The 72,089-nt window shown below is 47.7% G+C and overlaps 1 protein-coding gene and 1 pseudogene across 2 annotated transcripts in view; one reads left to right on the forward strand and one right to left on the reverse strand.

Moving 5' to 3' along the window:
- Window positions 1-16,608: 16,608 nt before the first annotated feature.
- LOC308417959 (HAUS augmin-like complex subunit 7) lies at window positions 16,609-32,449 on the reverse strand (annotated as a pseudogene). Its single transcript has 6 exons — window positions 32,407-32,449; window positions 24,639-24,997; window positions 23,930-24,323; window positions 19,084-19,296; window positions 17,991-18,127; window positions 16,609-16,708 (listed from the first exon to the last, which is right to left on the reverse strand). The product of its transcript is annotated as an HAUS augmin-like complex subunit 7 (transcript).
- A 13,791-nt stretch (window positions 32,450-46,240) lies between these two features.
- LOC308430897 (uncharacterized protein C14orf132) overlaps window positions 46,241-72,089 on the forward strand; it is a gene marked incomplete at both ends in the record, with an annotated part of 26,090 nt that continues 241 nt past the window's right edge. The window contains one exon of the mRNA XM_080930178.1: window positions 46,241-46,267. Within this exon, the coding sequence (XP_080786304.1) occupies window positions 46,241-46,267 (27 nt within the window). The remainder of the gene's footprint in view (window positions 46,268-72,089) is intronic.

Consider the following 72,089-nt stretch of genomic DNA (forward strand, 5'->3'; position numbering starts at 1 on the left):
TAAGCAGTAACTAGAAAGCCTCCTTCCTGTGACCTAGGATTTATAGAACAAGGGGGCTCCATACAAACTGCCAAGGGAGAGAAGCCGGGATGCCCGTGAGCCATGGTGACCATCATGGCAAAATGTCCCTGAAGGTGCAGTGGTGGCACTCAGATATCAGGGGCAACCAACACGGTCTGAGTGGGCCTAAGGCTCCCACTACAGTGCTCTTGAAAGTGAGGTCCTGGGATGGTAAAATGGTTCGGCCAGTGGGACTGATGTAGCCACAGGTGTGCAAATGTTGCCTTTAAAGCCCCATGTTCTGAGTCTTTGGGTACATGCCCAGAGCTTGAATGGCCATAAACTACACAAAGAGTCCGTTTGGTGTGTGGGGAGTCACCATACTCTTTCCCATCCCTCATATTCTAAAGGACACTGCTGCATCTTCCAGAGCCCTGGGGGACACTGTGACAGGTGTCCATTATTTCTCAGGCCCATTTTGTCCTGCCTGGCTACAGGAGGTGGCGTCTTTGGGGTCCATGTCCTCACTGTTAGGTATATGGCTAAGGTCACCCGAACTGACTCCTGAGGAACACCACCCCCATCCCAGGTCTCTGGGTCTTCCTGGAAATTCCACCCACCCATTCTACCCCTAGCAGCTGCAGATTTTCATTTATTCTGGACCTCTCTCATGTCTCTCCCCACACATGATACCCCCCATTCTCCTCTCCCTCCCTCTTCCATTTCCTTCCCTTCCTCTGTCTCCTATGTCTATCTTGTTCCCCCTTCTAAGTGTGACTCAAGCATCCTCACTTGGACCTTCCTTCTTGATTACCTTCTTTGGGCCTGTGGGCTGTGTCATGGGTAACTCTGTATCTTATGGATAATATCCACTGGTCAGTGAGTGCATACAATGCATGTCCTTTTGGGTCTGGGTTACCTCACTCAGGATGATATTTTCTACTTCCGTTCATTTGCCTGCAAGATTCATGATGTCTTCACTCTTAACAGCGGAATCGTATTCCATTGTGTAGATGAACCACATTTTCTCTATCCACTCTTCAGCTGAGAGACATCTGGGTTGTCTCTGGCTTCTGGGTATCACAAATAAGGCTGCTATGAACATAGTGCAGACAGCCTGACCAGGCCAGAACTGGTAATCCCAGCACTTACCTGAGTCATTGCCCACAGAGGAGTCTAGGACTCCGAGGGTGGCCTTGAACAAGTCAGTCTGCTTCTGGACCAATCAGCAACAGCATTTAACTAACTGGAGATAAAGTCCTTTGATGTGTTGGCTGTGATTCATTATCTTAATGTTTGCCCTGGGTTCTGTGGATGTCCACAGTGATTAAAGAGGGCTTTGCTCCGGGTCCCCTGGTTGTCTGCTAAACATCTTACCTTAATTACACGCAACATCTCTGTGCTCCCCAGACCAGATGCACATAACACGGGCATGGAACTTAATTCCTAAAGCACGAACATGGCGCTGGGGGGGGGGGGCACTCTAGTGTGTTGTAGGAAACATCCCATGTGACCACTCATCCGAAGCTGTCGTTTTGTATATTGCCCCGTTCTATAGATCTGCCTGGTCAGCGGCTCACACAGGGCTTCGGGGCAGAGCTATTTCATATTGTAACACCCTAGAGGGTTAGCAGAGGGTTAACTGACAGATTTAATGTGGGTATGTGGCATTAGGATGAGGCAGTGCGTTAGACCACCAGGTCTGCCCCAACAGACATAGTTCTTCACCTGGTATTAAAGTGTTGGATTCAGGGCAGTGGGGGAACTTGAGGAAGAACCAGGCAGAAGCATTGTGGGATTCCTGAGCTAGCTGCCCTCATCTGTCTCCGTGCTGGTCAATTTTTGGTCACTTTTTACAAAACCTAGGATGATCTGGAAAGAGGGAATTTCAACTGAGAAAATGCCTCCATCAGACTGGCCCATAGGCAAGTAAGTCTGTGGCCCTCTTTCTTGATTAGTGACTGAAACCAGAGCGCCCATCCCACTGTGGGCGGAGCCACCCTGGCAGGTGATCCTGGTATAAGAAAGCAAATCTCACAAGCCATGAAGGGCAACCCATGAAGCCATGTTTCTTCATGGCCGATGCCTCAGTTCCTGCCTCTAGCTTCCTGCCTCGACTTCCCCTCATGATAAGCTGTGATAGTTCAAAATAAGCTCTTTCCTCCCCAATTTTATTTTATTTTTGGTCATGGTGTTTTTGTTACAGCAATAGAAACCTAACTAAGACAATGCCCCATGTCTTAGTTAGGGTTTTACTCCTGTGAGCAAACACCGTGACCAAGGCAACTCTTATAAAAAAAAAAAACATTTAATTAGGATTGGCTTACAGATTCAGAGGTTCAGCCCATTATCATCAAGGTGGGGACATGGCAGCATGCAGGTAGGCATGGTGCAGGTGCAGGAGGAGCTGAGAGTTCTACATCTTCATCCAAAGGCAAACAGGAAAAGACTGGCTTCCAGGCAGCAGGGAAAAGGGTAGTAAAGCTCCCAGTGACACACCCATTCCAAGACTACAACATCAAATAGTGCCACTCCCTGGGCCAAACATATTCAAATCACTACACCTCACACCTTGAAGTTAATAGACCAAGGGCTTCTGAGCTCAAATAGAAAACCTGCTTCATTTGTGTGCTAAACAGGAAGAGCTATGGCCTCTCCTCTCCGATATCCCCCCCCCCCCTTGTCTCCACTGCTGGCCTAACTCAGTCATCAGTTGCTAAAAGAGACAACTGTATGAGAAATATCATCGAGGGGCATCTAAGATAATTCCCAAAGGCCTAACTCCTGTCCCAACAGCAGCAGTTTCTACTCAGCACTGTAGACAACAGCCTTGTTTATGGTGCTTGAGAACCAAAGGTAAAAATCCTGTTCTGAAGACCCTGGGGTCCAGAGGTTAGAAGGAACTGTCCAACATCAAACCAAACAACACTTCAGGATGAGAAAGAGCTGGTGGCTTATTCTGCGTGCTGCTTTGCGATGCCTGGCATCCCAACGCAGGAGTTGGACTCAACAATTTCAAGTTGCTCTTCTGACTTGTCTGAGTCCAGCACAGCACCAGGCATGGGGGAGGTACCATCCCTCCTCTGCCCAGCCAGGCCTTTCTAGCTGCATCCCCATGGGTCAAGGCCAAGGAACACTGGGAAGCAAGTCCCCTGGGAAGACTGCCTCCCTGTGGTGGAGAAGCTGCCTGCAGTTTAGAGAGCCTACAGCCATCTAACACTAGCAAATCATCTTATTGAGTCCTTCTCTCAGCCGTATAATTTGTCTCCTCGATAAGACAGAATTATGAACTCACGGTCTGTGAATCCATAACAAAGCCTGCCACAGACATTCGTAAGGCATCTGTGTGAAATGCTGCCTCAAGAAAGAGAGAAACGGGGAGAGAATTAGAGGGGCAGAGACCATCAGAAGAAGAAGAAGAAAGAAAATGACATTCCCCGAGCTCGTACAATTGCTCAATGCTCCGTAAGGCAAGGGGAATCCCTTTGAGCATGGAGGGCCTGCTGCTTAGACTGCATTCCCTTTAGTCTAAGAGAGAGAAGAAAACATTGTGATTCACTGTTGACTGAGACTCAGCTCCTCCATCTTCAAACCCAAAGCACAGAATGGACTTTGGATGTATCAATTCCCCTCCCCTGCCCCAGTGCATGCTCTGGGCAAAACCTTTGCATCCACACATTAATCACTGGCTGTCACTGGCCCCGGGGTTGAAAGAACACACTGCTAAGTAAAGCCTCAAGGGTAGGATCTGCAGAGCTACTGTGAGTCACAGACCAGCCCTCCGGCCTCTGCAAGGCGCTATTTGGTTGAAATACACAATTGTGGTAAACTGGATTGGGTGGGGATGCCGAGGAGAGTGGCTTGCTGGTAAGTGCTGGAAGATTGGAGGCAGCACTTTTAGATGACTCTCGAAGAGGGCAGTGGAGAGGGCAGAGTCTGAGACAGCAGACTGCACATGGACTCCTCATCACACGGCTCAGTGAGACAAGTCTGCTGTCTGCAGCCATTCTCTGAGCTTACCCGGAAAGTTCTAGAAACCACTGGCTGCAGAGTTCCCTGGGGACTCCTGGTCTTTACTATGTTTATTTCCCATGGTCCCCGTCTTTCCAGGAGCTTCCATTCTCATCTGTGCTACATGGGAAGGGGTTGCTTGCAAAGCATGAATGACTGAAAAGCAGGTTTATTACCAAAAAGCCCAATGCAGCATGGAAGGCCACTCATGGACGCTGCGTGCGTGCGTGGAGCTCCCTGCAGGATCTTCAGGCAGCTGAGCTGGTGAGAGCGCATCTGTTCCCAGCCACACTTACTGCTTATTTAATCTCAGGGTGACCTCTGTCTGGGTCCTTGCTCAACTCTCCAGGGAAAAAACGTTTCATACCCGTTAGTACCTAAAGTTGCCGTCTCCACAGACCGACCGGGCAGACGGTGAAGAGGGGGATGGTAGGCTAGCCACATGTTCTTCATCTTCCCTCTTTTTCTCAGCGTTAACTACAAAGACAGACAGTCCCGGGAGAGGAGTTGTCAGGGACTCTGGATGGGTCTTTTCTCAGCACCTTCTGTATCCCTGGCAGACACCCACGCTTCGCAGCATCAGCCCCAACCCTCTCTCTGTTCTCTAAGAGGGGATGTCGTTATCCAAGTCACTGATAAGAAGGTAGGACTGAAGGTCTCAGGTGGATGAAGCGGCCCGGATGAGTTTGAAATCTGGACTTCCCTGTTGCAAGGTCATGACCTTTATGGTACACTGGGTACTCTCTCTCTCTCTCTCTCTCTCTAGAAAACAGAGCAGCGAATGGAAGGACGCTCTGTGTGGGGCTCTTGGCTGGTTTATAAGGCTTGATGGCATTCCCACCCCCCTGTGCCGACTGCTTGGAGCGAACATGCTGTTCCTGAGCCAGGGCGGAATTCATTTTCCTCCCCTAGAAGCTGCCAGAGCTAAGCATAGGCTGGGACGATCTGTGTTTTAATAATGCTCCAAGCCCAGAACTAAGAATAGGCTGGGACGATCTGTGTTTTAATAGTGCTCCAAGCCCAGAACACCAGCCTGGCGAAGCATCACTTTGGCTAATGGATTGTGGCTTGGGGGAGACAAAGGCAGGCCTGGGAAGTGCTGGGCTTGCTTCCCAGGGTAATGGGATGCATACGTGTGCACACATACTCATGTACTCACACACCATACACATACCATGCACACATATTCCACATTCAACCACACATAACACATGCATCATATGCACACATATGTACAAATTCCTTTAACATATAAACATTCCTATATACACACTTTACATAACACACATGAAATCACACACCACACAAAATAGACATGTGTACTATACACATACATATAATCATACCCTTAGATATACCCATATACATACCTGTTTTGTGTGGTATGTATTTGTGATGTATGATGTATGTATACATGCATGTTTACATGCTTTGAGTGTAACTATATATGTGCACATGTGCATGTCTGCATATTGTAGTGTGTTAACCATGCACACACATATAAAACACAGCAGATACACAATAGACACATACATACATACACAACATATACATAGACAAACACATAGACAATACATGAATGCATGACACACACCAGGCACACACCACACATACATAACACAATATACATTTATATGTTTAACATATACAAAATGCATACACAAATATAGCTCACATATTACATACAAAAACACACCAGATGCATATCATACACACATACACACACTTAGCACACACATGCAACACATAGGCACACACATGAACATACATCACAATGCACATTATGTGTAGTCATACACACACACCACACACACATCATCACACACATCATACACTCAACACACACCACACCACAGTATCCATACACATGTAGACATATGCCAACCACACAGAAAATACACATACATACCCACACCTTATACATCACATGTACAAACACATATAACACATAAAACACACATACACATATCAGACATGCTCCACAATCATTTATATACATCACACATATACACAACACACACACATAAACACACAAAGACATATATGCAGTATGTTCAAACACAGATATACAACATACCTTGCATGTACACTATGCACTCAGCCACATACAACATTCAGAAATGCACATGTACATACACCCCACATATATGCTACACACATGCACACAGAGACCCACAACACACAAGGGACACATGATAGAGTTTAATGCCTTCTCCAATTGGAATTCAAGCTGACGCTTGTGAAACCGTATTAGTGTGGGAGAATCGACACAAACTTCCAAGTCACAGGTCTGAGGTTTAAAAACCAAGACTCTTTCATGGGTGGCTTCCTGTTTGCACAGGCAGCTTTGTGGTGGCAATAAAGAAAAAGACAGAAACACCGGCTCAGAATCCCACCCTGCGCCTGCTAACTCCTCCCACTCCCTGACTCCCAGACAGGCGATGTGGCATTCCCCAAGCTGGGATCGGCTTCCCAGCTGCAAAGATCTGCCCTAGTGGCGCTGAGTGTCAGGCCCTAGCTGACTGTGTGAGTGTTGCTGCTGCTGTGTCCCTCAGACAGCTGAGACAACACAACCCTGAGCGGGCAGCTTGGGTCATCCTCAGGCCTGTAAACCAGTATGTCCCTAGGACATTTGGAGAGGCTGGGCTTTGGAAACTTGATTTTTCTGGGACCCTGGAGATACTGATCTAGTACAGTCTACTTAAAGAGAGGCCAGCCGGCCTCTAGGCCCTCCGCAGCCTCACTTTGTCCTGAGGACTTCATTTGAGTGTAACAGTCAAACCCACATTTGACACTGTCTGAATTGCCCTAAATCTCACCTGTCCAGCCCTTATCTGTCCGATGATGCCCACTTCCATTCAAAACTGGGTGTGCTGGTCTGTTTATTCACTTACTGGATACTTCTCTTAGATTCTTATATGCTGGTCTAGATGTCCAAAGTGGAAACACGAAGCGAACCCTGCTTTTTAGAGCCGTGGTTTTGTAGAGAAAAGATATCTAATGATGGTGGTGATTATAGTTCAGATTAGTCAGATCACAAGGCGTAATTCCATTTGACCCCTACTCAAGCCCGTGGAGGTCCCATGAAACAGCTGTTGTACAGACGAGGATGGATAACAACCCAGCCATGCCAGAGTCAACCCAACCTCAGCTCTCTTTGACTTCTTTCCTTGTGTGAAGTGTAGATGTAACTGGGTGCATGTGTGTGCATGTCTGCATATATGTATGTGTATGTATGTCTATTTACATGTGTGGGTATGTATGTACGTATGTATATTTGTATGGGTATATGTGTATGCATGTCTGTGTATTTATGTGGGTATATGTGTATACATGTCTGTGCATATGTGTGGGTGTGTATGTATGTCTGTGTATATGTATGGATGTATATGTATGCATCCTTGTGTATATGTGTGAATGTGTCTGCATGTCTATATATATGAGTGTGTATGCACATCTGTGTATATGTGTATATGCATATCTGTAAATTTGTGTGTAGACATGCCTATGTATATGTGTGAATGTATGCATGTCTGTGTAGGTGTATGCATGTCTGTATATAGGTGTGTGTATGCATGCCTATGTGTATGCATGTATGCATGTCTATTCTTATCTGTGTATATGCATGTCTGTATATATGTGTGTGCCTGTATATTTGTATACATGTATGTGTATGCACAGCTGTGTATATGTATGAGTGTGTATGTATGTGCATCTGTGTATATGTGTAGGTGTGTGTATATTCATGTCTCTGTATATGTGTGGGTGAATGTATATGCATGTCTGTGTATATGTGTGCGCCTGAATATTTGTATATATGTATGTGTATGCACAGCTGTGTATATGTATGAGTGTGTGTGTATGTGCATCTGCGTATATGTGTAGGTGTGTGTATATTCATGTCTCTGTATATGTGTGGGTAAATGTGTATGTGTGAGATGTGTGTGCACCTGTGTGCACAGGTATGCAGAGGTCAAAGGACAACCTCAGGTGCCATTCCTCTGGCACCTTCTGCCTTCTTTGTTTGAGACAAGGTCTCTCTTTTTCCTGGAGTTTTACTTAGTAGGCAAGACTAGCTGGCCAGCAAGCTTCTAGGGATACACCTGTGTCTGTCACTGCTCTTGCCGGAGCTGAGACTATAAGAGTTTGATACCATGCCCAGGTTTTTAATGCAGGTTCTGGGGTCTTGGCTAGAGTTAGCTGGAGTTACATTGTCTTAGAGTTACTATTGCTATGATCAAAGTCCATGACCAAAAGCAAGTCGGGGATGAAAAGGTATATTTCACTCACAGTCCCAGTAACAGTTCAGCATCAAAAGCAATGAGGGGCTCACAAAGGCAGTGAAGGAACTCTATCTAGCCTTCTGAGCACGGCAAGCATGGCTGGCAAGCCTTGCCCTTCTCCACCCCTCCCCCATTCCTTCTGCCTTGCTAAACATTCCTAAAGCCAGCCACCAAGGTCTAGAACCTTATTTGGCCACTTTCCCCTCCTGAGACTGACAACCAAGGTCCAACTATCAAAGTACTGAAGTCCAGCAATCAAAAGCCTTTTGGGATCCCCTAATTAACATGCCAAGTCAGAGTTCAACACCTCATCCTAACAGATTTTCCTTTATGAAATGCGTCTGCCTATGGGCCACACCGGTCTTCCATAGGCAGTCCAGGACAATTAACCCTATCTCTTCTCTCTTGTTCCTTTTCCCCTTCCCCCTCATCGTTTATCTTCTGTCTTTGTCCCTTAACCTTGCCTTTGTCCCTCTGGGACACACCTCCTTTGTGCTGAGAACTTGGTCTTGAAGTCTCTTTGGGCTGACTCCAAGGGTCTCTACAGAGCTGCTGCAGAGACCTCAGAGGGGTCAGCTTACTGCTCATTCAATCAGCTTTCTAGTAGAATTTGAGATTCTGGTCCAGGGATGACCCTACCCACCATGGACTGGGCACTCCATTGGTCACTAACTAAGAAAATGTCATACAGGCTTGGCTGCAGCCTGATCTTAAGGAGTCACTGTCTCAATGATGTTCCCTCCTCTTAGGTGACTTTAGAGTGTCTCACGTAGACAGAACTAACCAGTACTTGGGGATACAAACTCAGGCCTTCAAGGCACACACTTTACCAACTGAGGCATCTCTCCAGCCTCTCCCAGCATTTGCTGGGGAGGTGACTTGTCAAAACACATGTCTACTACTGTGCCATATGAAGTATGAACTACATCAATTCCAACTACATCAATTCCAAGAGGACATCTGGAGAATCATGGAGACCTAGGAAGGAAAGGTGACTCCCACAAAATTTCCAGCTAAGGCAGGAGGGAGATGAGTCTATCCCCATGTTCCCAGACCTACTGTCTATTGCTTTTGATGTTGGTATCAACAGATGGAGAGGCCTGAGCTGAGCACCAAGGCACGCTGGGAGACTGAGGAGGACTCTGGGATAGGATATGCTCTTCAGAGCGAGGAAAACAGAGACCACCATGTTGCTGGTGGAGGCGTAGGAGTTCCCTGGCAAGGAACCATAACAACACAGGGTTTGGGAGTACAGAACATCCTCCTTGTGCTCTTTAAGAAACTGGGTCAGCTTCCTAACTGAGCACCCTCTTTCTCTGGCGTTTTCTATCTGGAATGTATTTCACGCACCACAGACAGCCTTACTGCCCACAGGGAACTGAGAGGTCTAAGAATGTACCCCAAAGCTAATGACCAAAATCAGGCAACATTTTAAGTTAGGGGGAATGGGGGCGAGTCCTGAGGGGCTGGGGTTCTGAGGTATGGAAACCAAGCCACGTACCCCACAGATACGACAGGAGCTCCTCCTCATGACAAAGAAACAATGCAGCTTCATGAAACACTCTGCGACAGGAAGCAACGTTTAGAGGGGCAGGAGAGAGTCCAGTCCTGGCTCGAAGCGACACTGGACATGTCCCTCCTGCTCGATGGCTCTCAATCTCTCTGCGTGGATCTGATGAAAATGTTAGGCCGTGTGTCCCAACCAGGACTCTACGGGGCAACCAAGCAAGTGGGAGCTGCTGCATGCTCACGCCTCGCTTCCATACAGCAACCTAGCAATGTACCAGGGAGCGCTTTACAGTCCACAGAGACACTGAGATGCGGAACTCTCTCCATTTATGTTTCTGTACAACCAGCCCTCAGGTTCTCTGGTTTATCTGTTCCAGGACCCTGGCAGCTACTCACATCTTCAGATGCTAAATCCCTTGCACTGTGGTACCATATAACCTACAAACACACTCACACACCCCATATAACCTACACACACACTCACACATCCTATATCACTTACACACAAACTCACACACTCCATATAACCTACACACACACTCACACACCCTATATAACCTACACACACACTCACACACCCTATATAACCTACACACACACTCACACATTCCATATAACCTACACACACACTCACACACCCCATATAACCTACACACACACTCACACACCCCATATAACCTACACACACACTCACACACCCTATATAACCTACATACACACTCACACATTCTATATAACCTACACACACACTCACACACCCCATATAACCTACACACACACTCACACACCCCATATAACCTACACACACACTCACACACCCCATATAACCTACACACACACTCACACACCCCATATAACCTACACACACACTTACACATTCCATATAACCTACACACACACTCTCACACCCCATATAACCTACACACACACTCACACACCCCATATAACCTACACACACACTCACACACCCCATATAACCTACACACACACTTACACATTCCATATAACCTACACACACACTCTCACACCCCATATAACCTACACACACACTCACACACCCCATATAACCTACACACACACTCACACATTCCATATCACCTACACACACACTCACACATCCCATATAACCTACACATACACTCACATACCCCATATAACCTACACACATCCTTCAGGCCATCTCTAGATTATTCAGAGTACACAATGCAGTATAAATCCCAGGTGCCAGGCAGTGTTGGGAATGGTGACAAGAAAACATTTGCATCTGTTCATCGCAGATGCAGTATGTTTTCCATTTTTTTTGTTACTCATGAATGGTTGAATCTTTGAATGTTTAGCTACATAGGGCTGGCTGTATTTTATAGATGTGTTTATTTTGGGTGTATTCTCTATCTATATTATCTATAATATGTGTATATGCACATATGCATATATGCGTATATATGTAGTATATGTGTGTGTGTGTGTTTGTGTGTGTGTGTGCTGAGAGAGAGGCAGACAGGAAAGAAGAATACAGGAGGAAGAAAGAGGAGAGAAATTTAAGGATCTATCTGTCATGGTCTCGAGGTCCAACAAGTATGAAGCTTCTAAGATGAGCTGCAGACTGAACACTCCAGGAGTTTAAGATGCCGTGAGGTCTGTCCCTTGGGCCCTTGGATGCCTGGTAATGCCTGAGCCCTGTGATGGTGGGTGGTCACCTCTATTTAGACCCACTGGCTGTGGCCTTTGTCAGCAAGCTGAAATCTTGAACTGATTTAGAGCTGACCTCACACCTGAGTTGCGTCTGGAGAAGCCCTTGAGCTCCTGAGCCTCCCACTCTGCTTCCCTAGTGCTGAGAGAGGAGAGGTTGTCAGCCATGTTCAGGTTATACTGTGCAGGAAACAGAATCCAGGGCTTCATGCGTAGACAAGCGCTTCCCAACCTGAGCTGCTTGATCTCTGAGTCCACACTTGACACCGTGGCCTCTGTGAACTGCTTCAGTACAGCCTCTTACACCATCCATGCCACAGTCGGAGTGGCTCTGGACTTGTACCGGCTCCAACTAGCTGGAGCTTGGCCTGGTGGCTTCATGCCTGGACTTACTCAAGGGTTCCCAGTTACCAGGTGTTTGGGGTTTGTTCACATTTCCCATTTTGCAAATAACTCTAAGTTTAACATCTGCCCTGGGATGTCTTCTAGTCATAGAACTGAATGCTGCTGGCTAAGTAATTTATTAAAAATAGATAAAATGCTGTATGACACGCACCTGGAACAGCCAACACCTAGATCAGAGTAGACCAAGTAACAGAGACCCGGGGCCCTGCTGACATCTAGAACTAACTTTACCATTCCTGGTGACCTGGAAGGTCTCTGAAAGCTTTTATGTCAGGGGAATATTACGACCTAGGAATTCCAGGGAAGGAGGAATGACACCCCACTGCCACCATGAAACATGTGACAGGAACCTCTTCCTTGTGTGGTTCCCAGGTCATGTTTTAGAGCAGAGCCCAACCCCCAGGCACTGACTCTTAGAGCAGACGGTGTTCTTACCTGTCAGTGTGAGACATCCGGGGGCTTTTCACCTCCATGACTAGAGAGAGTTAAAGGAAATAATACTGGTGGGCGGCTTATCAGGACAAACATTCGAAAACAACTCGATGCTCAGAGCCTTGAGCTTCTCTCTTGTCCGTCAAACTCTATCTATCAAGCTTACATTCCCACCCCTTCCCGAAGCCACTATGGTCATGAGCATCTGCTCTAACCCATCAGCCCTTCTGCCCCAGTCCCTTCCCTGTTCCTAACAACGTTCCCCCTGCCCTGTTGACCAGGTGCCATGTGAGTACCATCTGGGGACACTCTGCCCTGCGAATGATTCGATCGCTGTGACTCATCACCATGAGGAGGCGGTGGTTGAGGGTTCTATGAGTGGCCCATAGATGCCAACCAGCCCTTAGACGCCATCCAGCAGCACCCAATCTAGATGGGACAGGGCTGCTATGTACAGGGAAGTGAACTTCTGGCTTAGAGCATTGCTTAGAACCTTAAACTTCCGAACCACCCAGGAGCCAACCACCTCCTACCTGTTAACTCCTACCTGCCTGCTACATCTGCTAGGTCACTAACAGAAACTTAGGTGCAAACAGAACAGTAAAGGAACCCTGTGACTCACTAAAGCAGTTTCTCTAAGATCCATGCTGAAGACAGGTACATGCATCCACAGCTGGCAGGTCCTTCCTGAGATAAGCCAGATTGGAGAACCTCGGGTTAGGAGGGTACTGACCAGGGTTTAGCCTCTGCTCCCTGCCCCTCTCCAGCCTCATCTCACTCCAAGAGGCTACCTCCAACCACTCCTCAGGGAAGGGTCCCCAGCTTGCAAAGGCATTGCCCCAGCCTGTTTCTACACACTTGACATGCCTCCTAACTTCTCCTGCCTTGGCTCACCCTCGTGCAAACTACATATTACAGTCTGATGTGGGATTCAGAGCTCCACTTACATGTCTTTCGTCATGGGTTCCACATCATATCTGGATGTAGCATGCTGCACCATCTGTCACATCATGAGGGACAGAACTGAGTCCGTCTTGCCTTCTGAGGTCCAGCCTGGCTGTACGGATGTTGTATGTTGGCACTTACTCAAGGATTCCTAGTTGACAGCTGTTCAGGGTTCATTCACGTCTCTTGTTTTGTGGGTGATTCTAGGATTAACATCTTCCTTGGTTGGTTTTCCGTTAATAGAAGTGAGTATAGTGAGGTGCCTTCCAGTCACCTCAGGACATAACACAAGTTTTACAAAGTGCAGCCACTGGCTTCCTGTTACGACCCTACAAAGAAGGTGACCTCGTATGAGGCCATTCCTTTGGGAAACATGGTAAACAAAACAGCTCTCTTATAAAGCCAGCCTGAGGAACTCACCCCCATCATCTCATAATCCAAGTAAAGTGCTGGTGGCCCACCCCCAATGCCAGAAGTCAAAAGGCTGACTACCGTGTGAACTTCAGAGGGACATAGTCAAACCCTATCAGAAGAGTCTTCCCAGTTTTTGAACCGTTAATATCTTGAAAATCTGTTTCTGAACCTCCCACTAATGGGGTGCCTGTTTTCAGATAGATGACACCCCCACCCACTCTCTATCTTCTGCAACATCACAGGGGAAACAGCCATCAGCACATTTCCCAGAATGCTCTTCTTTCTTCAGGCAAGGAATGGCCTCATAGAAGGTCACCTTCTGTGCAGGGTAGTAACCTAAAGCCAGTGACTGGTTGGTGCAGACATTGAATAGCTCAATTCTAGACCATCCCAGCTCCAGAGATCTCCACGGGCCTGCTGAGGCCTCACAGCAAACACACTGAAGCTGGCTTCTCCCCTGCCCGGGGTGGTCTTCCTTACTTTTCTATCACCATGATAAAATTCCATGATTAAGTCAACTTATATAAGAAAGGGTTTATTTGGTTTATGACCCCAGAGGGATAAGGGAAGCAGAGATAACAGACAGCAGGTCACTGGAGAAGCAGTTGAAAGTTTACCTCTCAAACCACCAACACGAAGTAGAGAGCCCACACTGGAAAAGATGTGTGAGACCTAAACATACCCCGCCAAGTGGCATATTTCCTCCAGCCAGCCACACCTCCTGAATTTAGCCAGTGTCACTAACTAGAGGCCAAGCATTGGAATGCTCATTCAAGTGACCACACCTCCCTCCCCTGATTCTGTACCGTGTATCCTCCACGCAGAGTCTCTCCAATAAGGCTTCTGTTTGCAGGCGTCCTTCTCTGTGTGCTTCCGCTGAACTCAATCAAACACAAATCTTGGCTGTGCACGCCTGCACATCAGTCACACATGCCACACATTTCCAGGCTGAGTTTGTTGTGACAGCATGTCCTAATTATCTTACTGAAACAGACAACCAGGCTCAACGTGGAGCCATAAACATAAAATATGCGATGCTCTCCTCACGGATGGGTGAAAAGCATTGGGAGATGTTTAATTTCATATAGGGATGTGTCAATTCATGTTTTCATGAACTAGCAGCACATGGGGTAACTGTTGCCATGGTACTTGAGACATGGGTCACATCCTTGTGGAAATGGCAGGTCTAGGGTAGGGCTTGGAAACCTATTGGTGGTGAGTTTCGTTCCACATGAGTGTACCTGTGTGTGTGTGTGTAAGTGTGTGCCAGTACATGTGTGTGTTTGTGTGTAAGTGTGTGTATGTATATATGCATATACATGTATGTGTATATGTTTTTATGTATTGTGTATGTGTATATGTATGTGTGTATGTATCTGTATGTCTGTGTGTATATGTGTATGCATGTGTATGTGTGTATGAGTATATGTGTGAGTGTGTGTATGTATGTATATGAGTGCATATGCATGTGTATGTATGTGTGAGAAAGTATGTGTGTGTATGTGTATATGTGAGTGTGTATATGTGTGTATGTATGTGGGTGAGAGTGTGTGTGAGAGCATGTGAATGTGTGTATGTGTGAGTGTGTGAGAGTGTGTATGCATGTGTATATGTATGCAAGTATGTGTATGTGTGTATGTGTATACATGTGTATATGTGTATGTGTGCAAGTATGTATATGTATGTGTGTGAGAGTGTGTGTGTACCTGTATACATGTGTGAGTGTATATATGTGTGTATGTATGTGAGAGCCTGTGAATGTGTGTATGCATGTGTGTGAGAGAGAGAGAGTGTGTAGGCCAGAAGACAAATTCTGGTGACATTCCTTAGGCACTATCTCCTGCTTGCGGATGAGGATCTCTCACTGACCTAGAACTCACCCATTAAAGTAGACTGGGGAACCAGCAAGCTCCAGAGATCCTCCTGCCTCTGCCTCTCTAGCTCTGGGAATGCAGATGCACCCCACCATGCGCAGAATTTTTATCTGGGCTTTAGGGATCAAAACAGCAAATGGCCTGAAGTGTGGCACCCTAGAACTGCACCGTCCAAATGGGCCATGGCTAAACTCCGGTGAACGTAAAACACACAAACCTCCAAGTGGTCAACCCCCACCCCTGCATGATCTATCCTGTAACGCTAGTGTTCCCCTGAGATGTCCTGCAGGATGTACCACACCCAGAAAGAGCCTCCTTCATCCCCATTCAAGCTGGCCGTCCGCCTCCTGCTCTCCTAGGCTCTGTTGCTGTGTACTGTGCCTTTTCTTCTGCAGATTGTTCACCCACAGCTTCATCTAGAAAGCACTTCAAAAGTCCTGGTCTCTCTGGGTCTTGCTTACAAACGTAACAATGGCACTTTCAAAGCCACAGGCTGAAAGGTTGGGCACACAAGAGCCCTGAGAACAGTCTCTGACATGGCTGAAGGCTGGGCTTGGAGCAGGACCTTCGGTGTATCCTCCAGACAGCTAGGTCCAGAGGCTTCCAGGAGAGGGTGACAGCTCAAATTCAACACAAAGCAGGAAGTCCTGGTTTTCCTGTGTCTGGTGCAGCAAACAGTACTCGGGAAAAGGAAGGCACACAGCAGCGTCTTAGCAAGAGGAGGCACCATGTGAACGCTCCAAACCGGGCAATGGTCCAGCCTTCACTAAGCAGGCATCCATAGCAGATGGAGCTACGACATCCTGGGCCCTCATCTAGCCAAACCCAGACCTCACTCAGGCCTTAGAGAGAAACTGAACTCACAGCCAGATAAGAACTGGGTCCGTGTTTTGTCCTTCCTACCAGATGGTCCACAAAGAGTGATGGTTTACATGCTGCCCAGCCAAACAACTCCTTGGCTCTGTTCCATACTTTAATGGTAAAAGCAAGGCTGTTCCAGATGCCCCTCAATGGAGCCCAAACCACTGTATGCTGAAGCTGTCCAGTCAGACATCACTTAGTGCTGTGATGAAGATGATGGTGATGGTGGTGGTGATGATGATGATGATGGTTGATGGTTGGACTAGTTTGAACGTGCTGGCAGCACTGTCAGAGAACGGAGTCAGGGAGCAGCCACATTGTGCTTAGACTCATGAGAGGCGATGGAGAGGAACTAAGCATTAGAGTCCCTGGGCTCTGTGACCTGAAAGTCAGGTCGAGAGTCCTCCCAGAGCTCCTGGAACAGTAGGTTCTGGAGAGGCAGATGCTGCGTGTGACTCAACCCACTCTGGCTCATAAGACAGAAGCAAGTTGTGCTCAGTGAGGCTCGGGCCACCATCTCATCTCTAGCATCGTGAGTCAGGGCTCCTGGGAAATCAGGGACTCAGCTTGCACCCTGCCTTCACTCACAGGCGGGGGCCCCCGAGGGGAGAGGCACACTGCGTACCTGTGGTGGAGCAGGGTCAGGAAGCCTGGCTCTTCCTCTTGTCTACACTGCTACACCCCCACAGGACTGTCCCTTGGGGCTGTCTGCTGACTGTCAGGACCAACATTGGCCGGCTGATGGAGCGTCTCCAGTGGATAAATCACTCTTGGGAGGCAGTGGGAGGACTCTGTAGATGACAGTGCAGTCCCTGTGGCCAGAGAGAGCTGGGGACAGGTAAGAACACACACACACACACACACACACACACACGCGCACACACACATGCACACATACACATACACACATACATAAACACACACATACACACACACACACACACACACACACACACACACACACACACACACACGCAAGTCTCAAACCATAGCATCAAAGAGTACCCCCATCATGAGACTGGAACCATTACAAAAAGAAAGCACTAAGTACTTGGTAATTTAAAAAGAGTTTTCAACCACAGTAGCTTATATAGAGAGACCCTAGGTGGCCCTCCTGCCCAGATGGCTGTGTCTATAGAAAACTAATAGGAGCATTCTGACAGGAAATTCACCTTTTCTTAAAATTTATTTAGGTTGGGTTTGCCCTGGAGTGGAATCCTACCTCCTTTCAGAGTGGGTCCTGTAGACAGCCCAAGTCTCTTTCTGCACTGTCCTCAGCAAAGGGACACCCTCCTCACCCCTGCTCACACACTATCACCCATCCTCAGCCTGCCTGGAGCTCTTCCAACAACAAAGCCCAGCTTGTTCAAACTGTGGAACTTAGCCAACGAGCGAGGGCTTTCTGTTAGGCACGAGAGCCACCTGCTGGCTAAATAAAGTCTCGCTTGCCGAAGGGATCCGTTTTTGCACACAGCCTGCAACCAAGGAAGGCAAAGATGCAGCTGGTACAAAGTCGTCAGCGTCCTTTATGACCTGATCAGGTATTTGGGGAGCGACTCAGTTGTACGTTTCTAGCATGTGACAGTGCCATGTCACAGAGTCAAGAAGCTGGACGCTCGGGAAATGGGACGTCCCAGTATAAGGCACTTCTGCTTCAAAGTGCATGTCTTCTAAAGCCATTTGGTCATAAATGTCGGCAGCTACCTGTGAAGGGAAGTGATCAATTAGAATCCTGCTTTATCAGGCACAAATCACAAGAGATCTCGAGAGTTATACAGAAGCACAGAATGTTGAAAAAAGCAAGAGAAAATTCGGCCATAGATGCCCTGGAGCTCAGTCCTCGAAAAGGAGTTTTATAGTCAAGGGATCTTTGTGCTCCTGTGGAGTCCAGCTATTGGATACAAGAGTTACAGAGAGGCTGTAGTTTAAACACAAAGTACTGCAAAACATGGAGACTTCACGTTGGAACATACATGTAGTGTAGATGCTACAGGAGGGTAGACCCCCCCCTTCAAGACTGTTCTGCTGGATCAGGAAAAGCTGGTTAATGTGTGTGCAGAGGCATACTGGAATGGGCTCTCTGGGTGATGTAGGCGAGGGAGCAAACGTAACATCAAGACAAAACCACGACGGCCCTCACCTCAACAGGAGTAAGGAGTCGCTTATTCTGGGGTCAGATGTGAACGGCCATGGTCTTCAGAACACAGATTCAGACAACTCAGATCCCATGGTCTGAGGTGGGTTTTTAGAGCAAAGGAGCAAACGAAGTCATAAATCAATCATTTGGTAGATACGTGGGTGGAGACACTAGGTAAGCAATGAGGGATGGGGTGGGGGCTTGGGGGTGAAGGGTGGGTATCAAAGTCTCTGTTATAACCTCAGTTACCACTCGCTGACAGTCTTAGCCTATGGGTTGCAGAAGGCAAGCAGCTTGCTAAGAATACGCTTTAGGGTTTTGTTTTGTTTTGTTTTGCAAACAAATCATCCTAGTGTGTTAGGTCAGACAGAGACTCAGCAGGCAAGAGAATAAAAAATGGCTCGCCCTGGGGGTGAAAATAGCCTGCAGTAAGTTGGTTTTTGGTCTGCAGCATTTTTTAACTTTCCATACGCATGAAGTTTGGCTTTGCAAAATCTCTAACACATGGGAGGTCCCACCTCACCCCCAATGGAGACTTGAGTTCATGGAAGAATGCAATGGACTGACAGAAGGCTGAGGTTGCCTTCCTCAGCTGGTGAGAGTTAAGGTCAAAGGTTTGGACCTTTCTGATACCATATGCCCCAGCCATTGGATAGGACAGTTTGGAAGGCCTTTCAATCTGAATGTAAAATCCTAAGGGGATTTCTGTGACCTTCGTGGGCAGCAGAGAGATGAACTGTGGAAGACAAAGGTGCAGTACAGTGCGGTGTGACTCAGTAGCTGGTATCCGTTCAAACTCCGGGAGTCTGGTGCAGAGTTATCTTAGTCATATTTAAACACAGCCCAGTCTGGTGACAACTGTTCCTGTGATGATTAACTCGATCCCGTGGGAGGAACAAGTTTACCTATATCTCTTTGAGAAAGCAAGGAAGCCAAATGCAGATGGGTCACTGTTTGGAAGGTTGTGGTGCTTTTGGAAGATGGCACCTCACTGAAGAAAAAAGAAGACTGTTCCCAGCTCCTGCTCTACCTCCATCTCTCTGCTTCTTGTTCCTCCCGGATGCAAGGAGGAGGAGTCTCAGTCACAGACTGAACTGCCACGGAGCCATCCGACGCCGCCGCATCTTCCCCTCAAACCGTGAGCCAAACTAAGCCCTTCCTCCCTTAAGCTAATTCTAGTCAGGTATTTGGTTTCAGTGGCAAGGAAAGTAAGTGATACTGGGCTGACTTTCTCTAGTTAATGACAGTTCGCAGGGACAGACTCTGCTAAGAACCATCAGCAGGCAGCATGTCTGCGACACAGGGCAATGGGCACTTGTTTATTTCCATGGGAATCAGGGGGCACATTATATCACCCAGCATACCAATGTCCGGCTGACCCCATGCGATCCCACCCTTGGCCACACAATTGAGGTTTTTAAGTCTTTACCAGTGCTGTGGTTAGGAAGCTGAAGATCATTTGGATTTGTGACACCATCCGTTGCTCACAGGTTCGTTTGCCCAGCTCCGTATTTTATAATATATCCACTCAAATTCCTTGCTCACTCTTCCAGTGACTTTGATACACATGTATGAAAATGTCATTGAAATCATTTTATATATCATTAAACATATACTAATAAAATATTTTAGAAGTATGAGTTTGAACAATAACCTGCTAGGGTGTGACTGTTTGGCGAGTCTCCCAAATGCATGCTGGAATTAAACTCCCTCTGTGAGCGACTCAGAAGATGTATTGATCTGACTGTACTGTTGGGGCAAGGTGCTAGTCCTGGGGACACAGGAACAAATATATGCTCACCCCAGAGAGCGAGAAACCATATCTAAGTACAGATATGCCACCAAAGTCCAACTCGGTGAACCAATGAATTTACTGGGGTTACTTACAGAAGCGTGGACTACTGAAGAGGATTGCATCACCAAGTATTACCCAGTATTGGCAAGAACTAATGAAAACTGGAACCCAGGAGGTCTCCACATGACTTGTGGGCAACCTGCCAGATCCCAGAGTGTCCCCCCACTTCAGCTGTTCTTACTGCTGAGGAAAGAAGAACTGTGTGCATCTGTTATGTTTTAGGAACTTTTTTGAGACTTTTGAGTTGTTTACTTCCAGAGTCTTAATGTGCTCCCATAGAACTTCCAGGGTCTTCACCAGGATGAAATGCTTCCACTCAGAGAAAATTGCTACACAACGGCAGTATAGGGGGGTGGATATTCTGATTAAAGGAGGGTATCAGGACAGAGCCCAGTGAAGAATCTGTGGCGCTCTGAAAAGACAGAGAGACCATGAAAGCCGTCCAGGCACAAGTGCATTCCTGGTCTCATGCATGTGCTGCCCAGAGCCACCTTGGGACCAAAGAAGCTACCACCAACTGTGGCTCTTCGGCTCTGGCTCAAAACTGTAGGGCAGAAGAGACCTTTTTTGTTTTTAGTGTACCCAGGCTGTGGTGCTGTGTTATCAGCCATAGACACTGGGCAAGTGCAGAAGCTATCTGAACGGGAAACTTTCAGGTATACCATGAGCTTATAAACTCTTAAATGTGTCCTTAGAGACATGCCAGTTTCCCATCGAAATTCCTTCTTATTCTTCATTCTGACAAGTTTCCTTCCACTGGAAACCTTCTGCATACCCAGACCTCTGGACGAAGTCACCTCTTAAGCTCAATGCCTATGAATTAGTCATCACGCTGTTGGCTCTCTTGGCATATACTTCATATGCCAGTGTCACAGAAGGGTTGGAGAAGGGCTCCTACATCTGGAGCCTTGCGTGTCACCTCTCTGTGTACAGAAAATAGACGAGAGCAGCAAATCTTCTGTCTCTCGTGTCTGTCTGATTCCAGCTCATAGTGACTGTTAAGGCATTCTCTGACTGGGTGGCTTGTGTCCACCTTTCCTCAGTGCATTCAAGAGCCTTCATGTTCTTAGGTAACTCTGGACTCTTCCCCATGCCCCATGCCCCATGCCCTTATGCAGTATACAGGAGCCTGGAACAGTCTAGGTCATGACACCTGCCTCTCCCACTGTGTCAGCTTATGGAAGTTCCTCTGTTCTACCTTCCTCTAGACCCGCAACACTTTCTTAATAGACTTCTCACTCAGTCCTCATAGCAAACCCCTTCCTTCTCCTGCTTCAATTATAGACTTCCCGTGTGTGTGTGTGTGTGTGTGTATGTGTGTGTGTGTGTGTGTGTGTGTGTGTGTAAAGTATATGAGTGGGTCAGAGGCCAACATTGGAGAGCCTTCCTTACTCTATACTTGACTTTTTGAGACAAGGTCTATGGTGACTTGGATATGCTTGGCCCAGGGAATGGCACTATTAGAAGGTATAATCCTGTTGGAGTAGGTGTGGCCTTCTTGGAGCAGGTGTGTCACTGTGGGCATAGGCTTTAATACCCTCATCCTAGCTGCCTGGAAACCAGTCTTCTAACATCAGATGAAGATGTAGAACTCTCAGCTCCTCCTGCACCATGTCTGCCTGGATGCTGCCATGCTCCCACCTTGATAATGATAATGGACTGAACCTCTGAACCTGTAAGCCATACCAATTAAATTCTGTCCTTATAAGAGCTGCCTTGTCATGGTGTCTGGTTACAGCAGTAAAACCCTGACTAGACTGGCTCTCTCACTGATTCTAACATTCAGTCATTGGAATAGATGGACAAGCCAATAAGCACCAGGAATCAATCCTCTGGTCTCCACCTGCCCCTGACCCTCAAGGCCTGTGTTTTAAATACCTGCCACCATGTCCAAATTTTACGTGGGAACTGGGTACACTGTCACTTTCTTCAGACACACCAGAAGAGAACATCTGATCCTATTGCAGATGGTTGTGAGCCACCATGTGGTTGCTGGGAATTGAACTCAGGACCTCTGGAAGAGCAGCCAGTGCTCTAACCATTGAGCCATCTCTCCAGCCCGGGAACTGGGGATCTGAACTCAGGTCCTCATGTTTATGTGGCAAGGATTTTACAAACTGAGCCATCTCCCCAGGCCGTCCCGATGGTTTTTAACAACGGTTCTCTCTCTCACTGTCCACCAGGCCATGGGGGATGTCCTGTCGTTTGCATTATGTGACGTATCAGAAATAGCGTAAGAAGAGTCTGTGAGGGAGGGAGGCACTTGGTAGTCTACAAAACATCTTCACAAAAGAGGTTCCTGCCCACATGGGGCTTCCCAGCTTCTGAGGGAAACAGAGAGAGATCCAAACACCTGACCTAAATACCTAAGAAACCTAAATAAGAAATGTAGAAGCGGGTTTGGGGCCAGAAGTAAAAGATGATCTACAACTTAAGGGTAAAACAAACCAAATGATACATTTGTCTGTGTATGAGAGGGCCTGGCAGTAACTAAACACGCCACATGGGGGCAGGAGAGGCTCACTCTTACTAGAAGTTAATACCCGGCACTGAGTAGGCACCCTGCTCTGCCTCTGGTAGAGACAAGAAAATAAGCTCCTTCACACTTGTCAAGTGCCTACTGTGTGCTAAGATATGTACAGGGCAAGCAGATGTTTTGTATGGTCTGAATATGAAGTAACCCAACACAGACACAGACAGACAGACAGACAGACAGACAGACACACACACACACACACACACATATACCTCACAGTCATGTGTTTAAACACTTGGTTCTCAGATAGTGGAGATGTTTGGGGAAGTTATAGAAACTTTAGGTGGTGGGACCTAGGTGGGAAAAGGTGTCACTACAGGTAGAGAGGTGTTACTGTGGGTAGAGAAAGTAGGCCTCATGGGCTGGAGTTTGGTGTGGGCCCCAGCCTGTGTGCTCTGCTTCCTGGCTGTCACTGCTAAGTGACCAACTGCTCTCCACTGCTCCAAAAACAAGCCTCTCCTTCCTCCAGCTCTTCTCCACTAGGCTGGGATGGCTTCCCGTTCTTAGGCTGTTTCTGTCAGATGTTTCATTGCAGAGATGAGGCTGGTGAGTGACTGCGGTAGAGAGGGGGTGGGCAGGGGGAGGGAAGGTGATGCATCCGCAGGGGGAGAGCTGTCAGTCCTCTGCTGCAGCTGATCCTGGAAGAGATTCTCATCTTCTCCCCGAATCCAGGGTCTGATGCTTCCAAGATCAGGTCTCATGTGCAGACAGTTGTGGAGCTGGGATTCAAGAAAGATGTTGACATTTGTATCTTTTTATTTCTCCTACATTCCTTCCTTTTTCTGCTTTTTTTTCCAGCATCTCAGAGCATGAGTTTCTTTTATTTCTAGCTTCCCTGTCCTACCCATCTTTGCCTTCCTTCTCAACCCCCCTCACCCTCTATCCCTTCAAACTGTAAGCATCAGGCAAGTGAAAATCAGGCAGGTTATGAACAGGACTGGAACTGCCTCCCTGACAGCTCCAGGGAGGGCTTTTGACCCCCGTGTTATCTTGTCCTCTGTGAAATCTGTCAGGGAGGATCTTGTAGGTCTGAGCTACTTCATCAAGTCCTGGCTTATCCCAGAGTTGTTGTTGCGCCAACAGTTCGATTCTCTCTCCTGCTTCCTTGTTGTTTCCATAGCTGCAGCAGAGGTGTCTGCAATGTCCGTGACTGCTCTCAACAACTGGCCACAGGAAGCCAGAGTCTGATAGACAGCTTGGATGATGGGGCCATTGGGTGCAGGCTGGAAACTGGGTGCTGGCAGCATTTGCCTGTTTCATCATCACAGACTTGCCGGAAGGCCAGGGTGCGCTGGTAGAAGTCAGAGATGACCAGACAGAGTTTCCGGTCTATGGTGCTGGTGTCAGTCCCTGCTTGGTGCCTTGGAAAGCACTGCTCTCAGAGTGTCTGAAGCTTAGCACTCTCCTACAGGTGCATGGCGGGATCTGTCACCTTCTCTCCCTCTGACTGGGCAGAGGGGCCAGCCTTTGGCAGGTCATCACATTGATTGTTGAGAGAGGACTGCACGTCCAGGGGCCATGGGTCACTCTCAGGTTTCAAAATTGCCCAGAGGTTGGGGCTGGAGAAGAGCTCCCTGAGCAAGGCCTCATTCTTCTGGGTGGTGTCTTCAAGGTCACTACATCAGATCGGCATCAGATCCAGTGACTTGTCCATGAACTGTAGCTGCTTCTGGGGACACTCACGGCCCATTAGAAGATCCTGGTCATCTGGTGCACACAACACCAGCTCATGGCCTAGCTTTAGCATCTCCTTTACCTTCAAACCTACTGTATTTCCTTTCAGTGAGCTGAACTTGTCTTGCAAGGAAGGACAGACCCATAGACACATCCATTCCAGTATGTCCAACTGGTACTTTGAGGGCCTACACAGCAGTTCCCTAATTGTCTTTGGTTCTGCAATATACAGATGATTGGGGAAGGGACACTTTATACCCTTCAGCTTCTCAAACACTTCCATGGTTGCCCTGACCACGAAGTCATCACCCACATCTTTGTAGTAGCTGTCATCAGAACTGCCACTAGCACTTCTTTGCTGGGTTTCCAATTCTGAAACACAACTGGTTCATGCCCCCAAGCTTACAGGCCACTGCTGCACTGCTAAAGCCTTTTCCCACTTTTTAAATGACACAAAAGAATGACCAATGCTCACCCTGCCCCCTATTAATCTCCCTTTTATGCAAATGATCATCTCTGTTGGATGTGTCCCTTCCCTGACTTGCTCATAAGGCTGAATTTCCACTGGATGAATGTTTCAGTGCTCAGATCTCTCTACTGACTTAACACGCACTGGTAAGTGACATATAACATTTGACACTGGCTAGAGCCTAGAATGTGCTGAAAGGATTTATTCTTGTGCATAGGAACAGAGGAAACAAAGAAGAATCTGGATATACCACTGAACCTAGATTAGGGAGTTCAATACTTTACATTCATCATGATAAAATTTTAGATTTTTGGTAGATCTCCAAGCCCCGTTAGGAGGGAAACATAAATTAGGAATTCCATACTCTAGATTCATCATGAAAATGTAGATTTTCTATAGATCTCCAAACCCTGTTAGGAGGGAAACATTTTAGACAGACCATTGCTTCCCCTTTTACAATCACAAAACTTTGTCCATGTTCTGAGTCTACCGAAAAGGGCTCGGGTCATGGGTTGCCAACCAACCTAAACCTAAGGAAAGTCAGATACCTCTGAGAAGTGAGCACATGGCCCTAGGCTCCAGTTAGACTAACTCAGCCGAGATGTGTGAAAAATTGCAAGTGGAAATTTATCAGGAGGACGGAGCCATGAAGATGTGAACTACTCAAAGACTCTCCAGTGGATGCCTTTGACAGGGAACCAGGAGAGAGGAGTGGTGGCCACCAAGAGATTCCCAATCCCCCAGACCCTATTCTCTATGTGACTTGCAGAACACATGCCTAGAAATGCCAGATAGGGGAGTTGGCATTCAGACACACTGAAAACCCCTCTAGCTGGGAAAGAGCTCAAAACAAAGCAAAACATCTCTGTTGACACATAGGGTTCAGGACATCATTGTCCCTTAAGCAGACAGACTTAGAGCTATAGATGGCAGTGTGCTGAGAAGGGCCCATCTCGGAGGACAGGGATGTAGCCTAGCCCCACTTCATCCCTGGCCACCTCGGGGATGGGTCCATGAGCATGGCCTGTGCCTTGTTCAGGTCTTTTGACTGCAAGGACCCGCAGCTTGGTTTGAGATTTTGCTACAGCTACTTTGGGGTTTTTGAAAAATGTTTAAGTGAGGAGCCTTTTATTTCCACTTATGGTATGAAAATAATGTAGCATGTCTTGGCAACATGAGCGAACATGTTGTGCACAGGGGACAATTGGTCTAGATGGAAGAGAAACAGGACAAGCAACTTAATGGAAGAAATAATAGTCTTTTCAATAAACCAAATAACTGGATAGATAAGGCTAAATAAATAAATCAACGTTGAACCACACATCACATGCTGTGAAAATAACTCAAGGAGGTCATAGGTCTGATACACATTTACATAATATAAACCAATGATAGATATGTTTACATGATGAATTCACAATTTATATTTTATAAATGTGTATTTTAGTGTAACTATTAAGCTTTATGATATATTTATATAATGTAAACCAAAAATTCATGGCAATGTCATAAAACAGGATAAAATCCTTATGAGTTATGTATGTGCGTGTATGTGTGCGTGTATGTGTGCCTGTGCACATGCACATGGAGGCCAGTGGACAACCTTGAGTGTCAGCTGTCATTCAGCGGGTGCCACCCACCTTTCTTAGTTGAGACATTTCTCACTGGCCTAAAATTCACCAACAAGGCAAAAATGGCAGGTCAGAAATTCCAAGGACCACTTGTCCTCACCGTACCCAGAATTTGTATGTGGGTACTAGGGATCGAGCTGTGTCCTCATGCTTGCAAGACAAGCCCTTTGCCATCTCCTCAATCTGGGCAAATCATATTCTTAGATACAATAGAAAAAAAAAAACTCGTGGGAGAAAATATAAATGAGACCTCATTACCGTAGGAACACAGTCTCGTCTAAAGACTCAGGGAAGTGTGTTTGTGTCTCAGATGTCACATAAAGAACTAGTTTACAACATACAAAGAACCTTTTTTCAAAAGTATAAAAATAGACAAAAGACTTCAGTTGACACTATGTCAGTGAAGACCTACATGTCAACTAGGCATTTCAAAAGGTAGTTGATGTTTTCTATAACGAGGGAAAGGAAAATCTGAACCAATTTGACTTTACATGGCATAGCTGTTGAGTAACTTTTCTTAAGAAGCAAACCAAACAGCAGGGAGTTCAAGTAAGGATAAGAAGCCCTATGATTCTCTTGCAGCTGGGAATCCAGAACAGTGCAGCCACATTACAGCTTGGTATTAACCATGTTCTTCCCATATAACACAACTGAGATGATTCATCTCAACTGTCACCTTGAGGAGGTCTAGATCACCTAAGCATGCTATAGGGAGTAATTTTGATTGTGGAGAACCTCCCACTGTGGGCAGCACCATTCCCTAGGCTGAGGTCTGAAGGATGGCATAAAACAGAACAGTAGAACTGAGCACCATCATTTAACTCTCTGCTTCTTGACTGTGGATGTAGTCAAGCTCCCTCAAGCTCCTGCTGCTGTGACTGCGACCTTGAATATAAACCTTTTCGCCCCTGTAAGTTACATGTGCCTATTTGTAAGTAAGTTCCCTCCACATTTGTAATAGACACACTGTAAGAGACAAATAAATAAGGAAATAGAAAATGTGCCCAACCCATGTGCGTCCCAGGATGGCTGTGAACAGGACCAATGCATTGTGTCGAATCACAATGTCAGAATGTTGGACCTTCCTCCCAACAAGGTGATTGTCACTGAGGAGGCCAAGTCTCTGAGAAACATCCATCCCATCAGCCCAATGCAATGTAAACAGATAGTCTTCCAGAGCAGACCACTATGTTAAGAGAGAAAGTGCCCCCACCAGCCTAAATGGACTGGTTATCCAAAATATTTTCTCTGGCCATGATGGTATAAAGCTAAAAGTCCACAACGGACGTTTACAAATGTATGGAAAGTAAATGATAATATTCTTAAATAACTGATGAATCAGTAAGAAATCACAAGAAAAGAGAGCATAGAAACACAACAGCAGAATTCATGAAGTTAACGGAAATCGCCACATAGTAGAAAATAGCAGCTCAAGAGTTTATATTCAAGGAGAGACCAAGGAGTCCTTGGGTAAATAGCTTGCCTTGCAAGGACAAAGACATGAGTTCGAATCTTACGCCAGAACCCATATGAAACTGAGTGTGACTACCCCTTGTTCCTACGGTGAGATGGAAGATGGAGACAGGAGAATCTCCAGAAGCGCACAGGCCAGTTATCTAGGACTCTAGTTTCATTCCATTTATGTGAGAAAATTCCCTGGCAAAAAAAAAGATTTAGGTGGTAAAAGGACTTATTTGAGCTTACACTGCCAGGTTACAGCCTGTCCTTGTAGGAAAGGTAAGGACGTTAAACAGTGAATCACATCACAGCCCATGGTCAAGAGCAGAGAGAACTGAATAATATGTGCTTATTTGTTTGTATGAGTGTTCGAGAGTGTGTGTGTGTGAGTGAGTGTTGGGGGAGGGAATATGTGTATGTGTGTGGGGGAGCGTTGTACGTGTGTGAGAAAGTGGTGTATTGTGTGGTGTGTGTGTGTGTGTGTGTGTGTGTGAGAGAGAGAGAGAGAGAGAGAGGATTATGTTTGTCTAGAAATCAGGAACGGGCTGAGAGTTATGAGAGGTATGGTCTCCTACAGTTATCCCTCAATTATTCCTGGAATAAACACCATATCTTCTTGTCTGCTGGATGTCACACAGTCTGGACTCTGGGGAGGATTTGAGACACCCACAAGGAACGAGGTCAAGAGAGCACGTTCACTGTGGAGGCTCAATGGCCAGGTCCTTTTGTCATGGATCAAGTGTCCTAAGGTGTTGAATAAAGTGCTGCTCTGGTCATTCAGTCTAAGACTGGTCTGTTTGGGTGTTCTGGAATCAGACAACAGCTGTAGCCTGAGAACACCCACATCGCTGTTCCAGCCAGGACTTGCTCTGAGCTCTAGAACTGCCCGAGTCTGCCTGCCAGACATCTCTGCTGGAATAGCCCCCCTCCACTTTAGTTGTTGCTGGCACAACAATCAGCAACAACAATAAACCCAGTAATTTCTTTACCGGATATGTTCTCTGTCAGTTCTTAGGCAGCAATGCTCCATGAATCATCTCCTCTGTGTGTGTGTGTGTGTGTGTGTGTGTGTGTGTGTATGTGTGTGTGTGCCTTCCCATCCCTTTTAACTTTATTTTGCAATGGGCTGGCCTGGAATCTGCATCCTTCCTTAGTGACCAAGGAAGCTGGGATTACAGATCTGTACCACTGTGCTCAGCTGCCTCATTTCACCTTCATAATCATCCTCACGGCTGCTTTACAAATGAGAAAAGCCGGGCCTTGAACTCAGACCCTTGTGCTTGCATGAAAAGCAATTTTCTGGCCAAACTCTGCCTAGCTCTAAACAGCAACTTGATGGAATTAAAAAATAGCTCATCATAAATCTAAGTTATTAAGCCTTGCAACTTGCAACTAAAAGCCTGGCTATGTAGCCACTGGGGCTGAAGGGTGGGGTACGTACATCCCTGCTTAGTCTTGCTGAACAGGCCTCAGCAGCCAACAGAGCCACAAACCAATTAATTTCTCACACACCTCCTCTGTCATGTCTGTTTTATCCACCAGGCTTCTTATGAACAGATTACAGCAAAGCTAAAAATAAAATGTCACAAAGACTGGCTGGAAATTCATGGTTTTCATCTCACAGATGAGATGCTGAAAGATCCCCCAAAGTCTCTGGGCTGCCAGCGAAGCCTGTTAGTTTCAGACAGTCTCCTGGAGCTGGGATGGAGCTCAGAGGCAGAAAGATTGGCTAGCAATGTGAAGACCCACATTCCATATCCAACCTCATGGGAAAGAGGGCCAGGCCAAAGGCTACCTGGCCCCAGGATCAATGCCAACAATGGCTATAGATTGTTTTATAAGCCTCAATTCCAACAAACAAACATTCAAGTTTTCCCCAGGACAAGGAAAGTACAATGTAGACTCATGATATCTAATGTTTCTGAAGTCCTAAGCAAACCAAAAAGATGATAGGTCGCTGATGGTCAACTGTATTGGATCCGGCATCAACTAAGAGCTGCCTCTCTGTGTTGGTCTGTGATGGCATTTCCAGGAAGAATTAACTGAGGGGAGTCTCTCCCAGTGTGAGCTTTGTCTTCCCGCAAGTGACTCAGACACAGCAAACCCTAAGGAAAGAGCATTGGTGTTTGCCTGCTTTCCTCTGTTTCTTGCTGGTAAATGCATCTGCCGGTGCTGTCGGTACCACCACCACCCTTTATTGACATCAAACTTCAGGTCCTTTGGACTTCCAACATGGACTGTGAACCAGAAACTCTCCGGGGATCTTTTAAGGTCTTCAATACCAGATTGAAATAGCTGGGACTTCCAGCTTCACCCACTGAGAAGACACAAGTTTTTCAGTCTTTCGAGTGCAATGTTTCAGCCCAAACCAAATTGTAAACTTACTTTAAACATGACACGGTGTTTTTTGCATCTCAATTATGTGTTCTATAATATGAATTTTGTCCACGTCCTGTCACAATGTCAAGAAGTTGAACACCTCCAGTAAGCTGTTTAGTGAATGTGCTTTTGTGACAGACAGACTCAGTCCATTGCTTCTGTTCCTCTGGGGAACCCTGCCCAATATGAGAATATAAAAAACAATGCTAGCTCCAATTTGGTAAATGGGGCTTCCAAAGCCAAAGCCAATCGCAATAATACAGCAGCTGTTAACTGAAGCATACAGCCCTCTGATGCTTGTAGGGAAGCCCAGTCCCCAATGTGAGGTGTTTGGAAATGGAACCTTTTTAAGTGAATATGTTTCAGTGAGGTCCCAAGGCAGGGTTGGGGGTGCAGAGCTGAAGATGGGATTCATGTCTTTTTGTAAGAGAAGACATCAGGAAGTGGGCTGTCCCTCTCTTTCAACTATAGTGAAAAGGTGGCCATCTGTAATCCACAAACCGAGCCCACAGCAGACCCCAGCCACACCTGGATCTTGAATTATGAGAAACTTCCAAATTACGTTTTATAGTCTGAGATTTTTGGTTATAGGGGCAACAGCAGCTTTGCCATGTAGAAACCTAAGAGACAACAGCCCAGTGATCAGCTCATCAATGATAATGGAATGTGCCCAGCCCACAGGTCTCTGATGTGACCGACTGTCTGAACAGTGCCCAGTAGCACTGTGGGACTTTGCTGTGGGAAATGAATTATCTGGCCCTCACAGCATGGAGCATCGGAGGCACCTTCCAAGAAACATTCTGGGAAGCAAAACTCCAGTGGGGAGGCGGCGGGGGGGGGGGGGGATAAACCCAAGCCAGGGAAGCATTGCAAACTGCAGAGCAATCAGAAGTAAAGGTGATGCTAAATCCCAGGGGTTCTGCTCTACTGAACAACTTACTCCAAGGGTCTGGAGAGATGGCTTAGAAGTTAAGAGCTCTTGCACAACCATGACGACTGAATTTGGGATCCCAACACTCATGTGTCGAGCCTAGAATCCTATGACTCTCTGTAACCCCACCTCGGAAGGGAGTGGGCACAACATGTTTCCGATCTAGTGGAGGAAACATGAGCTCCAGGTTCAGGGAGAAACCCAGCCTCAGAGGAACGGGTGGGGAAGGGATTCGGACGGATGCCTGATGTCCTCTTCTGCCTCTGCATGCACCAGACTTGGGCACCTACACACATACGTATACACCACACAGACATGTTTACACACACAAACAACTAAATAAATAAATAACTCCTTAAAAAATGAAGGACCCCCATTGGCAGATCTCTTACTCAGCGTGGGTGAAGTACTAGATTCAATTCTAGGCACGTAAAGAAAAATTTAAAATGTTGTAAAACCACTGGAGAAATTTGGAAATTCCTATGAAACAGATAGCAGCATTATATTGGTGTGAAGTTGGCTAACTCTGATCATTATACTCTAAGAAGGATAGTCTTATTCTTTAAAATATACAGTAAATTCAGCTCAGTGATGAAGTAGTGAGGATTTTTATAGTTTGGTACCTAACCGGGTCTATGTTTTTGTTGATGAATTGCTCAGGGTCTCTAGAGGAACTGAACTTACAGAAACAAATTCATTTACCAGAGCAGTTCACAGGCTGTGGCCCAGCTAATCCAACAATAGCTGTCTATCAACAGAAGGTCTAGAATCCAGTAGTTGCTCAGTTCACAAGGCTCAGTGTCTCAGCTGGTCTTCAGTGTACATCAGAATACTGAAGAAATGGGCTCTGATACCAGTGACGGGATGAACTAGCAAGAGCCGGAGCAAGCAGGCAAAGAGATAGCAAACTTACTTCTTCCATGTCCTTTGTATAGGCTACAAGCAGAAAGTGTCATGACCGCTAATTTGGTCATGGTGGGTTTCCAAACCATATTCCAATCATCTACAGAAGACAAAGTGCAGAATGTAAACCCTAACAGACGTTCCCAGCATCCCTGATTTCCAGCTACACTAATCTTCAAGATCAACTGGACTTTTTCCATTTGTGTGTGTGGAGTACAAATGTTTGTGTACATGGAGTGTATATGTGTGTTATGCATGTGTGTGTGTGTGTGTGTGTGTGTGTGTAGTACATAAGAGTGTGTTGAGTGAATATGTGTGTATTTAGTATATATGTTTGTGTACATGAAATGCATATGTGTGTATAGTACATATGTGTGTGTGGTACACAAATGTGTGTAGATCATGTGTGTGCACAGTACATATGTGTATGGTGCATATGTGTGTGGAGTGTATATATGTGAGGAGTGTATATGTGTGTTCATGTGTGTGTGTGTGTGTGTGTATGTGTGTGTAGTACATATGTTTGTGGGTGTGGAGTGTGTGTGTGTGTGTGCCTATTTTCTCATGTGTGGGCAGTTGTGGGAATGTGAATGTAGGGACCCACATTGATGTCCAGATTCATCATTAATTTCTCTTTCATGTTGTTCAGTGAAGCAGGACCTCTCAGTCAAACACTGGCTCACAAAGGATCTCATATCTCCACCATCTGAGGAAGGCATTATAGGCAGGCAGCCTGTTGTCCACCCAGCACTTACATGGTGTCTTAGTTAGGGTTTCTATTGCTGTGATAAAACACTGCGACCAAAGCAATTGGAGAGGAAAGGGTTTATTCAGCTTACACTTCCACATTGCTGTTCATCAGCAAAGGGAATCAGGACAGGAACTCAAGGCAGGAACCTGAAGGCAGGAGCTGATGCAGAGGCCATGGAGGGGTGCTGCTTACTGGCTTGCTCTCCATAGCTTGCTTAGTCTCCTTACTTATAGACACCAGGACCACCACCCACAATGGGCTGGGCCCTTACCCATCAATAACTAACTAAGAAACTGCCCTTTAAGCTGTCTACAGTCTGATCTTATGGAGAAATTTTCTTAATTGGGATTCATCCTTTCAGGCCTTTTCAGCTTTTGTTGAATTGACATAAAATACACATTTAATCCACATGGGATCTGGAAATATAAATTCCAATCTCCAAATCTGTGTGATAGAGGCTTTATGTGCTAAGCCCTATCTTCCCTTAGCCTCCACCTTCCCTTTCTTTTAAATATTTACTTTTGTTTAATATACACTGGTGTTTTGCCTGCCTGTATGACTGTGAGGGTGCCAGATCCCCTGGAACTGAAAATTGCAGATAGTTGTGGATTGCCATGTGGGTGTTGGGAATTGAACCTTGGTTGCTGGAAGAGCAGCCAGTGCTCTTAACTGCTGAGCCACCTCTCTAGCACCATTAACTTGACTTTTTATAAGTTAACATTCTTGTAGCTACAAATGGTGATTAAATATGGCTTAGCAAAATGGGCATGTTGGCTGACTCCAGGGCTGGAAGTCCAGGGGCACAGGCTGTTGTCTCAAACTACCTCACTGTCCTTGATCTGAATTCTTCCTGCTTTTAGGCATTTTTCTCCCATAAGAGCTAGATACCCCAGTCATCCTGTCGGTTCTGTGGTCTCAGGAGAAAGAGACCCCCTCATTTTTCCTTGTCTCTGAAAATTTACATATCAGCTGACTCTCCTGGGAACAGTATGTATACCTTGGGTATTATTAATAAATTAAGAATCACTAGCAGCCCAGTTTGAGATGATTACAGTAAACCCTCAGCTGAGAAGTCAAGAGGTAGAGGAGGTATGTTTCTGGGGAAAACAGAGTTCCTATAGCAGAAAGGGTCGAGAGGATGTTAGACTGGCATGTCCACTATACTGATCCTCTGATATCCCAACTTCCACACACTATGGTCTTCCCAGATCCTCAAAAGTATCTCTAGATAACATAATGTACCCCAGTCACACAGCCAGTGTCACCATCCTCTTGTCCACAAAATAGAGTCCAAGGGAAGTCAGACTCAAATACAGATCCTACGCCAAGACAGATGGGTGTGTTCCACTCCTCTCCGTTGAAGCTGGAAGCTCTCTCCAGAGGACTAGTAACACAGGCTCAAATGGATAACAGCAAGGATGGGGCAGGAGCACCCTTCACAGGAAGAGGCAAGCAGCAGGGCCTGTCTATTCACAGTGTCTAGCTGTAGACAGCGGCTGGGACCCCTGTGGAGCAGGCAAAGGTCTGGCAAATGGACAGCACAGATGGCTGTCCCTCCCTCTCCTTTCTGCCAGCTCTCTCTGCCCCTATCTGTTGACCATCCCTCCTGGGTCATAAAATACCATCCTTGTGTTTGTTAGCTTATAGTCACTATCACAAATACCCAAGGGGGTCAACTGACAAAGAGATATCTCCCAGGACTCATAGTGTTGGAGTGGCTAGTTCAAGTCCAAGTTGCTTAGTGGTCTATGGCAAGACAATAATACAACAGGAGGGGGTAAGGAAAGAGGGAGAGAAGAGGGGGAGAAAGAAAGCAAGCCAGCAAGCAAGGAAGCAAGGGAGGGAGGGAGAGAGAGAGAGAGAGAGAGAGAGAGAGAGAGAGAGAGAAGAAAGAAAGAAAGCCAGCAAGCAAGGAAGGAAAGAAGGAAGGAAGGAAGGAAGGAAAAAAGAGAGAGAAGAAAGAAAGAAAGAAAGGAAGGAAGGAAGGAAGGAAGAGAAAAAAAGAAAGAAAGAGGGGAAAGCTCTAGAATTCCCTTACAGGGCATATCTCCAAAGACCTAAAGCTTCTCAGTGCTTTGGTGCCAAGATGGGGACCAGACCTTTATTATGCTGGCCCTGAGTATATTCTAGAAAGAGCTACAACCATTCTTCAAAAGCATGTGTCCTGAGTAATCCGATGCCATGACTGCCTTCGGCTCTGAGCTACTTGGCTCTTAGTTTCTAGGACTGACATTTCTCTAGGGATTAGTACCTCAGGCTAGGGAGACAGCTTAGAAGGGAAAAGGCCTACCATGGCAGCATGAGGTTGGTTGACCAGCCCAAGTAAAAGCTAGGCATGTGGATCTGTCTGAGTCAGGAGGAGGCAAAGGGGACAGACAGATCCTCAGAATTTGCTGGCCAGCCAGCCTAGCCAATCAGTGTGCTCTAGGTTTAGTGAGATACCCTGCCTCCAAAGCAAAAGCAGAGAGCAATAGTGGAAGACACTTCCATGTGTACGCATAATTTGCAAGAAGAACATAGAAGCTGGTCCCAGCTATCACCTGGAAGGCCCAGGGACCTTACTCTGAGGAGTCACAACATGTAACGTGGGGGCTTGTAATTGCTACACCAGGTGCTGGGTTCAAATGCTGACTTGACAATCAGCCTCTACAGGGAGATGTCTGTCCCTCTCCGAATGGTAACCACCCTGCAAGGTTATTCTGGGGACTGAGTAGGAGTCAGTGAGGAACCTGGGCCACAACACACTGGAAAACATCTTGGTCATTGTCACCACCGTCATCATTGTTTCTGTGAGACAACAGGTCAGGGCTACCCTAGGCTGGTGGAGAAGCATCTCCATGAGTCACCATCAGTACTACCCGCCCACCCCTGCAGAACTCCGAGCTCCCTGCCATTTCCTCTGGGTATAATCAGCACTTTAATTAAAATGACTTCATCAGACTTTTCCGAGGAGCAGCCAACAGACAAAGGAGAAAAGGCCCAGACTGGAGACTCCGGCATCCCCTGTGAAATATGCAGGTGTGGGAGGTGTGGAGGATCTAGCTGGGGGGCTGGGGGAGGGGAGCACTCTCTGTGGGTGGAGACGATGGCAGAAAGCAGCCTGGGTTTTAGGGAGAAGGGACATTTCTGAGGGTGACTGAGGATCAGCACCTTTGCCCCAGCAGCAGCTGAGGTTCCCAGTCTGAGTCTGAGACGGCTACATTCCCCAGAGAGTATGAACTGAGTGTGTCTGGGCTGGAATGGTTTAATTTCTCAAACAGGTCCCCTTGCCTAGACTCCCCGGCCCAGCCTTCCTGTATTCACACCTGCCTCTGAGACTGTTTGATCTGAGCTGTTTGAGCCAAGAATCTTCATTAGAAGTGGAATCCCAAGGGGCTAGGGAGACAGCTCCATGGGGTAAAGTGTCTGTGTTACCAGCACGAAGAGGTGAGTCCGATCCTCAGAGCCCTGAGCTACACATGACAACCTACATTGTGATCCCAGCCCAGGGCATGAGGGACAGGTGGATCCCTGGGGTTTATGGGCTGGACAGTGTAGTCTAATTGGCAGGTTTTAGTCCAATGAGACACCTTCTCTCTTGCAGGCAGATCTCTGAATTTGAGGCCAGCCTGGTCTACAGAATGAGTTCCAGGACAGCCAAGGCTACACAGAGAAACCCGGTCTTAGGGGGAAAAAAAGACACTTCTCTCCAAAAAAAAAAAAAAAAAAAAAAAAAAAGGCTGGTAGGTGAGGAATGGTGCCTGAGGTTGTCCTCTGACCTCCACAAAGAAGGGATTTACAAAGCACATAGATGGTTTAGAATGTTCGCATAGTGACTTTTAAGAAGTCAAAAGAAGCAAACAAAATATTGATTGACTGATTAAATATTAGGCTTGGTTTAACTTAGTATACCTAAAGTGCTGTCCCCTCTATGTGTAATGTTTAAAAACATTAAATTTGAGGACATCCTCATCAAATTCCTGCCTGCGTTTTCCACTTCCCATTTTAACTCAGTGAACTTCCAGGACCATGGACAGCTGCCACTGGCCGGCGTAGGTCTGAACCATGAGTTCATGGTGGACAATGGCTATGCTTCCAAGCATCACAGTACAGTCAGACTGAAGTTTTGGAGAGGGTCCTCCCTGACCAGGGAGCCAAGCACAGTGCCTGGTACTTAAGCCTGGAATACCTTTCATATTTACATAGGAGTGAATGAATGAATGAATGAATGAATGAATGATGCATGTGAGAGTCCCTCTGCTCCATACTGAGAAGAGCTATACAGTGTTTCTAATTCTCTGGGCACACCCTGTTCCATACTCACTCTGCTTTCTTGTATGTTTCTTCCAGTTATTGTGATAAAACACCCCGACTTAAAGCAACTCAAGGAAGAAGTATTTTTTTTTTCTTACAGTTCAGAGGAATAGAGTCTGTTGTGGCAGGAAAGGTATGGAAAGGTCAGCCTGGTGCTCAGGAAACAGAGGAAAGAGCAGGAAGTGTGTCTCAGCTACGAAATTTCAAAGCCTACCCCTGGTTACACACTTCTTCCCACGAAGCTCCACCTCCTAAAGGTCCCATAGCCTTCCTAAACAGTGCCACTGACAGAGACCAAGTGTTCAAACACACAAACCTGTGGGGGACATTTAGCATCCAAACCACTGCATTTCCTGTGCTATGGGACCTTCATCCATAAGGGGACAGAATAACCCACAGGTGAGCCACACCTGTCCATTCAGTCACCACCTGCAAAATCTGTCCTGTTGTGTGAGCCTGGGCAAAGGACATCCATCCATTCATTCATTCATTCATAAAACACTCCCAGAATCTGGTGTTTTCTGTGGACTCAAGTTCCCCAGTGGGGAAAACGCCATCCCTTGTGTTGACAATTTCACAGTAACAACTGACTGAGAAGAACTTCATGATTGTGAAGGGCTTGGAGTGAGGTAGGTCAGGGGCCATATTACCTTGGGTTACTTTTAGTCCCCGTAATAGTCATTGCCCACCTCTGTGTGTGGCTTAACATCCTGTGACTGTTAGGTACACCTTTTTTCTTTTGTTTTGTTTTTGGAATGTAGAAACAAACCTCTCGCTGAGATGGGGGGAAGAAGGAAGAAAGAAAAATTAACTATGTTGTCAGATAGCATCTGAAGCCATAATGTAATCTTCCTACCCTGGCTGTAGTCCACCTACCTGATATTTATTGATATATTCAGATGTATTGATTCATTGATTGTTTGTGTCCTGTGACTGTAAATCCATTCGGCTACTTCCGTGTGGACACATGTCATTTAGGATGGCATGACCATGTGTTCTCAGGGACATAATCACTTATTTGACTCAGCATTAAAGGGGCTCTTACTTTCTTTGAGGAGAGAGATGTGTTCTGTGTCACAGTTTTGAGAACAAGTTGAAGTGTCCTGCCCCCCCTCACACACCACCTCTGCTGCCTTCCATCCAGCCAAGCACCAGTGAAAACTGGGAGAAACACGGGTGAGCAACAGGTTCCCGTGTGACACTCTCCTCCCATAAACCAGAGCATCACGGGATCAGTTAACCCAGTCTTCCACACGCAAGTATCAAGTGCCATGGTGTGGAAAGGTTACGTGGCTTTGTGGTGCCCTCACTGGCAAGTGGCCAGAGCTCAAACACAATTCAATTTCTCGCCCTCCCTGGGTTGTTTAAAATGAGAATGGCACCCATAGACTTATACACAGAAATGCTTGGTCCCCAGTTAGTGGAACTGTTTGGGAAGGATTAGGGTGGGTGGCCTTGTTGGAGGAGGCGGGTCACTGGGGATGGGTTTTGAGTTTTTAAAAGCCCAGTCTATTCCTAGCTACTTTCTCCCTCCTCCTTTCTATCCCCTCCTCCTTCCTCTCCCCTGTTCTTCTCTCTTTCCTTCTTCTTTCCCTTCCTCCTCCCTCTCCCTCCCTTCTCCCTTCTCTCCCCCTCTCCTTCTCCATCTCTCCCTCTTTCTCCCCCTTCCCCGCTCTGTGCTTCTCTCCTTTTTTCTCCCTCCCTTTCTCCCTCTCTGTCTCCCTCTTCTTCCCCCACCCCCGTCATGTATCTTTGAATCAGATGTAAGCTCTTACCTACTGCTCCAGTCTGCCATGATGGTCATGGACTCAGTCTCTGGAACTGTGAGCACCAATAAACTTTTTTCCATACAGTACCTTGGTCTTGGTTTCCCCTCACAGTAATAGAAAATGTCTAAGACACAGTCCCCAAAATGGAAGCTTATTGGAGATTGGTGCTAATGCATTGTATCTCCATGTCCAGATGTTGAAGGTCCTTGTCCCCAGTTGGTTTTTTGGTGTACCAGTAAAGATACCAGTAGTCAATGGCTGGGCATAGGGCAGGACACTTAGAGTTGTGTGGGGAGGTCTCAGAGTGAGTCGATGATGGGGGTGGGGAGAAAAATGGTGGCAGTAGTGGCAGGAGATAAAGCCACCCAACCATGTGAGTTTTCAGGCAAGTGGCCACTGGCCACTTCCCCAATTGGGTCTGGGGTATCAGGGAAAGGTTTAGGAGTGCCTAGTCTTTGAGTTAGCCAAGGCATTTTAAAATTAACTGGTGTGTGTGTATGTGTGTGTGTGTGTGTGTGTGTGTGTGTGTGTCTGTGTCTGTGTGTGTCTGTGTATGTGTGTGTTCTCTGGACACCCAGCATCACTCCTGAAGAATGCATGTACGCAATCTGATGGGAGCACAAAGTGGTTTAGTGAAAACTCTTCTCAACAGAAGCTTTAGCCACATTTGAGATACTGTGAAGTTCTGGCCCCTTTTTCTCCTTGTGGGGACATAGTCCTTGGAATATAGTAAGTGTTCAGAGACTCTGAACTGAGTGGATTTTATTTTACTTTGTTCTCATTCCCTCTCCTCCTCTTCACCCCATGTGCATGTGCGTGTGCATGTGTGTGCATGTGCGTGTGAGTGTGCGTGTGTGTGTGTGTGTGTGCCTGTGCGTGTATATGCACCATGGCACGCACATAGAGGTCAGAGGGCAACTTTCAGCAATCAGCTCTGTCCACCCACCAAGTGGATCCCACGGATCAGGCTCTAATCGTCAGCCTTGGCGGCCACCACCCTCACCCGCTGAGCCGCCTCACTGCCCCCGTTCCTGTTGCACTGCGGAAACAGTGGGAGAGTGGGTTTTTTTCTTCCACACCTGAACATCATTACAGCTTCCACATTGTTTTGAATGAGATGTACATTCTTTACAGGAAGGAGCCACTGGGGGAAGACAAGGACTTTGGAGTCATCTGCTCTGGGTTCCGGTCCTAGCACTGCCCATGTGTGCTGAGGGACCTCAGCAAGGCTGACTGCTCAGTCCATTACCCGTGGTTTCTATGCACTGATACACAATGCATGGTTAGTGGTTCATGCTAAAGGTTCGTGCAGGTTTCGCCTGGTAAAAGTAGCCTTGCGAATCAGCTGTGCAGAGAACTAAGCGTTTTAACGAGGTCCCCTGCGGCCCTCATACTAGCAACCTTGGTCTCTTATTAAAAAACACGGACAGTGTTTTAAACAAAGGTGTCTGTCTGAGGGGGCAGACAGAGGAAGAAGGGAGTGCTGGAACCGGACCTTCCAGCAGGCAGGGTTTCCTCCTTTTTGCCGACATATTGCATGCTTTCCTCTTGTCTGTTCCAGAATAGAACATAATTGGTTCATAATTGCCACCCTGCCCCGTGTGCTTCTTGACTAATTTATCAAATCACTTAGTGAGGGAATCATGAATTCTTAAAGCCTTTCAAGAAGCTTTCCAAAAAGAGCGGGCCTCTACCTGAGGGGTCATTAGCTCCCCGCCTCCCTCATCTGGATCCCAGATGAGTGTCAGTGGTCAGACCAGGTCCCCACTTCTGCTGGAAGGAACCTTTTAAGGGACACACTGTTCCCTTTCTCTGCATCCAAGTTCTTGGCACACATGAATTATGCATGCAGGGCTTGGCTTGGCATGAACACAAGCTGAGTGTCCCAGGATCGAGTCATAACCGTTGCTCGGCCCCAGGCCAAGTGGCCAGGACCCGGTGGCCTTTGGCCTCTTGCCCTTCTCAGATCTGAGTGGAAAGGTGGAACACTGGACTGTTGTTGGCCCCAGACAGGAGGGACAAGTCTTCACCTGATCCTGAGGATCAAGCCAGAGGAAAAGCCACCACCAGAGTGCCAGCAACATCTCACAGCATTCAAGGTTTCCCAAGACACCAGCCAGTGCTGTCCTCTCTGAGGTCCTCATCACCCCCGCATCTGCAAGTCTCAGAGGCAGGAGTGACACCAGGCCCATGACACAGAACGGTAGACATAAGGGGTTGTACTCCAGAAAGGCAATGTAGAGCCCTGAGGATTCACTCACCATTCAGAAGCAAAGCAGACCATCTCACGTCCAGACAGGAAGATGGCCTCACTCTGTCTAGACTATACACTGAATCCCAACTCTGGGGAACGACCCAGGAAGGAGCCTACCTGAGCCTTGTGTTCTTGTCAACCCAAGGGAGCACTTGGGAGCACTCAGGAGCACTCAAGGCTCATGAAATGCCACTTCTTCCAGCAGGTAAGCCTGTCTCAGAGACAGAGAAATGCTATGGGACAAATAAAATAAGCTACTATGACAGACACGAGCCAGTGTGGTCCTGGCGGAAGGGAACCTCCAATTTGAGATTTTTTTAAAGATTTTATTTTCGAGGTTTTATTTATGTGTATGTGTGTATCGGGGTCTGTGAGCACGGTGACTGCACATAATCACTGGTGCCCACTGAGGCTAGAAGAAGGCCTTGGACTCCCTGCATCCCAGATGCTTGTGAGTCACTCACATGTAGGCATTGGGAACGGAGCAAGGGTCCTCTGGGAGAACAATGTGGGCCATATTTCCTGTCATGAAGAGGCTTTTGGAAGGAAACCTGAGCTATTCAGAGAACGTTTCATAGTAAAAAAAGAACCACGAAGAATTGTCCTTGAAGGAGGCAAGCCAGCTGGTATTCTCCTGGGAGAGAAAGAAGGTCCCTGGTGGCCCACACCAAGATGGGGTCCGAAAATCACGGTGGGAGAGAGGAATCTGGAGACTTCCCACACTAAATCTCCACCAAAATTATTTCTAGATATTTAGCAAAGACACCTCGGGAGATACAGAGGTCTACTCAGGGAACCAGGAATGCTAAACACACAGGGTTGTCCCTTCAAAGGGAGGGACGTATAACCTGTTATCCTCCCAGAAAAATGTGAGCATATGTGATTAATAAATAGCCTAGTGACCCCTGTGCTATCTATGTGGCTGAGCCCACACTAGCCCACAAGGTCCCCACCCCCCGACCTTGCTGCACTCGAGTCAGCCTGCAGAGCCCATCTTTATGGGAGATGCCACATGCCACACTTTATACAGAGTTCTGATGCAGTCACATCTTAAGCTTGGTTGGGTATACAGGACTGAGTTAATTATCACCAGGAAAGGTCACACCAAATTTTGCTGTGCTTAAATCTGCCTAAACTGAATTACTTGGGGTCAGACTCCTGAAGTTTGAACCAACACCAGCTACTTAGTCATGTTGGACTGAACTACTTTCTCATCTCCCACAGATTGTTTCTCTGCTGGCTGTGGTGGTCACAGAGACCCCTCTTCCTCTGGGCAGACACAACCCCTTACCCAGCCACAGAAGGGGAATATGGCTGGGTTATAAATCCCTCTACCCTCATGCAGTCAACATACCCAGAGGATCTGGACAGCACCCTCTTCTGATTGGGACAGAACCAGATAGAAGGGAGAACTCAGAACCCAGTTCTGGCTAGTAAGTGAACCACCAACAGAATTCAAGACGACCTCCAAGGCTCATTTGACAAGCCTGGTGAGCATCCCTTGCAGATCATTTAGAGAGAAGAGTGAACCTAAAATTAGCCACTCTGTCAGGAGAAGGTTAAGGTGGAATCCAGAGGTGAAAGTTTGAGGGGAAATGCTGCCGGAGCTCCAGAGTGGGTGCCACCTTAAAGGCTCCTTAGCACAGCCTCCTGCTCTGGGTAATTTAATGATAACAGAATGTTCTTTATAAGAAATGGATCTGTGACCACTGGGTATGGTTTTAGAAAAGAAAAACCCCAACCTTTATTTCATATATCCTATAAAAGCAAAAATGGGGAACAGTCTGAAGCATAAAGAAGGGGAAAGGTGAGGTGTGCTTTTAGATAGGATTTTTAAAATTCATTAAATTTTATTAAAGCTAGAAATGCCACCGGCTGAGAAAACATTTGCATGTGTCTGGTATAAAACGTGTTTCCAGAACATATAAAGAATGCTAGGAACTAAATATCAAAATGGCAAGTGATCCAAGCTTTAAAAAACTAACAATAGTAAGCAATCCATTTGCACAGACCATGTGCATTGGGAAAGAGACCACTGAGCTCACCCTCAGCGTCATCTGTTGTCACAGAAATACACATCTGAGACCTAAGGAAATGCTACTTCCCACCCATGAGGGTGGCTAAAGGAAAGTCTTAAGTGTTGGCAAGAAAGTGAGTTCATTAAGACTCTCATATCCCGCTGGGGATGTAGAACGCACAGAACAGGGTGTCTCGAAAGAGATTTAAACACCAGTGGACGTGAGAAATGTATTCACAACGCCAAGGACGTGGCATAACCCCAGTGCCCGTTGACTAGACAGTAGCTGGATGGGCTCCAGTTGGTCGTTCATCAGAAGGCCATTCTTCAAAAAATGGGACTAATTACATTGATGTGTCAAGACTTGCTAACTTGAATGTGTAAAAAGGAGTCTATTTGAGTGACCAGAAATACACCAAAGGTTCTCTTTCTGGGGACAACTGTGGACTTCTCAGGCGTCCATCATGGGAAATCACCTTTTCCTTCTTTGCCGTGTGATGAAGCAGTGTCTAAGCACAGGAAGTGAACTCCGTGCTGACTGGCTACCCTCATCTTCTTTCAAAGGTTAAAATCCCACAGCCCAGGGACAAGGAAGGCAAATGAACCTTGTCCCAGGACACAGGTTTGGAGTTAGGTACCACAGGGCACTCAGGGAGCTTGCAAATCTGAACTAAACAACCGGGCTGCCCCTCCAGAGCACAGCTGAGAGACGTCTGGGTGTCTTGTGGGCAAGGCCAAGCCTGCAGGGTGAGGCCATGCAAAGCCCCAGTCTACTGGACATTCTGTAGAAGTTCCATTGTTCCAGGGCCACAGCCATGGGAATGGGTAATGAACGTGCTCATGTAAAACCTCACACATGAATGTGTATAGCAGATGTTTTCAGAATCGTCAAAGAACGGAAACACCACAGATATCCTGTGACAGATATGTGGTTAAACCAACTGTGGTACTTCGATAAATAGAAAGGAACAAACTATTGTGTCCCTGACAACCCGGATGAACCTCCGGGTAGCCGGGCAGATCGACGCTGACCCCAGAGGGTTCTTAGGCATGATTCCATTTATAGAGCTTTCTTGAAATGAGAACAGTGCAGAGATGGAGGGCAGACCAGGGGGAACCATGAACACTTAGATTACAGGCGGCTGGAGCAGTGCGACAGGCAACAAAGAGCTTTGAAGAGCTGGCCCTCCGGGTTTAAAGACCATTGCTTAGTCTCTGTAATTGTGAGCCCAAGCCTTTCACGGCCAGGGCATTTCTCCAGCTCCATTTAACCTTTTTGTTAGACTGCAGGGGGAGGCATTATTGTTTTAAGTTGTGCATCACACACACACACACACACACAAACGCACATGCACACGCACATACACACACACTCGTGCCTGTGCACACACACCCTGGCAAACCTCTGCAGGTATGACTTAGTGCTGAAAGTGCGGAGAAGCAGGGGGTGTGAGGGGTCCGGGTGGGCTGAGAAACTGCCAGGTCATAGAGCAGTTGTTCTTAACCTTGGGGTCACGACCCCTTTGGGGGTCAAATGACCCTTTCACAAGAATTACCTATCAGATATCCTGCACACCAGACGGTTACGTCACGACTCATAACAGCAGCAAAATTACAGTCGTGAAGTAGCAACGAAAATAATTTTATGGTCAGGGACTGCCACAGCATGAGGAACTGTACTGAAGTGCTTACAGCGCTAGGAAGGTAAAAACCAGTGGGGTTCTGGGCACTGAGACTGGAGGCCAGCGCGGGAAGGATGCAGAAGTGAGGGATGCCTAAAGTGGGGGAGAGAGGAACCAAACCGGAAGAACAGGGTGGGAGATAGGAAGGAGAAAAGGGGGAGGGGAGAAAGAGGTTGGAGTGATAGGCACACCCCTCCCCCAGAGAGCAGCAGGCCCCTCTGAGTATCTCTGTGGCTCCCTTCCTTGCAGTGACGACCATGGCTTGGGCTACTTTATTGGTAACAGAGCCACAGGCACTGTCCACAGGTTGTGTGTGCCATCCTGGAAGGCCATTCACTCCATGGTCTCCACTAAGGGACATTGGCCATGCCACAGATCACCCTGTGACACATGCCACACCTTACTTAATTCCTAGGTTCTGTTACTCATATTCTACCCACAAGGATACTCAGGTTCAAACAAGCACTAATTCACCCAAACCACACGATACAAAAATGCTAGACTTTCCTCTTCATTCTGCCCAGTTCAAGAGCCAAGCACTCAGAAGTCTAGGAGCAGGGTTGCCAATGAAAGCCAGTATCTACTCAACCAACTCCCGGAAAGCACTGTTGGAGGATCCAGTAGGGTTGGAGTCAAGTGCCCTGGGAAGGGCACCCATCTCGCTGGATTCGGGTTGGGGGCTGGCTCACCAACCTTGCTGGCCCGCTTCAGACCTGAATTTTCCCGTTTGGCCAGGACAGCTCTAAATGAAATCAAGGGTCTGTCTGTCTTGGCCCGCCCCCGGGGGTGTGGCTGGGAGTGATCACGTGGAGGGGTGCCGCGCCCGGGGTCTCCCGCCCACTTGGAGGCGTCTGGAACCGGAGCCTGGAGCCATCCAGGGCTTTGTGAGGGCTGGATACGTGCCACCACGCCGGGGCTGCTGAGGTCACGGTCGCCGGGGCCCGAGGGCACCTGCTCGCAGTTCCGCCGGCTCGCTGATAACTGTGCGGAAGGCTGGACCCGCAGCGGTGACAGCCACAACAACAGCAGCAAGGACTGGAGCGCGGGCAGCAGCAGCAGCCACACCAGCCGTGACACCATGGATCTGTCTTTTATGGCCGCGCAGGTAACCTGGAATCTTATTCATGCGCCCTGGGGTCGCCAAGCCTCAGGACCTCAGACTCATTGTTATTCCCGGTGCAGCACTAGCGTCGGTGGCCAGGTCCTTTGTCCCGGGTCGAGGAGCCCCACCTGGTGCTGGTACTCAGGAACTTGACTGTCTTGGGTGGAGTGGCCCATGCCCCTTGCACACCGAAGGGTGCAGTAGGACTGTCTCCACTGAGCACCCCCACTTCTGAGCAAGACAATTCCGAGGAGCCTGGGCAGCTGGAGTCGCCCCTCCCAGCCCAACCCCCACCCGTTGTTTGCTCTGAGCCCCTGGACTGGCAGAGGGGAAGCTGCTCTCCCCATTCTGGTTCTGCTTGACACTGGTACTCTGTTACTTGTTGGTGTCTTTGGGGCACCCCCTTTCTCCCCACTGTGGGTGCAACTTTAGCTCCTATCGCTCAGAAAGGCAGTGTCAGGGCTTTCTTATAGAGATGGGTGGTTAAAAGCAGTTTTGCTTTGTACTGCTTTGTGCTGGATTTGAGCAGAGAACCACCACCCTTCCCTCCACACAAAACAGGTTCCTCGTGGCAATCGGACAAATGACCTCTTGGCTCTCTGCCTGGCCTCCACTACAGGAGAATCCCCTGGAGTTGTGATCTTAGGTGTTCTCTTGAGTCAGAACAGAGACACACACCCTTTTCTGGGATTGTGTGTGGCTCCTGGAAAGACCCAGAGCTGACCACAGTGTAGCTACAGGGAAAGGCTACATTTGGATGGACACAGTTGGGAGCAGTGTGACAGGAACGACACCCTGTTGTCTCCTGGGTGTTTGTCAAGGGCCCCCAAACACTGCTGCTTGTCTTTGTTGGAGTGATGTTCGAAGGGACACTTTCTCCAAACTTTATCCGTGTGTTTAAGATGGAAGTCTGTTTAAGATGGAACTTCAAATGCCAGACTAGACATGGAGGGTTGTCCCCAAATGGGAACATCAGAGGAGCCAAAGTCCCCAAGTTGTGACCTCTCGCAGCTCCTACTGACCCAGCTCACACATCTACGGGTGTGTAAATACCAGCATGTGGAACACAGTCACTACCACTCTAGATGGAGGTGGGGTTAGCTGAGCTCTGACTGAAGAAAACAGCCCACAGAATGTCTGTGGCTGCCTTCCTCTTTGCATCCCACAGAAGCTGGTGTTCCCATGGTTACGGGATACATTGATCATTAGTAACTAACCTTGGGGCTGGCTAAAGCATCCTGCAGTTGCTATGGTGACTTGACAAAATAAACAGGGCTTTTCCAGCACCTGTGGGCAGAGCCTGCAGGAGTCTGGGTTTTGTGATGGTGGCTGCTGCAGTGGGGTTTTGCTTTTGTGTTTGTGTTTGTTTTTATAATTCACATTTCAGTTGGTTAGTTTGTTCCTGCCTTCAGATGGCATTGATTCCATGCTCAGCACCACTGCTAGCTGAAAAGAAGAAAAATGTGAATGGGCACACCAGCTGAAGACACACTAAGGCTTGTTGAGGGCCTACTATGTGTGAGCTCTTGCAAGTTCTGTTAGCCTGGAGTTGTACAGATCAGGATGCCTGGTGTCAGGGAGAGCCAGTAGTTCTCCCCAGGACATGCTGTTCATGGGGAAGGAAGCTGGCTGTGAATCTGGACCCTAGGGATCTGCAGAGATTGGGCTTGTTCCCCTTCTGGCGTCACCCTAGGGACACATTCCAAGATGGCTCATCTCTTCCCTTCTGGAGGTGCTGGTGCCATGGTGCCTCCTACACAACACAGGCTTGGTTGTGCTCAGCATTGCTTCCTGCTGTAGACCTGTCTCACTGTTCCCGCAGGAAGAGAATCGTTATGTTTTGTAATCTAATGGGCCTAGCAGTGGGTGAGAGTGAGCACTCATTCTGTGTACACCTGGTGTGTGCGCGCGCAAGTGTGTGTGTGTGTGTGTGTGTGTGTGTGTGTGTGTGTGTATGTGTGTGAGAGAGAGAGAGAGAGAGAGAGAGGAAGAGAGAGAGAGAGGTCACTTGCTTCCTCTTCCCAGTCTTGTCTGGCAGTGAGCATGAGAAATATTGACACACAGTTTCCTTCTTTAGCAACCTTGTGTCACATTGTCACATATCCTTTCAGCACTAGGACAGGAGTGCTGAGGGACAGAGTTGGATGGGGCCTAGGTCCTCTTCCTGGGTAGCATAAGGCATTGGTTAGACCAGGACCCAGCAAGAAAAGACCAAGTGTTGGGCTCAGCACTGGGCTGGCACATAGTAGGTCTTCAAAAAAGTCTCTCTTAGATGTTTGGGTGAGGGCGAGATGAGGTGTTTGCTCACCAAAAGACACTCATGTGACAGAGAGCCAATGCAGGATGCCAAGCATGAGTACCGTCAGCAGGACCCTGAGAGGAGGCAGTGGACACACTAGGACAGCAGGCAGATGGCCCCGGGGAAGCTTGGGAACAAACATCCTCAAGAAAGCAGCATGGAACTAGAGGGGCTCAGGGCCCTTCCGAGTCCTTCAGAGAGCTAGTGGGTCTGGTGGGGAACGGGGTGGGGATGTGGTCACCAGTCAGCACAGAAGGTGCTGGGTGCTGACTGGCAGATGAGAGGGGAGCTTATGTAGAAGCAGAGTACCGGGTGTCTTTGTGAGCTCTTCAGCACAGGAAAGCATATGGATAAAGCAGTGTCTGGGGAAACCCTGTGTGTTCATCCCCCTCCCCCACCCTGCCTGCCTGTGGAGAATGAAGGAAGGTGGAGGAATGGGCGGGGCCAGGAGTCTGTTCACAGATGGAGAATGAAACCAGACCAGCCTGACTCCAGACCTGCCTTCACGTACAGCTAGTGCTAAACGAGATTCCTGTCTACAACTTAGCTTGCAAGCCTTTGGTAGGATTTGGAGCTGCAAAAATAAATGTTGAGGTGACACGCTGTCAGCTGTTGGGCATGAATATGTTACCCCAACACAGAGGTGTGTCTGTCATGCTCTGTAGGAGGCTGAGAGAGACCGCAGGAGAGGCTAGGTCTCAAAGACCTAAAACAGCCCCTGCTCTGCAGCCTGGGCACTTGGTCACCTTTCCCCCACAGTCCCCGGATCCTGTAGGTTTGAAGACTGCTGACATGGGGGGCATCCGTTTTTCTGTAGCTAGAGGTGATCAGATGGGCAGGGCTCCAGGGCTGGGGAGAAAGAGGGTCCCAGATCTCTAGGATGGCCCACCCATTTTCCCCCTCAGGAGATGGGATCTGCCTTACCATCCCTTCAAACCTGGGCTGCCCACAGTGACTTCTAGACTCTGGGGATGTTGTATTTATTGGTCACACTTAGGAACTTCTGAGTCTGGGTCCTGAGAAGTCACCTGGGACCGGCGAACATCTACTCTAGGGAAAGCCGTTGGTGTTTCCATGAAGGAAATTGATGTTGCTGGGACCTGAGGCTCATTCCCTTAGGACTTGTGACAGGAGCCGCACCTTCCCATGCCCTTTGGATCAAGCATGTGTGGGACTGTGTCTTAAGTGACTGCTGTCTGTCCAGTAATCGCCGATGCCCCTGGCTTAAGAATCTCCCTGTGGCTGTTAGAAGCTGCCCAGCCCTTGCCCCCAGTCCCACCCAGGAATCCACAGAACAACAGTATTTCCTGTGACAGAAGCCGGGAGTACACACGCAGCCAGCAGGGTCTCTTCCACGCCCTCGGTTGAAGCCCGTCCCTGGCTCTCTGGCCCGTCTTAGGTCATAAAACGGCAAGTGGCCCTGGAAAGTCCCATGTGCAACAGTGATGTCATAGCCTAAAAAAGCAAGAACAGGCTTCAGATGTGTGCGTCTCCCTCCTGTAGACTGTGCCTGTCACCTGCAGTCCAGCAGGGGACTCTGTCCTTTCCCATTGTTCAGATGGTGAGGAACCGGGAGCCTAGAAGTGTAGCCACCTCCTCTGCAAGCAGGAGAGTGGAGTCCCCTCTGTGGTCTCTCATAGTCTCATCCCTTCTCCAGAGCAGACCAAGAAGTTGGGGTGCATCGAACCCTTCTAGGATTAGCCTCAGGGAATCCCCTATTTTCTTAGATACACAAAACATCGTTTTTTTCTGCCCATGTCTAAGCCAGTTCTTAAAGGTACAAATGAGCAGAAAAGCCAGATAAAACACTACAAATTCTTCTCCTTCCGCTCTGAGGCCGGAAGTCCACACACAGGTGTCCGCCTGTCCTGGGCACTGAAGGCCTGGAAAGAAGTCTGTCTGCTCATCGTCAATTGAGCGTCAGGGTGTCTCCTGCCACCACTGGTGTCCCTTGTCCTTTTTAGATGTCACTCTCACCTTTGCTTCTGTAGTTACATGGCTTCTTCCCTGTCCATGCCCTGTCCCCATGGTCCCCCACCTGGTGGGCTGAGGGTCACCCTAGAACCGTATCTTGACCCTATCTGCACATATACAGAGCTCCTGTCTAAAAATAAAGGTGCAGGGTTAGGACTTAAGTACATTTCTTGAGGGGGGCACAGTTCAGCTGACAATAGGATCTGACCCCCCCAATTTTAGAGACTCACTGAGCAGATTCTCTGCCAAGTCTCAGGTTCTTCGCCTTTGAAATGGGAATGAAACGCTGCTCTTTCTGTTCATTGGGTAAGGATTTACTGAGTGTCAAGCCCACAGTGGGCTGTGAGACAAGACAAGACAACAGAAGGCGTGGCCTAGGACCCCTGGGAGCTCACCAGGACCACCTTTGATAGAGCTTAGCTCGAGGATTATGTAATTGTCATGCACACAGGAGAAAGGACAGTGGACGGAGGAGCCAGCATGTGCTGGTCGGCATTGCCTTAACACAGTGTGCCCTTAGCGGTAGGGATTGCTGCAAGCCATTCATTGGGTTGGAGCGGAGGGCCAGGTGATGCAGGGTGAGAGGATAAGGCCAGGGAGCCTGGGGCCATCTGGGTGGCCTTGTGGAGAGGAGTAGGGTAGGGACCTGATCTGGAGGTCCCATGCCACAGTTCTCATTTGTGCAGGGCATGCACATGGGCTGAGGCGGTGGGTGGTTCTTCTGTGTTCTAGAGAAAGCAGAAATGGTGATGTTTGTGTGCTCTATGTGTGTTTGTGCACACATGCTTGCATGTTTGTGTTTGCATGCATGTGTATGTGCGTGCACTTTCGTACGTATCTGTGTGCATGTGAGTATGTGTGTGTGTTTGTGTGTGCACACATGTGTGTGCAAGTGTATGCCTGTTTGTGTTTGTGTGTGTGCAAGTGTGTATGCATGTGTGTATGTGTGTGCATATGTGCATGTATGCAAGTGCATGTCTGTGTATGTATATGTGTATTTGTTTGTGTGCACACGTGTGTGAATGTTTGTGTACATGTTTATGTGTGATGGTGTGTATTTGTTTGTGTGCACACATGTGTGCATGTGTGTGCATGTTTGTGGGAGAGTGTGTGTGTGCGTGTGTGTATGTATGTGCGTGCACATGTGTAGGTTGTAAACATGGAGGGCAGAGGCCATTGGCGGTGGTGTTTTTCTCACTGATTTCTTCCTCAGCTGTTAGTACAAGGCCTTTCACTGATTCTACAGCTCAGCAGTTCACTGGGACTGCTTGACTAGTGATCCTGGGGATCTTTCTGTCTCCGCCTCCCCGGCACTGGGGTTGCTAGCAGGTGCCACTGTGCCTGGATCTTCATGTGGGTTCTGGGTCTCCAGCTCGGGTCCTTGAGCTCTGCAAGCACCTGACCTACTGAGCCGACCCGCCAACCTCCAGATTGGATCTTTTAATGCTAACGATGAAGTAGGAATCGGCAGCAACCTGGACAGCCTCGGCATGGGCTGAGGTCCCCGTTGATTACTGAGGTTGCTAAGAGATCTAAAGGAGGCATCTAAACTGCTCGGTTTGGCGGGACAAGATTCAAGAAGGATGCTTCTTACCAGAGGGCCTGTCTTCTTCAAATTCTCACTGAGAGGACCTAGTAAGCATGGGGTGTTCCCATCAGACCTGCCTCAGAGGGAGCTGTGCGCCATTTCTTGAGGAGTATAATGAACAGTTAACACAGACATGTAAATAATAGACACTTTTCTGGGTCAAATTTCCAAGTAGTACTTTAAAACCTAGCACTTTGTGGGCCCTATGGAACAGGTGTGGGGCCCCGCATCTCCAAGCAAATACTGCTTATGTGTTAATTCCTGTGTGTTCTACATTGTTACTGAGCCAAACCTTAGCTTCTTCTGCCCTAAGAGCTGGAGACTCATAATTGCACCTTCTCTGCCCATTTCGTCGTCTCTCTGAGATGTCCTGTCCTTTCCCATCACGGCTGCAATTTTCTCATACTTACATGGTACAAGGCATGGTACCCAGCCATACAGGGAATCCCACCAGATCTTTACAAGGGATGGGTTCTGTGGAGGCTCGTTGTACAAATGAGGAAGCGGAGGTAAGGCCACCTGCCCTGGTGTGTGCATCTAGGATGCAAGTATGGGGAGCTGTACTTCTGTTCGCTTTTTTTTTTTTTTTTTTAAGTTTTGGTGATGGTGGTGGTGGTGGTGGTGGTGGTGGTGGTGGTAGCAGTGGTCATGGTTAGTGATTGGTGGTGGTCATGGGTTCTGAAAAGTTAAAGGTTCACAGAAAAGTTGAGAGGGCAATGTAATGATTTCCCATAAGCCTCTCCCATCATCTGCATTCATCGCTAGAGGGGCCGAGGGACACAGTGGAGAATTTGTGTTGACCTTTCGTCTTCAGCCAAAGCATATAGTTCACAGTACTCTTAGGGTTGAACATTCCTTGTGTTTAGACACACATATGGTGACGTGCATTCTTCATGATAGCATCATGCAGAGTATTTCCACTCCCTGAAATATCCTCGGTGTTCTCGCTTCTCTCCCACTCTTAGCTCCTGGCAAAGGATCCCAGTCATCTTGAGTGTGGTGCGTCACCTCCCCAAACCTGCCCTGACTTTGCATGGCTTGGTTGCTTTAGCATCAACCAACAGTTGTCTTGGATGAACCATTTGCTTATCCATCTTGGGTGACAGCGGGTTATATTGTTGATAAATGAAGCTGCTATAAGCCAATGTTTGTAGATTGGTGGGGGGGGGGGCTAAGTTCTCTGCCTTTTAAATGAATTACTTTAACCATTTACATTTGATGTATTTGTTGATATGTTTCCTGTTTTATTCCCTACTGTTATTTGTCCCTTCTTTCTCCCTTTCTTGAGATGAGAAATTCTTATTTTCCTATGCCATCTCCTTAGACACAGATATTTGGCTTTTATAGTAGTTACATCAGGTTTTCATCAAAGATCTTTAGCTCACAGCCTATCTGTCTGTGTTATAAGGCTTATAGTAACATGCTTCTATTTCTCCGCTTCCAGTTTTTGCACGGTGGTAGTTACTTGTATGTAACTTATAAACTATCATTGTTATATTACATTAATACTATAATTATCATATAATACATATTATAGACCAATATTATTACTAACTTTGTTAAAAGTCAGCTTTTTTTTAACTTATTTAAATAATAAGGGGAAATCTTATATATTTTCCCATATGGTAATTACTACTGAGGTCTTTTCTTTCTTCTGTATAAAGCCTCGTTTCTTTGAGACATTATTGTTTTTTTTTTTTTTTTTTTTTTTTTTTTTTTTTTTTTTTCCTGCTTGGAAGGGCTTTGGTATGTCTAACGCTACTTGAGTTGCTGGATGAATTCTTTCAGGTTTTCTATGTCTGGGCATTCTAAGTTGCTGGTTTAGTTAAAAATATGGCTTCACCTTCTATCTTGTGTTGTTTCAGGAGAAAGTCTTCTGATATCTTTGTTCTGTTCCTCTGCGTATTGTGTGTCTTTCCCCCTCTGGCTGTTCTTTAAGATTTTTATCCTTTTCTCTGGGTTTGAGCAATTTTGTGAAGATGTACCTCCGTGTAGTTCTCCTCATGCTTCTGGCGCTTGGGATTCCAAAATGTGTGTGTGGGGAGCTAAAGAGGTGGCTCAGCAGTTAAGAGTGTCCCAGCTTGGTTCCTAGCACACACATCTGGCCACTTCTCACTCCAGGTCAGATGCTGTCTTCTGGCCTCTGTGAGGACTAAAATCATATGTACATATACCAGCCCCATGTGAATGTACACGTCATCAAAAATAAAACAAATCTTTTTAAAAAAGCATGTACAGACTATAGTTTCATTCCATTTGAAAACTGGTGGCATGAATTCTTTGTGCATCTTCTCTGCTCCCTCCTCTGGACTCTCTGCTTTAGAAACTCCTTTTCCTCTATTAGGCTGCCTCAAATTTTCCCACAGCCCATCAGTGCTGCTCTTTCTCTCTTGTTTCATCCAATTAGCTATTATTGATGCATCTCAGGACCACTACCATTTTATTCGGCTATCTTTAAACTAATGCCAAGCCCATCCAGAGGTTGCTTTTCTCAGAGATTGTGAGTATTATCTCTAGACACGTAATTTGTGTCCTTAAGAAAAATATCTTAAAGGTGTGTCAGGCTGAGTTGTGTTTGAGTGACCAACCCCGTCTAATAATTCTTGGTCAAATACCAAACACTGTGTATTCTTCCTTCCCCTTCTTCTTCTTCTTCTTCTTCTTCTTCTTCTTCTTCTTCTTCTTCTTCTTCTTCTTCTTCTTCTTCTTCTTCTTCTTCTTCTTCTTCTTCTTCTTCTTCTCCTCCTCCTCCTCCTCCTCCTCCTCCTCCTCCTCCTCCTCCTCCTTGCTTTTCTTCTTCTCCTTCTCCTCCTTTTTCTTGCTCTTCTTCTTCTCTTCCTCCTCCTCCTCTCTCTTTTTTAAGACTCTCTCTCTCTCTCTCTCTCTCTCTCTCTCTCTCTCTCTCTCTCTGTGTGTGTGTGTGTGTGTGTGTGTGTGTGTGTTCCTAAATTTCCAGGAACTCCCTCAATGGATCAAGCTGGACTTGAACTCTGAGATTCACCTGCCTTGCCTCCTCTAGTGCTGGGATTAAAAGTGTGCACCACCACATCTGGCTAAGCATTGTGAATTTCACCTCGGTAACATGATAAAAAATTACTATATCATCTAAATACTCTTTATCTTTATTCTGGATGAAGACAACTCATTTGGGAACCACTTGGACTCTACAGAGATTGCTTTAAGATTTGCTAGGCATTACCAGTGCCATATTTAGCCGCACGGTAACTGTTGCAGCCAGGGAGGGCAGCCCATTCTCCCTGCTGCCCTGTCAGTTGTGAGACTCACCACGTGGCTGATGGAAGGAAGCAGGAGTGGTGGTTTTGTGTGAGTACCAGGCACTGTCTGTTGCTCTCTATTTGGTCACCTCTGTCTCATCAATGTGTGCACACACTTGACTCACCAGCCACAATCTGAGGGGACCATGGACATCTTCTGTGGTCCCCTAGACTCTCTCTATACTCAAACCTTACTCGCTTGACAGCCAAGTCCTGAAAACTGTTTTTATAATACTGACCTTGCTTTTTTTTTCTGGTTGAGTAAATGAATTTGGTCCCAGTGACTCCATCTGGGCTGGAAGCAGAATTTCTTAACCCCGTGTATTTTAGCATCTGTACTTCCAACCCTCTATTATGCACTGGACCCACCCTGGAACCCTGGCTTGAGTTTCTCATTCTGCGAGTCACACAGCTCAGCAAGCTCAGGTCATTGCGCGGGACGAAAGGGTCTGACGCCCGAGCTGGGGAAGTAATGCTGCTGTACACTGCCTACCTTGGCCACATGGGTTCTTCTGTGTGTGTACATTCGTTCTGTGACAGAACATTCCAGAAGAGGCAGTCTGATTCAGATGTTGAGGTTATATCAGGAAGCCAGCGGGAATACGTCTCAGCAATGGGGCTGGGGTTGCAGCTGGTTTTGGAGAGGTGTTCTCAGTTTTACGGGGCCAGGCTGTCCTAGAACTTAAAATTCTCCTGCCACCACCTTCCAAACGCTGCGATTATAAGTAACCACCACCCCATATGGCTGAACCACTTTCTTTAGGCTTCTGTCCTGGCATCAGGATTGTGGGAAGAAGCCCCTTGGAAAGAAGAAGCCAAGGGAAGGGAGTTGGTGCTGCAGACTGAGCCTGGCTCAGCTCGGCTGCCTCCCACTCAGCCCCTGCAGGTCCCACAAGGAGCCCCCATCTGTAGCCTCAACAGAAGCCCATTAGAAATGCATTAAGACCGGGCTTCTGTGCCAAGGGAGGCCTGAGGGGTGACTAATGGGCTCCAGTGTCCCCCACTTCCTACTGTTTACCCTACCACTGCCACAGCATTAGCCACTGCTGCCTCCTTCTCTGACTTCCTGCCCTTCCTTCTCCCTCCTTGGGAAGTTCATCTGGCCCTGCTGTGTCAGCCTGGTGAGCCCTGAGACATGCAGATGGCAGTCGGGAGAATGCCGCGCAGCCTGGAGGAACATCGTGGGCCTTATCCCTTTTACCATTGCTTGCCCCATCTTAGAGCACATGAAGAACATCACCAGGGAGGCAGGAACCTGGCCCTCGGGTGGGAAAGCAGAGACAGATAACACAGATGGCCCAAGGTCGGGCCCCCCCTCAAGAGGGCAATCCAGTGAGCATGCCCAAAGTCACCCAGGCAGGCGGGAAGAGAGCTAAGCGATTGCCGAGGACGGGGACCAGCAGTTGAGCTAATCGATTGCAGAGTGCTGGAAGGGGATCCGAGGCTCAAATACACATGTCACATGTATGTGTCAAGTACATTTCTGTCACAGTTCTCCTCAGGCTCAGACTCTGTGTTGGTGGACATACTGGACCATGGCTGGGGGGCTTGTCAAGGCTTAGATGGACTGACATCAATCCTGGAAAAGAGGGACACCATGTCTTTCCACACAGCTCCGCTTAGCCTTTTGTCTCGAAGCTCTCTCAGATGCTTCCTGACAGCAAAGACCTTCATTTCATATACACCAAACTCTCTGTTCCCCGGTCCACGGCCAGACCTGGGAAATAGTGAATGGAATAAGAGAGGTCACAGAGGTCAATGAAAACAGAGCGCTAAGAAGCAGGCCATGCCCTAGTGGGCCTGGAAGGCCAGTACTTCTTGCCGGGCACAAAGTGTTCCCCCCTGTCCCTCAAACCCCCGCCCTCCTGCCCTTCAGCCCCTGCAGCATGCCTGCCATGTGCCGGGTCCTGGCACATTTGGTGTTTTGTTACTTCCTCTGACGTGTTTGTTGTGTGGAGACACCTGTCCTGGTGTCATGAGGCACACATGACCCTCCTCGGAAAGAACATTCTCACTTGTCTCTCAGGGTGGTCACTCAAGGGCACCATGACCAATTGTCCCAGCTCACTTAGGCTTGGGGACATGCAGTTCTGAAGCCAGGATGGTACTAAGGAGAGAGGAATGCTCTGTCACCTGAAGAAACAAGCAGGGTTTTTGGGAGGCCTCTGGGAAGACAGCTCTGCTGCCCCAGAGTTCCCGTGTGTGCACGCTTTTCACCAGAGAGAGGGAAAGGCGAAAGTTGAGTTGGTGCTTGTCCGCCTTCCTCATTAATTCTGTGCATGTCTGGCGTTTGTCCCAGTACGGGCTCCAAACTCTTCTAGGCACTTGGACAAAAGCTCTGAAGGACGCGCTATGGCGGTTTCATGCCCTGAGACGTGGCTTCCTTCTGTGAGATGTGGCCAAGGATGAAGGCCATCCACTCAGTCCTGTGGTCTCCCAGCATGGAGAGAGGTGTCAGCAGAGCAGGAGCGAGTAGCGGGATACAGGCACATCCCAGGATATGGGTCCCAGGACACTGATGCCTCAGGGCTGTCTGCACAGCAGGATGCAGGCTCCTCTTCCCATGCAGCTCATCATACCTTCTCCCTTCAGAGCCCCAAGATACCCCAACTCCAGACAAGCCCCAACAGCCGTAGGTGACTTCACAGGGAAAGCAGAATGTCGCTGACTCCCCTCTCTTCATCCTCTCGAAAGCCAGTTGCCACCCAGCATTAGGGAGCACAGCTACAGGAGCACCCAAGCCAGGACACACAGCTTGCCCACTGGTACCCAACAGTCGTGATGAGGAAGTGTAAAGAAATAGCTAGCGCTTGCACGTCTGTTAAGACTCAGAGGGAGAGTGCCAGGCGACCCAAGCCACGTCCCTCACATAACAAAGGCCTCTCTCTGTGAGACCCTCATGTTAGTGAGCAAACACCAGGCTTGGGTGGAGGTACCACAAACACAGAGGTAGAAACCCCCAGTGTGAATTTTAACAAACTGTTTCATCATCAGAGAGGAGTGCTGGCCCAAATCTTTCACAGAAAATCAGGTATTATATTATCAAGGGCGAGCAGAGCCACTGTGTCTGCATCTCCAGTAACGGGGGTGGGGGGGGATGGGAACGGGAAGGGAGGAGAGGGGGCAGGGGGCCTCGCTGCCTTTCAAAGCTGTGACTTCAGCTGCCTTGCTCTTCCTTCTGCTGTGCTGACAGGAAGCCACTGAGTCGATCCAAGCCCTGGTAGGCTTGGCCTTGCAGTGCGGGAGATCTGTGGTCCTTTACCAGAAGCCTTAGGATTCTGCAGCCTAAACATAGTAATATGACACCCATAAGTGTCGGGAAACTCGGTTGACTCACTGTGACCTTCTTGACTCCAGCCAGCCATCTTCCCTTTCCCTGCACTAGGCACGGAGCCTTATCACCTACTTGTACCAGCCTGTCTCCCAGAGTCTGGAGAGTGCCTGAGATGGGAAACAGGTTCGAGTCCCAGGCCTGCCTCTGCCTCTGTCACTCCTCAGTGTCCCTGTTTGAAAGGGACAGTAGCACCCAGCACTCGTTGGACAAGAGAAACAAGCAAGTGAGAAGTGGGGTGTGAAAGCACTCAGCCCTAGTTCAGCATGCTCAGGGCTCCCCTCTCCAGCTCTGCACATGCACACACACACACACACACACACACACACACACACACACACACACAAAGCATGAAAAATAACCAGATACACAGGGCTGTTACAAATGCCAGTAGGGTATGATGCTTGAGCGGTCATTTTGTCTCCTCCCTCTGTGACACCTCCTTTTCTGGCCTTATGAATTACTGGGATTGACCCCAGGGCTCCGCGCATGTGGGACCTGTGTTCCAGCGCTGAGCTGATTCCCTGGTGTTTGTATAAAGCAGTTTTCTTAGAGCATGACTGTCTCAGAAAACCCATCGCCTCTGGATCTTGCCTTGATACCCCATGGATGTGGGCTGTGGAGTTAGATTTTGCCTCCCGGAGTGCCTAGCCTCTGGCTTACTCTACGACGTTGTAACTCCTTCCTGTGTGCCTCTGTTCAGGCAGGCCTTCCCTGCGGCATTTGTGCAGTAGATATTTTTGAGCCGTAGCACAAATATGTCAAGAACTGAGATGAGCCTGAGACTTCACCCTGCTTGTGTAACTTCACAGTTGCTGAGGAGAGATACCAGACCTCTGGCCTGGAGTCAAAGGCCTCTCTTAGCCACTGGAGCCAGTAGCTGGGTCTCATGTCATTCATAAGGCCCCTTAGGATGTGCAGAATGGTCCAAGAAGTCTGCATAGCAACCTAAACTCAAGGACTCTGCCCATGGTTGCAAACGTACCCTTGACCACTCTTCCATTTTATTCACTGATGAAGGACCTTCAGTCAAACCCAGGCAGAGGTCACTATGGCTAGTCTCGTTAGCTACCTTAACCTGAGGATCCCCTGTCTCTGCCTTCTGAGGTGGCATTACAGGTGTGCTGTCATTCCCACCTAGCATTTATGAGGGTTCAGGGGATTTGGACTCAGTACTCACATGTGCAGGGTAAGTAGTTTAACCTCTGAGGGATGGTTAAAGGGTTTGCCCTGCCAGTTCGAGCACTAGAGAAATTATCTGGATCAGGTTGGCCCGTGAGTAGGTCTGTGTGGGATTATCTTGTTCATTGATGTAAGAAGACACAGCCCACTGTGGGCGGGTCTATTACCTAGGCAAGGGGTCCTGAGCAGGGTAAGATAGAACACTAGCCAAGAGCAGAAAGAATCTCTGCCCTGAAGCTTCAACTTCCTGCCTTGACTTTTCCACAGCAATTCACAGTAACCAGGAGCTGTGGGCCAGATAAAAGTTGCTTCAAGACAAGGCCTTTTATCACATTGACAGAAAGGAGTGTGAGAGATTTTCCACTAGTCTGTTCCTATGTGGGCCAGGCTGGCTGGCCTGAGATTCCCAGGCACCTGCCTGTCTCAGCCACTTCGGTGCTCGGATTACAGGCACGTGTGTCCACACAACCCTTTACACACATAGAAAAATAACCACAAGTGAGCCGGGCCGAGGATCAGCAAGGCACGGCCGCCTCGATATGTCTCTTGCTCATCCAGGTGTTCCTGTGACAATAATCACCCAGGAGCCACAACATTTCGTGGAGGAGACTGGAATTTTGGAGATGTTTTCCTTTGACTCACAGGACCCTACAGTGTAGAGTCTGAAGTGTGTTGGTGGCTCAAGCTGAATAGAACTTTCCCAGGCAGAGGAAGAATGAAGATCCCAAAGGACTGTACCATCAAGGTGAACTCCAGTTACATCATTATCCCATCCCCCACCCCCACACACTCCAGGATGTACCCACTCTCTGGTGTAGGCTGCCTCTGTCTTGTTTCATGTCTTCCCTTCCTACAGCACCCCCTCCTTGTCCTTCTTCAAGACAGAGGACTGTGTTTCTCTCTTTATACATCTGGCTTTTGACCTGTTCTTGGCATATAATAGGTGCTCAACAAAATGTCTGTTTAGTTTATGAATGAACTGGTTCCATCAGTGCTACTGAGGCAGTCCAGAGGAGCTCTAGGGCCTCTGAGGTAGAATGGAGTCAGTTCACAGCAGCCTTATTGGTTAGCTGCACTCCCCCAAGAGAAAGCCTTAAAGCCCTCATTGCTTTGAAAGACTGGCCAGAAACTCACTGACCTTCAAAAGAACCAAATGTAGCCACACATGGGAGGCCAGGCGTGGCCCAGAGATGGAGCCATCCAGCCAGACATGGCCCCTTTCCTTTGATGTTCTCAAGCAGTATCTTCTAAGAAAAACTGCAGCTCTCCCATGTGGTACCCTGAGTTCTCTCTGTGGCCATGAGCTACACCACAGAGGGCGGAACCCAGGTGGTGGCCAGCCATATCCAACGTGTCTGTCCCCAGGGCTAGTGTTCCTGTCACTATCAGGAATCAAAGATGTCACTATCAGGATTCAAAGATGATAGCTCCGAGGAGACAGTGGTGGTTTTTTGTTGTTGTTTTTTTTTTTTTTTTTTACTTTTTTTCTGCTGTGTGTGGAGTTACTATGGCAACAGCCTTGAAAAGAGTCTATTTGCTTTTTACACTTCATTCTGCAATGTTCTCAGGTTTTCCAAAAATACCCTTCTTTTCCTGGGCTTCTGGGTGGGGCTGGGTGTAGAGCAGGCAGTTGTCTCTATGCTGGGCTGCATCGCTCTGTTCAGGGCTGTCGGTTGGACATCGTTTTTGTTGTCCTATGCTCTGAGCATCTACTTCATGTGAGCAGCGGTGCCTCACATGCACCGGGATTCAAGGAGAAATCTAACTCCAGGCTTTCTGTCCTTACAGTGCTCCCAGACCAGGGAAATATAGACACGCCCCTAATGTAAGAGCATGGCTAATCGTGGTTAGCAGACAGATAATTTTATAAGAATATAGGCATGTGTAATGTCATTGGTACTTCGTCCACTGTGTTCAGGGCTCTGCAAGAGAGATCTGTGAACTCAAGGTGGGTGGGGAAGGTTAGAAATTGGCAGTTGTGAAATTCTATTTCTGACCAATGACTTATAAAGCTGTGCTTTCTCAGGAAAGGGACGGAGCCTCTCTGAGTCCCAGGATGGCAACTTCTGCTGGCTGTTGTGAAAAGACGATACAGGTCCCAGGTGCAGAGTGGCTCTTCTTAGGGACCCCTGCTCACTCCGTCTGAGCTCCTGAGAGGGACAGTCAGGGGAGGCTCTGGGGGGGGGGGGGCTCTGAGTATGGACAGGGTCAGGAGCAGTAGTGGGGCAGATGAGTGAGTAGCAAAGTACATGGAGAACCCTGGCCTAGCAGTTCAGGGAGGTGAGACAGCAGAGTACCCTCTGCAGAAGCTAGAACCCGAGCTTGTCTGTCTAGGACCCAGGCTCCCCGTGAAAGTCACTAATAACTCGGGAGTCAAGCGATCGGGTACAGATGAAACTCCGGGTCTCCATGTTACTACGCTTGTCCACATTTGGATACTGTGGTCTCACCTCTAAATTCTTCACCAGTTGAGATCCCCTTTGAGAAAGGAAGCATCTCCTTCAGAGTCATGGTCGGACACAGAGGACCTGACTGTGACCGTCCAGGTGACGGATGCTTACAGTGGCCCCAGAATGATGGTGCTGTTTGTGTGTTGAAACACCTAGAGTTTAGTTCCTGGTCAGTTACATATGAGCCATGCAAACTCCGGGAAGTCACTGCACCTCCCTGAGCCTCCTCTCAGTAACTTTCCGTCGTGACTTAGTTTCTCCACTTGGAAAACAAGGATGTCAGCCCTATCTCGTGGGTTGTCAGTAACCAAATACCCTCGGGTTATAATGGTGCCAGTCAACACCTGACCTGGAGCAAACTCCGAATAGATGTTCCTTGTGTTTTTATTGAACTCCTTTGTTTCACATGCAGTCTGCAGCGTGGGTGCCAGGCAACGAGAATGGCAGCTTTTCGCTGGTGCTGATAGGCGGCAGATATTTCCGGTCTCTGTGGAAGAACAACGGGCGGGGTCAGCCGCCACCTTTGAGGGAGTCTTCAGATCTGCAGCCATTAACATTTCTCCAGGACCTTCCAGAGTTTAGCGGGGAGGTAGTTAACAGAGCAGAACACCACCCCAGGGTAGTCCTTGTGGGATGGAGCCCTGCTCCAGGAACGGGGGCTGTTCTTGGTGCTGAGCTAGGCACCTTCTTCCTCCTCCCAATACCCACCCCCATGGCTCCCCTGAGATGCTACCCTGCTGCAACTGGAGCTAAGAGCCTGCAGGTTTACTTTCCACCACACTTGCTTTCTGTTGCCTTTTCTGGGATACCCTGCTCCTCCACCATCAAGCCCGGAAGGGTTGGACCTACAGACTGTACCCAGCTATTTACGTTGTACACAGGAATTGCTGCCCACCTGGGCACTCCCCAAGCCTAGCCTGGTCTTTCTAGACCCTGTTTTTGTCAGTACCAAAAGACTCCTTCTGAGTCACTCGACACCTGGAGAAGCCTGTAACACACAGACCCCAGGCCACACTTACAGAATGCAAGACCTTGGGGAAGGAAACAGGAGACGCTCAGGTCAGCTGTAGACCCCACGTACACTGTGTGTGCATTTTGCAAAGCTTCCTTTCTCATGTTCCTACTTCAAACATATGAATCATTTCTGACCGTTTGAAAATCTCTGGTCATTGCATGAGGCTCAGGGAAAGGGCTCTCAAGGCATTTCTAGCCTGTGACTGGATATATATGCATGCATGTGCGCGCACACACACACACACGCGCACACACACACACACACACACACACACACACATTGTAATAAGGGCAGTTTACTCAGTGTCAGAAAGATGGCTAAAACTAATGTTCTGCCGACTGGCCCCGTGTAGGCAAAAGTGTATGTATGGAGCCATCCCATGACCCTTTTTCTCCGATGGCATCAAGCTAGAGACCAAGCTGTAACACACAGGCCTTTGAGGGATTCTCATGATCCAAGCCCACAGCATCATCACTGACACCAGCCCTTCTGGTACAGAGTTGGTCCTCAGCGTTTGCTGAGCAATAAGAGTGGATGAGGTCACCAAGGCACGCAACTGCTCCATGTTTAGACCATCGAGACTGTGAGAATTCAGTGCTGAGAGAAATTATCTGTGTAATAGTTACCCTGCCTGGATGCTTGTCTGGAGTTCTCTGGTGAACTAGGTCACCCAAGAGGCTGGGCCACAGATGGTGTGCTCTGAAGAGACACGGCTGAGGGAGTGGTCCTTGGCCCTGTTTCTCAGTGTCTGTAAGCTTAGGCCTGCCAGGGGGAGCAGAGAGAAACACAGGGCTGACTCTCTGAATGTTAAATAAGCAATAGCTTTTCAGTGTGTTCAGTAGAGTGTCTGAGTTACAAGATGTCATCATTCTTTAATAATGTATGTGAATAAAATTTTTTATTTTTAGTATTGCGTCTTCTGGGGGAGAGCCCACGTATGCATGCCATGGCATGCCTGTGGAGGTCAGAGGACAACATGTATGAGTTGGTTCTCTTCACCCAACTTGTTCTCTGGGGATTCAATTAAAGCCGTCAGGTGCCTTGACCCACGGAGCCATCTCATTAGCACTAAAGACCCTTTGGTTTCCCTTTGAGGTCTGTACGGTTGCTCTGACTCTCACGGCTAGCTGAGTACCATGTCTCACCTGAGGGGATTGACTGGGCCTACCTCAAAGTCTTGCTTCACGGCTGCCATGGCCTAGTGAAGGCCCACTCTCGTCTTCCCAGTATCTGCCTGAGACTTTTTACACATCACCTGTGCAAGCTGTCATGGGGCTTCTGTCCCAGAGACTCTTGGGATGACCAGAGCCTACCATAGGCATGGAACAGTCAGAATGTTTCTGTCTTTGTGTGGATTTAAAGTCCACACCCGTAGAATGTCACATTCTCTTTGTAGCTGGGCCCCAAGGCTGTGGGAAGGTAGGAAGAAACAGACACACTGTACTTTGAGAATGACCACCTGCTGGCAGGGTCTGACAGAGCCAGGATAATGAGGCCAACCCCTCATCCACAGCAAAGCAGACAGGTTCTTTCTGAGTGTCCTCCTTGGGTCAGTGCCGGGTAGGGAGGACAACGTCTGCTGTTGTCACCTCAAAGGCCGTGCCTTTCCTTCTGGAAGTACTGTCCCTTTCCTCAGAGAGGTTTGTGTGACCTCAGCATCCTCAGGGATGCTCCCACCAGAGGATGGGGGAAGGGCTGTGGAAGGACCCTCTGAGGTTCCTGTGGGCATCGCCCAGAGTTCACAACCCCCGCTTGCCAGTTCAGCCACCCGGAGTCTCACAATGAGCTCTCACACAGAGCATCTCGGTCCATCACGCAGGCAGGGTTGTGACCATTTCAGCGTGGCATATACTTCCGTTCAGAGTGTCATCCTTCATCTTATAGTGTTCACCAAGAGCAAAAAGTAGCAGACACCCACTGTCCAGAATCAGCCACTTGGGGGTGGGGAGAAGGCTCAATTAGAATACTTCTATTTGTAAAAAAAAAAAAAATGCATATAGTGTCCTGATGGCCCCGCCCTCGTAACTGCTGTCAATCTCCCTTGCCACACCCCCTCCTTCCTCAGAGGCAGCCAGTGCACACGGCGGCTGTGTGGTAACAATCCATGTTGAAACATTCATTTACATGTGTGTGGATCTGTGCATTGTGACACATGCGTGGCCTTCCCTGTAGAAGAAGGGCATCTGAGTTTCCTGTGCAGCGCTTGCCTTTTCCCACACAGCAGAATGCAGGGTATAACTTAGATTGGGATATTGTTTTCAGTGAACTATGTATGCATGGAGACCCGAGTTTGACCCCCCAGGACCCACATCAAAAGTCTGGGCATAGTTGCCTGCACTTGTAATCCCAGTCCTGCAGGGAGCAGAGACAGAGAATCTCAGGGCTCATTGGCTAGCCCAGCCTACAGACTCCAGGTCAGTGAAAGACCCTGTGCCAACAAACAAGGTACTCAATGTCTCAGCAGCGGTATCCAAGGTGATCTCCACCTGAAGACAGAGAGTCCTTTGCATGATAGAGCTGGATCTCCATTTATATATATATATATATATATATATATATATATATATATATATATATGTATGTATGTATGTATATGTATATATGCATATATATAGAGAGAGAGAAGGGGAGAAATATATATAGAAATAAATATATCACAGTGTATGCAATATACATATGCAATACATACACATATACACATATGCACATATGCACATATGCACATATGCACATATACACATATACACATATACACATATACATACATTATGTGTATTTTATATGTATTGCACATATACACACACTAGATGCCACCCCTCTCTCTGATGTGTCACAGGTAAAATTCTGCAGCTTTCATGGCTACTCTCCATGTAGATCCCCAGTACATAATGGTTCATCTGAAGAAATATTTCTTAATGTCGCTGTCACGTGAAAGTATCACACACCTGCTGCACACAGGAGACGACGATGGAGTGGCCTGTGCTGAGGAGTTCTGATACTTGATGGGACAGACATAGCAAGACATTTCTACCTATGGCAGCTTTGACGTATGGCAGGTCCTAAGTGGTTCTCAATCTGTGGGTTGCCACCCCTTTGGGAGTCAAAGGATCCTTTCACGGAGGGAGGGGGGTCGCCTAAGAGCATCATTGGAAAATACAGCGGCGATTCATGACAGTAGAAAAATTGCAGTTATAAGGCAGCAATGAATATAATCTTCGGACTGGGGGTCACCCCAACATGAAAAACTGGACTAAAGGTCACAGCATTTGGAAGGTTGAGAACCACTGGTCTAAGTGATGTTGAAATGCCTGCCTATAGGCTGCTATCTCCTTGTGTCAATTTGCTAACGGTGATAATTTTATTAAGTTATCGGTGTGGTGTAACAGAGACGTCAGAAGCACGCAGGTTAAAAACATATTGCTGGGAAAATTTTTACAAAACCAGTTCTCCTTTGTAACCTGCAACCTTCTCATCAGGAAACACAGCCTACACTGAGCTCCCCCTAGTGACCGCTTTCGGTTATTACATCCCAGGGTCGTTGCTGTGTTTCGCGGGATGGCCCAGCTCTGGTATCTGGTATCTGGTATCTGGTAGAGCAAGGAGAGGCCTTTGTGCTCCTGTGCCCAGGCTTATCCCTCTCTGTGTGAATAACCTGCCTATGCCACCCAGAAGCTAAAAGCTTACTGAAGAACAGGAGGCCTTTAGATCAAGAAGGGGAGTACTGGTCTCCAGGAGAAAGCATGCCAGCCCTCTTAAGGGTTATAATGTGCAAACGCAAGCTTTAGGAATTCACATCAGTCTCCTGGAGGGGAGGCAAGGGTGGTTTGTCTCTAAGCACCAGAGACAGATGCTTCTGGGTTGTTAATGTGAGCAAATTGTGCACGTGGAGCTGGAGAGATGGCCCAGGGGTTAAAAGCACTGGCTGCTCTTGCAGAGACCCAGGTTTGATTCCCAGAACCAGCCTGGCAGCTCACACTACTACTGTCTCTAATTCCAGGGGACCCAGGGGTCTCTTCTGCCCTCCAGAAGCACTGCATGCACCTGTTGTGCAAGCACACCAACAAGCAGAACACCCACACAGAACATAAAATGGGGGGGGGGGAGATATTGTGTACGGAGAATGACCATCTTCACAAGTAAAAGTGTGTTTTCGAGGGCAGAAGCCCATATAAGTGTGTGAACAACTATGCTTAGCATCAGAAAAGAAAGGAAGGAAAGCAAAAGAAGGAATTTCAAACTCTAGGGATAGGATGAAACCTTGGTATTACATGAAGCAGGTGTTTGATGCACCCCTGTAATCCCAGCTACGGGGGGGGCCAAAGCAGCAGGGTCAAAAATGTAAGGCCTGACTAGACAACTCATCAAATCCGTGTGTGTGTGTGTGTGTGTGTGTGTGTGTGTGTGTGTGTGTGTGTGTGTGTGAAGGTATGAGATAGGTGAATCTGATGTAATAAAATAGGCGGGTGAGATGCACCATCGTGTAAAGGTGCCTGCCACCAAGCCTGGTGGCCTCTGCCAAATCCCCTGGAGCCCACGTGGAGAGAACCAACTCTCAGTTGTTCCCTGACCTCATGACAAGGCACGCATGCACCCACCCATCCCACACGCTAAGTAAATGTAATAAAATAAATAAATAGTGAGATTTAAATAAAGGGCTAGACTTTAGTGTCATGCTTTTGGAAAAAGAAAGAAAAAAGAAGAAAGAAAGAAAGAAAGAACGAAAGAAAGAAAGATGGGAGGAAGGAAGGGAGGGAGGAAGGAAGAGAGAAAATTGGGGTTGGAAGATGGCTCAGTGATTAGGAGCACCCATTCTCCTAGAGGACCTGGATTCAGTTCCCAGCACCCACAGAGTGGCTCACAACCACCCGCAACTCAGTTTCCAAGGGATCCAATTCCCTCCTCAGACACACACATTGTACTCAGATACCCATGTTTCATGCACGTAAGATTTCAATAAAAACCAGAAAGGTATACCATAGAAGAGGACGTTGTCAAAGCCTCAGAGTTTTCTTTTCCCAATAAGAAACCAGTCTTCAAGGCAATGAAAATGTGTTCTAAGGTCGGATCAACCTGAAATTATGCAAGTACACGCAGGCCAGCTTTCCTATACGGTCTGATTACAACTGAATCTCAGCTTGGTTCAAAGTCCCTTTTTCTGTGAAGGGCACTATGCACATTCGGGCTCATTTCTGACATTTCTTTCTTTAGAATTTTTCTGGGTAGATAGATGGACCTTGGTGTAGATGGTTTGTTGTTGTTTTGGTTTTGGTTTAGTTTTTTGTTTTTTTTTCTTTTCTTTCTCTCTCTGGAAAGGCAGATGCTCTGTCTTGTTCTGTCCCCAAGTCTAACCCGATCTGAGGCAGACATAGAGTGACAACTGAGGATCAATGTCTGAGCCACTTCTCAATGCCGCGACCAAACACTATGACCAATGCAACTTATAAGACAAGGCATTTAAATTCTTAAACAATGCTCAAAGGGGGACAGCATTGGGCAGAGAGCCTATGTCCTTATCTGCAAGTATGAGACAGAGAGTTGATGAGGAATGGCGTGAGTCTTTTAAAACCTCAGAGCCCCGCCCCCAGTGCCACATCTCTGCCAGTAAAGCCACAGACAGCACAAGCATCATTGGATTCAGGGGTCACGGTGAGAACCACGCTCCCTTGTCCCTGAACCCAGAACTAGCCGTGTAAAGGGTCTTTAGATGGAGGTTGGCATGCTCTTGCAAGAGTCCCATTGAGGAGTGAAATAAGCTATCTCTGCAGAGCCTGGGCCAGCAAGGCTATGCTTAGCTGGTTGTCAGTCACCTCTGTGGCAAGAACTTGCATGCAAGTCACCACACTGCTTGCTATATTCAGGAAAGATGATGTATCTGTCACCCCTTGGCTGGGGAGTCTGCTCCAGCCTCTAGGATAATGGTACTAGGCAGGATGCAGCTTCGGACAAAGGCTAAAATTGATGGTCCCTGACCTTATAATCTTATTGTTTGTGCTTTAGTAAGCATCGGTTTCCTTTCTTTCTGGTTCAAGGACCTCTCTCTGGCCAGGCCAGGGCTTGGAACTCATTAACTCTTCATGAACAAGAGAGAAAAGAAAGAATTTAAATATTATTTTAAATATTATACATGCAATATACACAGTCTCCCTCCCTCCCTCCATCTCTCCCCCCCTCTCTTTCTCTCTTTCCAGGCCCTACCACCTGTCTCATCTACACAAGTGTTCATGCATACTTACATATATACACATATATCTACACATGCATGTATAGACATATGTATGTATGTATGTATGCATGTATGTATACACACACACATTTGGTAGATTGGGCAGAACCCCCCCCAAACCACACATACACATTTGGAGAGCCCCAGATGCCATAGTTTATTCCATTTCTCTGGCCTTCTTAAACCTTCTTAGACAAAAGTTCTTTAAAATTACCTCATAGATAAAATGTTACACAAAAGGGAGTTACAGAGGACACTGATAATAAGTTCAAAGCAGTGTTTCATTCTATAAGCTCATTATAAGTTCAAAGCAACAGTTTCACACGGCCTTGCCTTATCATAGTGCACACCTGTGGCTTCATCCTTGAACCTGACCTGGAACAAATGGTTTTCCTTGATCACAAATTCGTCCCAAGCCTATTTCTCTTTTTGGTGAAAGCTCATCATATTCCTTATTATGCAGCCTTTACTTACTATTCTGAGGAGTGGGCACATTCTATTCTTGATTCTAACTTTATTATATCTTTCTAGCCAGACAACTAATGTCATTTCTTAAAACTGTCTTCCTAAAATTATTTAAATCAAATCAGGAATTCTATAATATCATTAATTCATATAAACAGCAGTAATCCATGAAAGTTCATTTTTATCTTGATCTGCAGAAAATGTGCCCTGTAGGGTGGGCTAATGCACAGGGATAGTTAGACCACGTATTAGTGAGAGGAAAGGCAGATCAACTGCAAGAAGCAATCCTGAGATGGAGTCTCTTGAGACCTTGCCTCTAGGAGCTCACCCATCACAAGACACGCAAAACCAGTAGGCCACCCCCAGGAAAGTTGCCTGCTAGCCTTAGCCTCTCCTAGATGGCTCCTGGCACTCCTTTGTAATTTTTGAGAGAGTATACACCAAATCTGGTATTCCAAACCACATAATCTGACTCTGAAAACTTTGGGGGAATAGCCATAAGTCCCCTCCTGAGCAAATGTTCCATCAATGCTCCCCCCCCCCCCGACAACCAAACTATCCTGAGGTGATCAGCGTCTCCAGCCCACCCAGTGGAGGACAGTGACAGGGTGGTAATGATGGCAGTTTGTGAGGACATGCAGATGGTCACGCTGCCATCAGGGTGAGGCTCAACGCTTTTTCGAAGGTGTTGGGTCTGTGTGGAGACCAAAGGTCTATTTGAACATAGTCATTCTTCTGTCCCGTGTACGGAGATGCGCAGAAGGTTGATTCTGATGTGTAGAATGTATGAAGCCTGATGTATAGGAAGCCATCCATGGATCTTAAGTGGCAGCCTCCCTTGGCTGTGCTGAAGGGTGGGAAGACTTGGAAGGGAAAGCCTTCAAATTCCAGCATCTTCATGTGCAGCTCAGCGCTCGAATCCGAATCTTCCTCCTCACACACCGGAACACAGGGTGGGGTTGGGAGAACTTTCTGTTTTAACTCAAGAACTGCCCCATGTCTGTTCTGAGACACACTGTAAATTGAGCCCATTGTTTTTGGATCAACAAATTCCTCTGGATGCTTACAGACCTCCCTTAAGCATCCACCAGAACATTCTGGAAGCCCCTGGGGTACATATAGCGCATTGAGTAGCCCCATCCCAGAAGGGGTAAGGTATGCAGAGAGGAGATCTTCTAAAATGGGAGTGTGATGGGCTCTTTTCATTTGTGGCTAGAAACTCACATGTTTAAATCTCTCTCCCCGCTGTTTCTCCCTCTTCCATCTCCACACAGAATAGATAAAATAAAATGTTAACAAAATGTTAGCTGTCGAAATAGGCCACGGTTTGCAGCTTTCTGAGGTACATGCTATTTCTGTTTCTTTGTTCATTTGATTATTTGTTTTGTATTTTGAGACAGCTATGCTGCTCATGACTCTTCCCTTGGCCACCTAAGGGCTGGCATTGCAGGTGTGAGTCACTACTAGCCTAACGTGTATTCCCTTTTTAGTAGAGTGGCAGCGGGGCAGTGGTAGCACGAGTCTTTAACTCTAGCACTTAGGAGGCAGAAGCAGGTGCATCTCTGTGAGTTTGGGGCCAACCTGGTTGATAAAGCAAATTCCAGGACAGCCAGGGCTACACAGAAACTCCATCTCGAAGGAAAGACAAACAAACAAATTAGAACAGGAATCAAGGTGTCTTGCAGCCCACGTGGGTGTGGAAGAACCTGGCATGGGTTTTGGGGGATGTGAGAACTTGTGGGGTGAGATCCGTCAAGCCTTGTGTGTGAAGTGGTCTCACAAGCAAAAGCTTGGCGCCCATGCTGGAGTGTGGGGGTGTTCATTTGGTTTGATTTAGGTTGGGGATAGTTTAGTATTCGCCATGTAGCCTGAGCTTAAACTTGTGGTTTTCCTGTTTCAAACCCTCATTATTAGGAGTTAAAATGTGCCTTTGTGTCCTGTGAATTGCACTTGCTTGCAGACCTACTGGGCTGGTCCCCTCTAGGAGGGCGTCTTCTCTGCTGGGCCATCTGGGTTCATTCTG

The sequence above is a fragment of the Micromys minutus genome (genome assembly GCF_963924665.1).
Source record: "Micromys minutus genome assembly, chromosome: 1".
Lineage (NCBI taxonomy): Eukaryota > Metazoa > Chordata > Mammalia > Rodentia > Muridae > Micromys > Micromys minutus.